This window comes from Helianthus annuus, chromosome 5, assembly GCF_002127325.2.
Source record: "Helianthus annuus cultivar XRQ/B chromosome 5, HanXRQr2.0-SUNRISE, whole genome shotgun sequence".
Lineage (NCBI taxonomy): Eukaryota > Viridiplantae > Streptophyta > Magnoliopsida > Asterales > Asteraceae > Helianthus > Helianthus annuus.
This window is the reverse complement of record NC_035437.2, coordinates 149,447,581-149,519,669: the sequence shown is the minus strand read 5'-3', so window position 1 is coordinate 149,519,669 and position 72,089 is coordinate 149,447,581. Positions and strand designations below refer to the sequence as shown.

The window sequence follows — 72,089 nt, the reverse complement described above, 5'->3', positions numbered from 1 at the left end:
TCATTTTCTTACTCATAAACAATTGTTTTATTATATTTCTTATTTTTCATCACTCGCAATAATTTGAATGAATATAAATAATAGCTTTTATACATAAGGGTGGAGTAAAGAAATGATGGATGAGATATAGTGTGAATGCTCTAAGTCACATAAAAGTTGCAAGTCGGTTTGAATCTTCTCTTTTCTCAAAACTTTTTTTCTTTGTTATATAACTAAGTTATAAATATACGTATTATATGGATAGAATAAAAAGAAATTTGTCATGTAATTAAACCACTCATAATTTGAAATATATAATTTTCTTTCTTTTGAGATTTAAAGAAAACAGAATTGTTTTAAAATAAATTTACACAATTTAAGATAACAATATATAATAGATAATTGTTCCTAATTTATATATTTATATACTATTAATTTGAAACATTTGTATGTATATTTGGTTGTAAGTTGAGCTTAAATAAGTGTACCTTAATCAAATATTTTGTTGTAAGTTGTGCTTAAGTGTTTGGTTATAAGTTGTGCTTAAGTGGTTGTACCTTAATCAAATATTTGTTGTAAGTTGTGCTTAAGTGTTGGGTTGTAACTTGTGCTTAAGTGGTTGTATCTTAATCAAATATTGGTTGTAAGTTGTGCTTAAGTGGTTGTACCTTAATCAAATAATGGTTTCATTACCTTACCAAATTCAATCTGTTTTGTATGCATGTATGGTTGTAAATTGCGCTTAAGTGGTTGCACCTTAATCAAATAATGGTTTCATTATTTAACCATATTCAATCTGTTTGATCCATTCAAAGTTGTGTTGTTTTATTTGTAAATTATTATTATTTATAATAATCTAATTAATTTAGCCAAAATCTTGTATAAATATAATTTGCAACATATTGATGTATGGCTGTTGTAATGTATACATTATGGTTTGTATAGTTGTAATGATATATATTATATATAGATTACGATCAAACGAGAAAAGATAGACGCAGGTTCATCGTAACGCGCAAGTCCTAGATGAACTTAGTTATTTTATTCTATGTTTTACATTTCGGTTTAATTTCTTCGCATTAACACCGCAACTTCAGTACCGGTGATCGCTGGCAGTAGTGTGCCATTAGTGCTCGCCCCCGCCGCAACGCGAGGGTGCTTAATACTAGTTATCATTAAATGCAGACGTGAGAACTTACAAATTACATAACTAGATTTATAAATAATTTGCAACGGAAAGTTGCAGATGAGAAGTTTGTTAGTCTTGTTAAATCTTAAAGATTAGCTTAAACACGAATTTCAAAAGGACGAAGTACATTTTATTTAAATTATCATTTACTAATTAAAAAAAGTAAATACCCTATTTAAAATGAAATGTTTTAAAAATTAACTTAATAAAATTTATAAACATCACGTCAAAGTTTATTATTTTAAAGACATATCTTGATGATTGTATGTGTTAATAGAATACATTATATTTAATTCAACTCATCCGATACCCAGGTTATTTAAATATATAACATTTTTATTATTAAATATATAACATTACATTTATTTAACATGTATATAACACATGTAATATACATATTTTCAAGGGTTTTGAGCAAAAAAAAAAATCAAAAAAGCGGCAACCAAATTTAAAACAAAATTAAGCAAGTTTTTGTGTAACATATGTAACAATCATGCGTAACAAATATTACAATCGCCTTGGGTCAAACTTGTTTATTTTGTATCCTCTTTGTGCTTTTTTTTTTTGCTCAAAACTCTTAAAAAATATATATTACATGTATTATTTTTTTTCCAAAGCAAAAAATGTTGTGAGATTAGAGTTTTCTAGGTTTTTCGGTAACTATGTGTATGTATATATATATATATATATATATATATATATATATATATGTGGAGGTATTATTTAAAAAGAATTTTTAATATGAGAAGAAAGAGAAGTAATATCTCCCCTTCATGTTCATTAATAACAAGATCAAGAGTTATAAATTATGATGGAAATTGTGTATACAATGTGGCCATTTTAACTTTATTTTAATATCACAAGGGTAATTTGGAGACTTTTGTGGAAGGGTTTTAAATCTAACGTTAGATATTATATCTCTAATTAATTAGTCAAAACATTTTATACTACAAATATATCCTAACATTTTATACTACACATAAATCCTATATATATTGAAATTTATCCTATACTTTTTATTTTGTTCTTTGTTTTCTGGATTAAATACACAAAATAAAGCCCCAAATCCCTAAAATCTGATGATAATAACATGTTATAATATGCAAAAACACTTGGGAAGATCATAACTTGATGAAACCTAAACCAAATTAATCTATTTTTCTGTATGTTTTATCAGGTTTATGAAGCCTACGTTCTCACCAACTATTTTGTTAGACTTACAAAAGAACAGATTGTATTCAAAAGCAAAAACATTCTCCCCCCAAAGATAGTGAATCTTGAACACTAATTAAAATATTTGTTGAAGACGTGTTAACATCTATTCAAGCCTTAGAACCACTATTTAAGAAGAACCACGCACTGATCAAATGACCAAAACCCTGTTGAAGAAAAGCTTTGTTCAAGAAGACGAAACATCTATTTTGGCCAAACAAATGTTCGGAACAAAGCAACAGTAGCTTGACGATCAGAGGTTTCATCAATGCTACAGTACTTGCTTTGTAATAGACCTTTTATGCAATAGATCAGATGTTAGATCACCACAAATGTTTGCTAACATTTGTCGAATCTTTTCTACGAGGATTGTTAGATGTCATTATCAAGGTGATGTCAGCTGATTGCAAACAGACCTTTTGTAATTAATATAAATAAATCTCACTTGTTAGAGACCACTTTATCACTTTATCGCATTCCCATTTGTATGAACAGTTTTTGTGAGTGATCAGGCTAAGGTGGAGATTGTAGAATCAATATATTGTAATTGTAATCTTGGGATTTCGATACAAATTTTTTTTTTTTTGATATATCTTCCTGCTTGTGTGTTTATATTACTTGCACTTCAGTTTATAAATTGTTTATTCTTATATTGCTTAAATACACAAGTTCTCTAGACAGATCCTACAATTCGTATCAGAGCTCAGTAACATTAAACCTGATTTCACAATCAGTTTAATATTTAAGGAATAACTCACAAAGATCCAATCTGCTCGTAACTCAGAGTTCTGGAGCATTGAATTCAAAAGTATTTCACATGTCTTTTTTCTGCAAAAGAACAAAAGAGATGCACAAAATGATCCCCATAACATCGACTTCAACAACAAGCCTCCTATGCTTGTTAGATCTTAGTATAATATCTGGCAACGTAGGACAGCTCACATGCTTGTTCAATGGAACATAAGGTGTTGGAAGTCAGTTATATTCGGACCTCACATTCCCATGGTACCTAGTGCCGAAAACCCGAATGTTCAAGAGCCAAAGAAGCCGGAAAACTAATCAGAGCGAGATTTTCAAAAGTTTGAGCTAGATGCAAAGGCCTTTAATATTATGGCCATGGCTTTGCCAAATGAAATCTATGCCGGCCTGTTACATTGCAACAGTGCTAACGAGTTTTGGGATGCATTGAATGAGTAATTTGGTGGGACGGAGGATGTGATCGAGAACACTCGAGAAATCCTTAACCAACAATATAAGACTTTCACACACGTCAAGGGAAAAATCCTTACACAACAATTTGAGAGATTTTCTTACTTAATCAGTAAATTAAAGTTGGTAAACAAATAGTTTTCAAAATCAACTCTAAGTAACAGATTTTTAAGATCACTTACTGAGAAGTGGGATACAATAGCCATTGTGATGAGAACAACCCTAGATTTCAAGGATATTGTTGGTGTATATTTGTGACAACAGCTTTTAGATTTGGTCTTTGGATATCTTGTAATTAGTGAAACGATAAATGGTTAGCGGGTTTAGCTTTGTATTAGTTAATTGATAGTGACTGGGCCAAACCAAACCCATATTGGGGTGTATGGGGCAAATTGGGCCTTGCCCAATTAGAAGCCCATGTGGTGGAAACCCTAGCCCGTGTTGCAAACTTTTGTTATATAAACAACGCTTTGCATTAGGGTTAGGATTAAGCACTTGAAATCAGAAATCAGAGTTTAGAGAGAGAGCAATTTCGTAAGCCTGTGTGGTGGACGAATTTTGTAGGAGTGCTAGGATCTTAGGTTGATTGTTTTATACAATCAATAAAGATCAGTTTGTTTGTTTGAGGTTTTCTGTTTCTACACATTTCTGTCATAATCTGATCTAGAGGATTCCGCACTCTAGATTAGTTGAACAATTTTGTCAAGATCATTGGACTAAAGGGACCTACAATTAGTATCAGAGCATTAGGCTCTTGATTGGCTCGGTTCAGAATTGAGTGCTGCAGAAATTGGTGCAGAAAATTCGAAATTTTGCTGGCTAAATACTCTAGGATTTCGAAATTTTGGTGGCTGGATACTCTAGGGTTTTGAAATTTGGTGGGTGGATACTCTAAGGTTTCGAAATTTTTGGAAGTTTGATAAAGTTCTGTGAATTTGTGGTTGTTTTGATCTTACTACGTATTTAATTTTGCTGTTTTTAGTGTTTTGGTTGTAGAAACTTTAAAATTTTGAAGAAAAACTTGAAGATTTGTTCTTTGTGTTCTTCGTTCTGTTCTTCATTTTTTCTTGAAAATTACTTATAATTTGTTGTTTTGATTTTGTAGGAAATTGTTAAAAAGATTTGGAGAATATCTTTTCAAATTTTGAAAAGATTGGATTTTCAGAACTGACCGGCGTACTGAGTTTCTGTCATTTACGTAGTCTGGACCTGCGTATTTGACTGAGTGGCGAATTTATTGTGACCGGCGTATTTAAATCCAAAGGCAACTTTGGTAATAGTCCTCAGCGACATTATGACGGTGATCGGTGACATTACTAGTCGTCGTAATACTGAACTGATCACCCAGCGTAATTAACCAGGGAATTTGACTAATCAGCGAAATTAATCAGCGAATTTGACTAGGCAGCATATTAGACCAGCGTATTTGATCAGCATATTTGAACACCGTACTTGACCTGCGTATTTAACTAGAACAAATTGGCTAAGTAGCGTATTTGTTAGAGTAATTAAAAAAGGTGGAGTATTTAGCTGCGTATAGAGTATTTAATGTTTTCGTAAAAAAAACGATCCGTAAATAATCTAAGCAAACCGTTTGCACGGTTAGACTCGGTTGATTTTTAGGACAAAAAAGGCACGAAAATCCCGAAAAAGGTATTGGGCATTATATATCATTGGATTCATCTTCTCGAGCCAAGTCTAACGGTACATTTTGGTAAAAACAGTTTTCGGCCAGTTTTTTTTAACGTTTTTAGCGAGCCGGTTCGGTAAAAATGTCAGGCATGTCATGTGAAGCTGAAGTCAAAACTTTAACTGAAAAAATTAATAAAGAGCTTCAAGTGATAGATTTAGCACATGAGACAATGTGGGATAAAACAAAAGAACTTTTTGACAAGTGCAAAGAATTATCTGACGCACAAGTTAAGATTGTTGAGCTTCTAAGAAAAATAGACCAATTTAGAAACACATCTTTTGTAATGAATCGGATGATGGGAAACTTGAAAAAGAGTACTGATCGAACAACGGTGGGATTTAATGAAGTTCCACCTCCTGTTAATCAGGACTACACATTTTTACCACATGAAGATGAATTAACAGATTTTGTGTATGGTGAAGCTGTGGTAGAGCTGATGACTATCGAAGTACCTGATAGTTCCGCATCTGAGAATGATGGTGTATCTGAGTATGAAGTGGCTGATGTTAAGAAGGAAACCAAACAAAACACTATTTTGAAAAATTCCTAATCTAAGAAACAACATTTTGTTAAAAAGGTGAATTTTGTGAAAGGGGATGACATGAAAAATAAAGACAATGTCATTGAAATAGAGTCAAATGAAAAGTTTGTTAGAGATAAAATGAATAATGGCAAAACAAAAGTAACAAACGTTGGTCCTTCTAACACATCGCCCACATCATCAGAACCATCAAGTCCCAAGGCTTCACAAAAGAAATCTTTTGCAAAAAGATCGTGCTTTAATTGTTATACAAAAGGACATGTAGTGAGTTGTTGTCCTTACAAGAAGGGTGAAACACCTTTGAAAGAAATGAAGAAAGACAAATCACCAGAAAAGAAGGGTGATTATGAGACGAGTAAAGCAAACTCACCAAAGAAAACTGTTTTTTGAAGACAAGGCTGAAGCAGGAAATCAACAATTGCCTCGTTTTCAAAGAAATCAACCAAGGTTTCAGCCTGCGTCTACATCAGGCAGATTCGACAGACCTAGGAGTAGTTCACCAAAATGAATAACTTTAATGGTCAGTCAAATAATTTCAGAGGTCAAAGTTCACAACAAAATCGATATCACACAGGTGGTAGTCGAAATGTTTATACTAATGACTCGAGAAATTATTACAATCAAAATTGTGGATATCAATCGAGAGTTCATCTGAACTTAGGATTTTCGAATCAGAATAGAGGTTTTCAAAATCAGAATTTCTAAAGGTCACATAGTCCAAACATATATAGGAACCCTCAGGACCAGAGACCCAGTGGAAATCAAAAACCATTTCCATCAATAGGTCTGAGATCTAATACTCCTGTTAGGAGTGATGGATATTGGATGGATATTCCGGTAGTTGGTGAATCTAGAAGACCCAAGACCATTAAGGCTTGGGTCCCCCTATCTAACTAAATTTGTTTTGGTTTGTGCAGGAGTTGCTAAGGAGGCTATTCAACTTGTGGTATGTTGACAGTGGCTGCTCCAGGCACATGACTAGGGATAAGAGGTTGCTTACAGATTTTGAAGAAATTAATTGAGCGTACTTGAACTTCGCAGGAGCAAAAGGTGGAAAAATAACAGGTCAAGGGAAAGTGACTAATGGGAAGATAACTTTGGACAAAGTTAACTATGTCGAGCAGCTCAAACGCAATTTGATGAGCGTGTCGCAAGTCTGTGACAAGGGTTACTCTGTCCACTTAACTAACTCTGAGGCATTGGTGTTAAAACCTGGTTTGATCATTCCTGATGATTGGGTAGAGACTAACTTGGAAGTTGATGCCATTGCTACTACACGAGCAAACAAAGATCATCCAGTTGATAACATTATAGGTGATCTGAATGCAAGTGTTCAGACAAGGAGAAGTATAGCAGAAGGTTCATGCATGTTTACTACGATTGAGAAGACTAGTATTATCAACGAGTGCTTGTAGAGCTGTTTTATTTCTCAAGAGGAGCCGAAAAACATTCATATGGCTCTGAAGGATAATTCGTGGGTAGAAGCTATGCAGGAGGAACTAGCTCAGTTTGAAAAGTTGAAAGTTTGGGAGTTAGTTGATTTGCCAGAAGGAGAGAAAGAAATTGGCACCAAGTGGGTGTTCAAGTGTAAGAAAGATGACCGAGGGATCGTGACAAGGAGCAAAGCTCGGTTAGTGGTAAAAGGGTTAAATCAGCAAGAGGGAATTAACTATAATGAAGTGTTTGCACCAATTGCAAGGTTGGAAGCAATTCGACTGTTTCTAGCGTTTGCATCTTTTAAGGGCTTCAAAGTTTATCAGCTTGACGTGAAGGGTGCATTTCTTTACAGGAAAGTCAAAGAACTGGTGTATGTCTCACAACCAGGTGGGTTTACTAATCCAGACTATCCAGATCGGGTGTATAGATTGGATAAGGCGTTGTATGGTTTACATCAAGCACCCAGGGCGTGGTACGAGATGCTGTCGACTCATCTTTTGGCAAATGGCTTTGAAAGGGGTCAGATCGATAGTACACTTTTCATTAAGAGGAAGAGGGAAGATTTTCTGTTGGTACATGTGTACGTGGACGATATCATTTTTGGTTCATCAGATGAGAGCATGTGTCATGAATTTGAAGTGGTGATGAAGAGTAAGTTTGAGATGAGTGCAATGGGTGAGTTATCATTCTTCTTGGGGTTGCAAGTTGAACAAAAGAAGGGTGGGATCTTTATTCATCAGACGAAGTATGTGTATAACATTTTGACTCGTTTCAAGATGGAGGATTGCGCAACTTTTAATACACCCATTTGTGAAACTCACAATATTGTTCTAGATGATGAGAGTGTGGAGGATGTTGATCCAACTCAATATACGGCCATGATTGGATCGTTGACGTATCTTACTTCTTCAAGACCAGACATTATGTTCGTCGTATGTCTGTGTGCCAGATATCAAGCAAATCCAAAGGAGTCGCATATGAAGGCGGTGAAGCGAATTCTACGTTACTTGAAGGGAAAACCTAAGTTTGGTTATGGTACACTGCTGATAGTGACTTGGAGTTTATTGCATACACTGATTCAGATTTCGAAGGATATAAATCTACCAGAAAATCTACCACAGGTGGTTGTCAGTTCTTAGGGGGAAGACTTGTGTCATGGCAGTGCAAGAAACAAGCCTGTGTGTCTATGTCTTCGTGTGAAGCTGAATACATTGCTGCGGGTATATGTTGCTCTCAAGTTCTGTGGATACAACAGCAGATGCGTGATTACGGTTTGAATTTCACTCGCACCATTATTATGATAGACAATATTGCCACAATTTCTATAACAAATAATCCCGTAGAACACAGTCGCACAAAACATATTGACATTCGTCATCATTTTATACGGGATTGTGCTGAAAAGAAAATGATTGAACTACATAGAGTCGATACATTAGATAACTTGGCAGATCTTTACACAAAAGCTTTTGACAGGGCTCGATTTGAACATCTAGTCGAACTCAGCGGGATGAGGAATCCTAAATAACCACTTTTTCATAAGAATTTTTTCACATATTTTATTACTTTCTTAAAAGTAAAAAAAAATTAAAAAAAAAATAGAAAACCATAAAAATCCAAAAACACTGAAAAATGAAAAACGTAAAAAATTAGAAAATAAAAAATGAGTTATCACTGTGTGAAAAAGAAGAAATGATAGTACATCAGCAAGTTAGACTGTCATACTGAAACTGAACTTAAATTGCTTAAGTGTGATTGCAGCTTCATCATATGATGTACCAGTAGGCAAAAAACATGAAAGAATCAACTTACCATGGTGATATAAACATAAAGAACTGAGTATGAGTGGGTAACATATCAGTGGCGTATAGTTTAATGACCTTAATTCTTGCGTTCATAGATTGCCAAATTCTGAGGTTTTAGGTCTTTATACTGTTATTTCATCCGGGGATATCAGGGTTGTCCTTCTGCTGCATCCAGATACATGCTGACCTAGGCACAACCAGGATATCTTAAAAGAGTTCAAAATGCTAAAACCTAGAAATTGAAGAAGCTCTCCTAGAGAGTCATTCACATGTGCAAATACATAAATCGTACCAAAATTTGGTATTTGCCTTACCCTCGTTGGATATTGGTCTCTTTGCTGTACGAAAGTACTGACCTGATCACCATTTATCTAATGTTGTAGAACAAAACGGATGAATTCGGTATACTCACCTACTACGATGAAACCTTGTGCATACCTTGATCGCGGGGGTAGTCATGAAGTGGGACACACTAGTACATCATAATAATATTACCTTAACATATCACCAGGTAAAGGTACTTGAAATGTTCATGTGTTTTGTTTAAGTGGATAAACAATACTAGTAATTGTGTTGAACTGCTTTTCACGAAAATTAAAAGAAAAATTAACTACTAGTGTGGAATAATTTGATTTTGCTGATATGATCTTCTTAACCGGTGATTCTCACAAAAACAGATTGCTTATTTTTATTGTTATTCTTTTTGTTATTTGTTTACTTTCAGAAAATATAAAAATTCAAAAAGATTGTCTTTTTCTTTAAAATTCTTAGCGTACGGAAAATGGTTGTTCTTGGAGGAATTGTTACCGAAAGGGGAGCTGGTGTTAGAATTTGAGTTCCAAATTTTTACTCATGGCCAGTTCTAGTGTGTTGGAAAATGTTTGAAAGTTTGGTGTTGAGTTGAAAAATTGCTTAATCTGTAATGCAGTTTTCACATCTCTCGATTAAATAATAATTTGTTAACTTGTTTTGAAAAATTCTTATGGTTTCTCGAGATGTTTGTAGCGTATACAGATAGTTGCAATTCGTTCTTGTGAAGCAAAATGAAGTAAAGTGATGAGTTGATTTGAAGTTTAGTGAAGAGGAGTCTGATTGGATGCATGGTAGAAACCTCCATTCTACATTGCTAACAAAGTTTGAAGATTGCTATGCAAATGCTAAAGAATGCTAACGATTTTGAAGATTTGTTGATTGGATGCATCAGCTTAGGGGGAGTCTTTGCTGACACAAGCTATTGAAGCTGAAGCTATCCAAAGACCAAAGACGATGAAAAGATTACATGAAGAATGCAAGATGACTGAAGACGAAGTTGTTTTATGAAGCTATTAATAAGGGGGAGTCTGTTGGTGCATAAATTTTGACAACAGCTAATAGATTTGGTCTTTGGATATCTTGTAATTAGTGAAACGATAAATGGTTAGCGGGTTTAGCTTTGTATTAGTTAATTAATAGTGATTGGGCCAAACCAAACCCATATTGGGGGTGTAGGAGGCGCATTGGGCCTTGCCTAATTAGAAGCCCATGTGGTGGAAACCCTAGCCTAGGTTGCAAACTTGTGTTATATAAACAAGGCTTTGCATTAGGGTTAGGGTTAAGCACTTGCAATTAGAAATCAGAGTTTAGAGAGAGAGAGGGCAATTTCGTGAGCCTGTGTGGTGGATGAATTTTGTAGGAGTGCTATGATATTAGGTTGATTGTTTTGTATAATCAATAAAGATCAGTTTGTTTGTTTGAGGTTTCCTGTTTCTACACCTTTCGGTCATTATCTGATCTAGAGGATTCCGCGCTCTAGATTAGTTGAACAATTCTGTCAAGATCATTGGACTAAAGGGACCTACAGATATGACCCTGCTCAGCTTCATAGAAGGCTCTTGACATCTGAAAGAGAGCTTGTTTAGAAAAAGAAGCTCCAGGAAACTTGAAAAGTGTTCGGAGATAATGTTTTTAGAAACACGACACTTCTTAGTTAAGAAGGATCATCATCAGGAATATCAAATGACCAGAGTTTTGATCACTACATTGTTATATCAACTGAAATCAACTCTGACCAGTATTCCTCAAACTATGCTTTCACAGCAAAAGATGATAGTCATAATCCTGATAATTTGTCGTTTGTTCTTGATGATGTAAAACATATTGACCCCATAGACTTGGGGAAGAAATGGTTGAAGTGGAACCAACCAACTTAAATTGAATCTCAAATTGTTGAAGTTAAACCAACTAACTTAAGTGGGAAGAAATCAAGATCACAAAACCAAGTGGTTAAAATATCACTATTGAAAAACCACAAAGTTCACTTCAGACTGAAAAAGAAAAATATGAATTTAAACCAACATGGTCTGATGAATGTGATGTGCTTGAAAAGTTCAAACCCATTGACTTTACAAACCCAGATGGGCTCAAAGCACCAAAGATAAAAATCATTCTTATCACCAGCTCTCAAACAGATGGTAAAACCATCTGTATCTAAAAAAAGAGACAAATGTGATAAGAAAGATAAGACCACAAATTTGTTCTGTGACTTTTGTGAAAGGAAAAATCATATGAGAAAAGATTATTTTCAATTAAAAGAATATGATATAAATAGTGGAAACAATATTTGTGAGTCAAAATCAGAGTGCACCATCTGTGGTAAAAACAATCGTGTGACTCAACAATGCTTTTTCCTAAAACCTTATAACATTAACAAAAATAGGTCAAAAGGGAATATGTCTTCCAAAAAGGAAGTTGGTCCTATCATAAGGGAACCACAACTAGTTCCTAAAAGATTTGAGTATGTTCAAACACTAGTTATAAAGGCATTAAACCAAAACTTTGTTTACAAGGATGTTCAAAACAATGTTGCCCCATCATCAAACACATATCCCAGAGGCTATGGGCAACCACCATGTCACATTGTATCTTATAGGTATAAGGAGTCTGTGCACATGCCCAAAGGCCAAGAATAAACAGGCATCGTCATGGATTTGATCAACTCTTTAGGAATGGTCAAACAACTGTAGATCCTAGTGTAAAAGCACTTGTAGAGGGTCAACAACAACTTTTTTAGATAGTTCAAAAACTACTCATCACAAAAGACCATTGCCAAAAGGATGACACAACAGAAGAAACTACCAAATCCAAAACAAACAATGCCTTGGATTTTCTTCAAAATTGACCCATTTCCACTGTCTGCGGAGAACATCCGTTTGCAATTTAAAAATGCAAACAAATGTTTCCATGGCACATTTCACCACATGAATAAAAAAAAAACCTGAAAATATTATCTAAAAGTTCATCAAAAAGAACTTTTCTCATTAAAAACATCGATATGTTACTTTGAAAATCAAAATTTTGTTTTAAAATCATTAAAAGATTTCCTAAACTTCATCCAAAACAAAACTCTGTTCAAAAGAGTGAAACATCTGTCTCAATGGTTCCAAACTTTGTTTGACCATTGTTAACCACTGTTTGCAACACAGAACCACTGATTTATCAACTACTGTTTGACTAAAAGGTCAAATTTAACCACTTTTATTTCAAAACCACTATTTTCTCTCCCAAAATCTGTTTTTAACCCTATAGTGGTTTAAATATCTATTTTCATCCATCTGTTGACCACGATCAACAGATGCACCAACCATTATTTTATGTCTTAACAATTATTGATAACAAACAGGGTTTTCAAAATAGACATTCGCCAAACAGACTTTACATTCCTCCATCAGTGGGTTTTCTAAATGGGACCTTGCTTCTATGAGAAACAGAGCTTTACCTTGTTTTGATCAAATAGAAGCCTGCAACGTTACTCAAAAAGTCAGCATCCCTACTTACTAAACCAAACAAAGTTTACATCTACCCTTGAAAATTTCTCAAAATCAAAGCATTTCACAAAAACAGAGCTTTAGCTTGTTTTGATCAAATAGAAGCCTACCACGTTACTCAAAAGTCAGCATCCCTATTCATTAAACCCTATATAAACCCTTTGCAAACAAAGTTTACATCTACCCTTGAAAATTTCTCAAAATCAAAGCATTTCACAAAGAGATAAACTCCGAAATTGGAATCAACAATCATCGCTTTCAATCAAAAGATCATCTATTCAAAAGATTTTCTAAAAGATCCACTCATTACCTTCATGCATAGCCCTCAATCTCAAATCACCCCATAGCTACCTACCGTATCTTGTCAAACATGACAAGAATACAAATTTCCATTCGATCATCGAAATTCTTACATCATTAAAATGCCATACATTCTCACTGTCAATGCACCAGTTTATCTGGCTACACATCGTGAATTACAGGTAAATGCATACTTTTTACTTACAGACAAAAAGCCCTTCACTATCACGTCAAAAATTAAAAGAGATCATATCCAGATAACTTCACAATCCATTTCCACAATGTTCAACTTAGTGACATGGCAAATATGGAAACTTTCCCTAAAATGATCTTCATAATGAGTTCATAGAAAGGGGATATGATGTGACAATTGTGGCGAAATCAGGTAAACCCTAAATTATACGTACGACTTACACGAGTAATGGAACGATACTGATTATGACTCAGATGAATCCGAGGGTGCTTTATGAGTAACATATGAATAATAACAGTGCGATATTGATGCCTCAGTGTGCTTAAAACAGGTTAAACGGAAACTTTCTGTTTAACAGTGCGCAAACCATACAATAACAATTTAGATGCAAATGGAAGTGTTGTAGATTATTTTAAGGGTACAGAATTACTTAGACATAGTACTTAGACAATAACATAAGGTTTGAGGCCTTAACATGTAATTGGCACGTTAAACGAGGCGGTTCCGGTTAACGAAACGTCTTCGATTTTAACGCACACAGAAACAACCAAACATGCATTGTATAGCCAGTCAAGCCTAAAAACACTTATATAACACTAATATAATGTATTTCAAGCAAATACATGAAGAGATAAATAAAAAGGTAGTAATCAATGATAAGAAAACAAGGGTTTTTAGGATCGTCTTACCTCTTGATGCTTTGTTAACTAAGCCTTACCATGGGGTAACAAGGGCTTAACTGTCAGACGAGGAACTACGTGTCTTAATGCATAAAGTTGTGTAGTTCTTTGTTAGGGACCCTAGCACACTCGACCATATCACTTTGAATTAGCGGGGAAACGCCACTCAAGGTCGGATCAAACCATAATGGTACCGCCCAATAAGCAAGGAAAGTATATAGCACTTGATTTAGTATTAGTTAGTTAGATAGTTTAAGGGGTTTAAATTACTTGTGACTACAGTTCCATCGGTGAGTCATCAATTTTCCTAAGGTAGTTACTTTTATAAAGATCAAGTCATTTCCACATTGATCCTATTGTCATGGATCAGCAAGAGCTTACCAACCTGACATACCATTCCATAATCTTTAACCTTCTTTCGGAGCATCCACTTGTTTTGACTCTACATAGACATAGATTATTGGTAGACTCTACAAGTTGACTCTACATCAACTGTTTTGACTCTACATAGACATTAGCAAGAGCTTACCAACCTAATGGCCACACAAGATTATTGGTAGATTTTTGTGGTTAAGCTGAAAGACTAATGTCCCAAGTTAATGGCGACATTAATATTTCACTCACTTTCAATAAACTACTAATTTGCTAAAGTCATTAATACACCCACACACACCTTATCCACCCATGGTTTGCTTTAGTTAACTCACCATCAAGGGGGTAAATTTCCCCTAACACCCCCAATAAATCTAGCCAATAAAGGCCATGTAACTAGTTTTCACCAAACTTGAAAAGATTATATTAATCATCAAAAGATTGATTACACTAATGATTCTTCTGCTTTTCTTAGTGATTACAATTGTTAGAGATAGTGAGTAGAAGATAAATGTGTTGTGGAGAAGAGAGGAAAGAATGAGAAAGTGAAAATGGTGGAAATAGCCTTCTATTTATAGACTATTGGGGCCCAAACACGAGGCATACCTGGAAGGCACAAGGCGTATCTAGCGAGGCATGGGGCGTATCCAGATAGCTTTTCTCTTTTTCTTCAGATTTTCACTCGGTTTTGCTTCGTTTGTTCAACTTGTGTTTGTTTTGTTCTGAATATAAAAAATAAAGCAAAATAAGTTTATTTTAAATATATGTTTAACAAAACTTAATATAAAGTGGGTGTAAATTGATATAAAAACATGTGCACTTTTACTTATATTAAATATCCCCACACTTGAAGCTTTGCTCGTCCTCAAGCAAAACTCTATAAATTTTGGCCTTATTGTACACCCAAGTTTTTATTTTGATCCATGGGCGAATAACTAAGCATCTCGACTCCTTTCGCTAGCTTCTACCTTTTATTTATGTTTTTAAATAATATATTTATAAAGAAACGTAAAAATATAACAAGGCTACCAAAAAAAAATTTATACTAGATCTCACACCTCACAAGATTATTTGCTCAACACTTGGCCGATATTTATATTAAGGTGTACACTCGAATCGGAACGACCAACAAAATATCATAAGATTGACAAGTGATTGAATCTTCAACCACTTAACCGAAATAGGTAAGGTAAGCATAGAAGTATGGAAGGGACTATTGTGTAGAAATTAAAAAAAGGTGTTTAGTTGCTCATTGGAATAAATTACCTATCACAAAACGAATCTCATTCCCCATAAACATCCCAAATTCATTCCATTCACCTCCCCTATTTTTTTTATTCCATTTCCCCTTTCACTCTTCTTCATAACCACCACCTTCCCAACACCACCACCACCAACAACCACCCGTCGATGCCACCTCCACCATCGCCCACCGCCATTACCCACCACCACCTGTTGTTGCTACCACCTCCACGATTACCTGTTGTCTCCAACGATCGTTGCCACCCACCACTACCTCCACCCGTCACCATTCTTAACACCACCATCTATCATCTCCCACCACCTATGTGTGTAGGGTGAGTTAGTGTACAAAGTGTGTGTTATCTAAGAGTGTGAGAAGCAAGGTGTGGAAATTTTAATTTGTGTTTCAATTAGATTGACTAATTTCTTTGATTAACGGTATTAAGGTAAATTCAACGTGTTATAAATTTAGAAACTAACATGTAAGTCACATGCAAGTTATCCCCATATTTTAAATGTCAAAAAGAAAATATACGTAATTTTTCTTTAAAAAATTACACCAAAATTAGGAGTGTTTTTTAACTTTAATATGAGTAACATATTGTTCTATACATATATAATCAAAAACTACGTTTCAACTAGGTGTTTTTAGTCTATGGTGTTTTCGCTGTTGTTTATACAATGATGTTTTATTTGTAGCCCGTAAATGCTGTTATATTTTGCATGTAACACATAGTTCATTATGCGGTGTTTTATTTATCATTAAGGTAAATTCAACGTGTTATAAATTTAGAAACCCACATGTAAGTCAAATGCAAGTTATCCCCATCTTTTAAACATCAAAAAAAAATTATACGTAATTTTTCTTTAAAAAATTACACAAAAATTAGGAGCGTTTTTTATCTTTAATTTGAGGAACATATTGTTCTATACATATATAACAAAAAACTGTGTTTCAACTAGGTGTTTTTAGTCTATGGTGTTTTTGGTGTTGTTTATGTAATAATGTTTTATTAGTAGCCGGTACATATTGTTTTATTTTGCAGGTAACTGACGGGTGCTCAATATGACAACCCTTAATCATGTTAAAAGACGAATTAATCCTTCACTTAATCGCGTAATTATCTTGAATTAGATGACTATGGTTGCTTATGTTTCAGGTGCAGTTCAGGAGCTTAAAGTGGATAAAACGCAGCTTTGGACGGTTTGGAGTTGAACGGGTTGAGGTTGAAGCAAAAGATGAAACAAAGAAGAACATTCAGCCTTCCACCGTAACTTACGGTCCTACCGTAAGTTACGGTGGACCTGAATTTGACCTGGTTCCCACCGTAAAGCAGTTTAAATGCACCGTAACATGTTTGTGTCCACCGTAACTTACGGTGGAGCCGTAAATTACGGTGGAGTCTGCGATCAATTTTGTAACTGCCATTATTAAGTCGGTTTATGGGTGCCTTTTCACCTATTGTCATCATTGGACGTTTTGGGGAGACATTGGGGGCGATTTTGGCTATCTTGGCTTGGTTCTAGACAATTTCTAACATTCGGTTGGTGTTTTCGATTTGTATGAACATTGAATTGCTTGTTATGATGATTCACCAAGCTATGTGTGGCTAAAACTTTCGGTGATCATCTTAGGTGCAAGTTTCTCTTGAACTTTCGTGTGTTAATTCCTGAATTTCTAGAATGATAACTTGTGTTTACTTGTTTATCATGGTGTATGCATAATTGTTTGTAGCGTGTTAATTGATAGTGCAATTTCTAGTCTCAATCGTACGTTCTTGGTGCCGTTGGCAATCGAGATATCACGGGAAGGGTTAGGGTTGGTTATTGATTAATTGGTCATCGGGAAACAACCTCGCGTTTATACAATCCGAGTACTTTGTTCTCTTTTATCACTTCAATTATCTATACACGAGTTATGTCTATGTAACTCTTTCTAGTTGGAATTACACACAATTGTTTAAAGAAACTGAATCCTAAGATGGTCATTGTTTTCCTAATCTGTTAAACAACCAATTTTGATTTGCACTTAGTTATTAATTTAGTTTTCTAAAACAACAATCTAAATCATTGATCTTTATTTTCTGCAAATTAGGTTAATTGTAGTTTAATTGCAAAGCTATATAATCGACATATTTTCCACATACTCCCTGAGTTCGATACCCTCTTACCACTATCTATAGTTGTTATTGGGATTAAATTTGATTGTGACCACGACATCACGTCAAATTTTGGCGCCGTTGCCGGGGAGTAGTGCGCAACGTGTGTTAGTTTGTTAGTTTTGCTTTGTTATTTTCGGGTTTACACTGGTGTGTTTAGTGTGCAGGTTCTACAGGTGCATGCATACTAGAGGCTCTCACAAAGCGTCACCATTGTCATTTGATCCGGAAATCGAAAGAACGCTAAGGCAAAACAGGGTTTTAATACGAGAAAACCGAATCATTGGTTCACCCACTTCACCAATTACACCAAGAAACATCATGGCCGATTCACAAATTCCACCTACAACGGGTCAAACGACCTCATCATTCATACCTACTTCCACACAACCATCACCAAACACAACCATACCAAATTCCACTACAATTTCTACTCCACCTCATGACACTACACCAACCAACACAACACAACCCATTACTACCCAATAAGAACCAACCATTACCTTTAATCCATCCACTACTATACCACCATTGTCCCATTTCTTCCCGGGTACGGGTCCGTCATATTCAAGCCATACCATAGCACCAATTTCGACCGTTGTCCATGCTACTTCAACATTTAGACCATCGAACCAAGCGGGTTTTCAATATTCAAACCTTCCATTTGGGCAATCGTCAGGAATTCAAGGAGATGGATATGATGAAGGATTTGAGGGTTATGATGACGATGGGTATGCTTACGGGGGTTATGGTGATCAAGGAGAATTCGGATATGTGCAAAGTCAATCTCAAGGGATGGCAAGTGTCGGTGGAATGCCACAACAACAACAACTCGTACCATAACACATTCGGCCAAGACCACAAGGGCTACTGTAAAACCCGTGAGGATCACAATGATATCAATCTAACTTTGTGAGAGTGCGGAAATCAAACACAAAGGTGATTCAAGAAACAATATAAATAGATCGAATAAAACACAATGAATAACAAAACAAACCAAACTTGCATTCAACTTGAAGATGACTGATACAAGATCGGTAGGAACTCGGTTCCTTGCTATGTGTCGCCCCTGCTTCTATTCGGTATCAACAACCCTTAATCTATTGATTAAGGGTGTTTAAATACACTACATAAGGGCCGAATACCCGTGAGGATCACAATGATATCAATCTAACTTTGTGAGAGTGCGGAAATCAAACACAAAGGTGATTCAAGAAACAATATAAATAGATCGAATAAAACACAATGAATAACAAAACAAACCAAACTTGCATTCAACTTGAAGATGACTGATACAAGATCGGTAGGAACTCGGTTCCTTGCTATGTGTCGCCCCTGCTTCTATTCGGTATCAACAACCCTTAATCTATTGATTAAGGGTGTTTAAATACACTACATAAGGGCCGAATTCTAGTCTAGCCCATGCGACAACCATACAAGCCCAACCCACATATGCTTAACCCAAAACATAATTAAACTAATTACAAGATCAATCCCTATATATTGTTAACTTGCATGAATAAACCTTCAGGTTCCAACAATCTCCCCCTAGGTTTATGCATGCAAGTTCTTCTTGCTTCAGCTTCCTTGATGACCACCACTCATGTTATCCTTGTATCCACCAAATCCCTTCCTGTGAATATGCATCACAGAGGCTACAGCAGACGTCCACCCTTTAGCAATTTCTTCATATTTTTCGGTGGCTCGGATTTGGTTGCTTGCCAGTACTGCAAGATCTTCAGGTGCAAGATTCAATAAATCAATCTGATCCACCAGACAGTAACTTTCATCTCCATCACAAACGATCACAGCTTGACCAAGTCTTTCATTATATGCCCAGAAATGCATCGTCTTCAACGCCCCTTTCGGAATCTTTCTTACCAACGGAATAGTCTTTTCTTTATCAGTAGCGGGCCAGTGCACTATCTTCATCCGCTTGTTGGTGTATGGATCTCTGATCCCCTTTGCTGGTTTAACTGTGGTATCTGCTGTACGCATCGAAGGAAAGCCTTTTGCCACTTCCCTTTTCAATCTCTCGAAGAACGCATAACCAGGACCATTAGGCTTATCATCCACATAAGGTTTATTTACTAGATCTGTCAAATCAACCTTAGTGAATGACTGAAATTGCCCTGAGCGCTTGTACCATTCGACTGGTCCAACCTTCCTCTTAATCCACCATCGTTTACGGTCGTGATCATACCCCCAGCTAACTACACCAGATCTATTCCCTTTCTTGTCATAGAGAGTTTCACCCACATCCATCAAATGATGTGTAGCATGCGCATCTTCATCGTCAGGATTAGCATTCTTGTTTTTCAGAATTACAAACTCTCTCTTCTTCTTCAACCTTTCAGCTTTCGCCTTTTCTGCTTCTGGATCAGTAACCCGTTCAAAGTACCTTTCCATAGCAGCAGCCTTTTCAGCGTTATCCTTCTCGAAAGCTTTCTTTCTGTTCTCTACATCGGTGGGATCAGAAAACTCTTGACCAAACTTCTTCTCAAGTTTGCCTCGCAGATCATAAACAATATTAAACAATAGACCAACATCTCCCTGCAGTTGTTCAATCTGTTGATCTTTCTTCACTATGGTGTCTTCAAGTTGTATAATCTTCGCATCTTTATGGATAGAATCTTGTTCGAGCACAACCAAGCGTTTCTTCATATCTCTCATACTTATAAATTCATCATCATCACTGGAATCACTGTCGAAAGGCATTCTGAGTGGTTCAATAGGCCGTTTACCACTTGAACTGCCCGGTTCCTCATGAATAGTACCAGAAGGTCCAGCACTAACAGTATCAGAAGGCCCAGCTTCAGTGTGAGCTTCAACATTAGGTACAGCTTCAGTTTGAACTTCAACATTAGGCACAGCTTCATGTTGAGCTTCAACATTTGCCATAACTGTATCATCACCTTGAATTCCAGCATCAGACTCAAAGAAACTATCTGTAGTAGTGGTGGTGTCATCAACATTTGTTTCGAAATCAAACTTATATAAACCTTCAGCATCATCAGCAACAGTTACGGATTGATCTTTGCTTCGTTCGATAAACATTCCGGGTCTAGGATCCCGTCTTTTCCTTTTTAGCGGAATATCATCAGAATCCCTTGGGCTTTCTTCAGGCTCTTCAGTAGACACTGACATATTAGTAGGAGGATTACCCATCGTGTCAGTCACTTTCTTCAACAACAGAGCCAAGTTCTCAGCAGAAATCACCGGAGTAACAGTAGAAACGGTTTCAGCATTAGCTTCAGGAGGAAGCTCTATGTTATCATCATCAGAATCACACGTAATCTCAACACCTTCATTGTCAGAGTTGATGGTGATACGCTCTGGCTCAGGCTCGTTTTCATCTCTTTGCTGGATGTCATGTTCTTCAGCTACTATGGCACGTGCTGGTACGGCTAGTGCCCTGACTGGATTCACAGCAACTTCTTCGGTCTCAGCAAACTGACCGAACTTTTCCAAAGCAATCAAACCTTCAAACTTCTTTTCTGTTCCTTTCTTAGTTGTAAGTGCTCCAAAACAAGAAGGACCCATGGGCTTTAATTCCAGTGTGTTTCCCGATCGCTTTAATTCAGGATACCGAGCATTCAGAATCATTTGTACAAACCTAGGATACATCAGAAACTTATCCTTTCTTAGCCCGATAGCATTCCTCTTCATTGCTTCTAAGACATATCGCGAATAATTGAACGGCTCATTTGTAATTACGCAGATCAATGCAGCCGTTTGTGTTGTGTTTAGTTGATCAGTTCCTCCTCGGTTCTCAGTCATGCACAATAGGAACGTGTGCAATAATAAGCGCCAATATGGATGAACAAACTTCTTGACCAGGGGCGGAAATCTCCCTTCATAGCTTAGACGTGGCAAGATAGCTTCAATTACCCCAGCAGCAAGCTCGATTGGATCCGCTTCTTGATCATTAAACTGCAACACCTCCCTGATAACCTGCTCTGTCACAATAATCGTTGTTCCGTCAATTTCAGCAGCTATCGCTCCTTTGCCTTCAACTATTTCCACCTTCGCAGTCTTCCAGAAGTCTCGGATAAGACTTTCATACACTACCGGATTGTCTCGAAGAGCGTGAACAATGCGGCATGTATTCAAGCCTTTAATCAAAGACGTGTACAACTCCTTGTGCTTTACAGGTGGGGGTGCCAAATACGCAACTTGATTGTGAGAAGCAATAAACTTGAGGTCCATTTTTCTGCAAATACACAAACAACACATGAGTTCCCAAATTTAACAGTGATAAAAAAAAAAAATTAAAAATAAACACTGTTACTGTTCACTCGTAACCATGAGTCGCAACCCAAGGTTTCGAGTCGAAACCGTGAGTCGCAACCAGGATTACTGAGTCGCAACCATGAGATTGCGAGTCGCAACCGAACAAGATGAGTCGCAACCATGAGTCGCAATCTCGAGGTTGCGAGTCGTAATCGTTGGTCTCGAGTCCAGTTGTTCTTGATTTCGACTGGAATCTTCAAGAATTCGCCGGAAAACTCATCGGAATCTTCAAGAACTCGTCGGAAAACTCATCGGAAACTTCAAGAACTCGTCGGAAACCTGCAAAACTTGAACAATGACGTCATAATTTCTGTTGAAGATCTACCTTAATTGCGAGTCGCAACCGGAATTCGAGTCGGAATCTTGATTTCGGCCGGAATTGTTGAGAGAAAATTAGAGAAGATTTCGAGTGAATTATGGTGATAATGACTCGTGATCAGCATTTATATGGCCAATGTTCTCATGGGCCCAAATCTGTTGGGCCTAGGCCTCATGAACTTGGGCTTAATATCTTTTAGCATTTTGGGCTAAATAAAATGATTTTCAAAGATAAGTTCAACCAACCCAACAGAAAAATCTGATTTTTCAAAAATAAACCATTAACCCATTGAGCATTATTTTGCAAAACAAAACCTAAAACAAAATAAATAATAAAATATTATTTACAAAATAAAACAGGAAATTTGCATAGATACTCAGGGATCAAATCACAGGGTCTCGGGCATGACTTCACTTATCAACACTGATCTACTTTAGAATAACCTAGACGATTGCCAGTATTTTTGTCCTCTTAAACTCATCTCCCTAGACCTTTTCCATATAACTGCCTGTACTTTAATTTTATCATGTTTTGATATTTTAATAATGAGCACCCAAACAAATACTAATCAAATCCCGGAATTATGCACAGCTCACTCTATCATGCAAGCAGTTTCCCTACCACATATTTCACAAGCCCAATCCAAATTTCTGAAATCTTAACTGGGAATAGGTTGAGAAAAGAACAGAATAGATCTTAGAATGAGATGATATAATATACAGATCAAATGAGTTTTCTCAATTTGATATAGGTTTCTTGGGTTTCTTTTGGGCACTAGAGGGCCTCTTTCGGGTGTTAATTGATCTACAGATCGACAACGTACAGCTAGGTCAGCATGTATCTGGATGCAGCAGAAGCTGACGTTGCCTAGCACCTCCAGGTCAGCATGTATCTGGATGCAGCAGAGGAGGTACACGACTTTTTCAGATAAGATTTCAGAATCAGACCAAAATTGTGTGTATCGGGAAAGCATACAAACATTCAAATAGACTTGAGCTAATTCCAAGTGATTTTCTTTTCTGAGGTCATGTACTGGTTTAGTTCTGAACAGAAACAGCTATTGTTTCCAATCTTAAGGATAGAGCCTACCAACACATCATACTAGAGTCAAACAATTTCGATACTGGTCTTACATGAGTCAGCCCTTGACCATAAAGTGAAAATTCATTTCATTTCCCAGTCCAGCCATACTTCCTTTTGAAACTCTTTTTGTATTTTTCGATTTTTTCAATGTTTTTGTATTTTCGATTTTTCAATTTTTTTTGTATTTTTCGATTTTTCTCCCCCTAAATTTGTGCATAAATAAAAAACTACCTAAGAATAGAAAGCTTTATGAACAAATTTACCTACGAAAAACAAAACAAAACAAAGATATGCTCAATCAGTAAAACGGATCATTTTTAGAAAATCCACAAGCACTCTGAATTTCGAGCTGCTGACAGGTTTAGTGAACAAATCGGCAGCATTTGCATCTGTGTCGATCTGTTCAAGCGTAATCAGACCTCTGTCAAAGCAGTCTCGAATGAAATGAACTTTAATATCAATGTGCTTGGTTTTGGAGTGAAAAACAGGATTTCTAACAATTTGTATTGCAGCATCATTATCGCAGTAAATAGTAGTGTTAAGATATGTCAAACCATAATCCTGCAATTGATGTTGCATCCACACCACTTGAGAGCAAGAAGCAGAAGCAGCAACATACTCAGCTTCAGCTGTGGATATCGCCACCGTTTGTTGTTTCTTGCACTGCCAAGAAATGAGCCGATCACCCAAAAATTGACATCCCGCAGAAGTGGATTTCCGGTCACTGTCAGTACCTCCAAAATTGCTGTCAGAGAAAGCAAACAAGTCAAAATTGGAATCTCTCGGATACCACAGGCCAAACCGAGGTCGGCCTTTAAGATACCGAAAGATCCGTTTAACAGCAATAAGATGAGAAGTTTTAGGATTAGCCTGATAGCGTGCACAGTTGCAAACAGCAAACATGATGTCCGGACGGCTAGCAGTGAGATACATCAATGACCCGATCATTGACCTATATTGACGTCTATTTACAGACTCTCCTTCTTCATCTTCAGTCAACAATGGTCTCTCAGCCATAGGTGTCTCAGCAGGCTTTGCATCCGTGAACTTGAACTTTGCCAGCACATCATCCACATACTTCCCTTGATGAATCAGAATTCCTTGCGAACTCTGCTTGACTTGAAGGCCCAAAAACAGAGTCATCTCTCCCAGAGCACTCATTTCAAACTTTTTCTTCATAACTTTCTCGAATTCCTTGCATAGATCCTCGCTTGTTGATCCGAAAATAATATCATCAACGTAGATTTGAACCAAGATTTGATCACTGCCTATCCTCTTGATGAACAAAGTCTGGTCAATAGTGCCTCGTGTGTATCCATGAGCCAACAGATGTTCTGTTAGGGTGGCATACCAAGCTCGAGGAGCCTGGTGTAACCCATACAGTGCCTTGTCTAACTTGTAGGCATAATCAGGATGATCTGGATGCACAAATCCTGGCGGTTGCTCAACAAAAATTTCCTCCTTCACATCTCCATAGAGAAACGCGGTCTTGACATCCATCTGATAGACAGTGAATCCCATGTATGACGCGTACGCCAAAAAGATCCGGATGGCTTCAAGTCGTGCAACCGGAGCATAAACTTCATCATAATCCAGTCCTTCGATTTGCCTAAATCCCTGAACCACCAGTCTTGCTTTGTTTCGAACAATGACACCTGCAGAATCCTGCTTGTTTCGAAAAACCCATCTAGTTCCAAGCTTACGCTTTCCTGCTGGCAACTTGACAAGCTTCCATACTCCAAGTTTTTCAAACTGGTTCAGCTCTTCGTGCATAGCATCTACCCAGCCAGGTTCCTGCAAAGCTATATCAATGGTTTTAGGTTCGATTTGAGAAAGATAACTAGAATATAAGCAAGTGTTAATGGTCCCTGATTGACTCCTGGTCAAAACTCCTGCATTTACAGGACCAATCACATTTTCGATTGGATGATTGCGTTGAACGCTCGTCGGTATGGCCAAATCTGGTACCGTCTCCTCTTCAGTGGTGGTGTTGCTACACTCCCCCTCATCAGGTGCACTTGTAGTGTGAATTACAGGAGAAGTGACTGTACAATCCTCAGGGATTGGATCAGGAAACATTGCAGAGTCACTGGTTGATGCACCTTCAGGGGATTGATTGACCACCGGTGTCGGTGTAGGATGTTGCGTGAACACCATTCCCGGCGGATCAACAGTATGATGCTTCACAATTTCATCTATCTGTACTTCGTCCTCTGTATCTTCAAACGACAATGGTTGTTTTGGAACTGATTCACCTGCAACTGAAACATCACTTGACAAAATGTTAAATGATTTAAACAGAGCAGAATAATCATATAACCAATCTGGACCGACTCTAGCGTCCGTAGCATTCTCTTCAAGCCATTCGATGTTGCACGACTCAACGACTTTCCTAGTTACTTTGTTGTATACCCTATAAGCAGAGCCTTTAGCATATCCAACAAAGTAACATTCGTCACCTTTGACTTCAAACTTTCCATTTGAGTCCATTAGTAATAACACACATGGACAACCAAAAATACGAAAGTGTGAAACCGAAGGTTTATGTCCTTCCAGAATCTCGTAAGGGGTTTTCATGTGACGTTTATTAACTAAAGCATGATTCTGGATATAACAAGCCGTGCTAACAGCTTCGGCCCAAAAGAAGCTAGGAAGCTTTGAATCAGCCAGCATGGTACGTGCTGCCTCAATTAGAGTACGATTCCTTCTTTCAGCCACTCCATTCTGTTGTGGAGTTCGAGGCGCACTGAACTGTCGATCAATTCCCTTTTCACTGCAGAACGTATCCAAAGTAACATTCTTGAATTCTGTTCCATTGTCTGATCGAATAACCTTCACCTTAGTACTCGCTTGATTTTCAGCCAATGTAATAAACTGTTTCACCAGTGCAGCAGTTTCGTTTTTGTGACTGAGAAAATACACCCATGTGTAGCGAGAGTAATCATCGACGATTACTAGACAGTAGGCTTTCTTCCCGATACTCAGCACATTCACTGGACCAAAAAGATCCATGTGAAGTAGTTCGAGTACAGCCTTTGTCGAGGGTACTGGTTTAGACTTGTGAGGTTTTCGATGAGCCTTCCCTTTCGCACAAGCAACACACTTCTCTACCAACATGAAATCCTTGATCGGAAGATCTCGTACCAATTGACCTTTAGCTAGACGATTCAGATTTTTCATATTCACGTGCCCTAGTCGACGGTGCCACAATAAACCATCATGCTCTGAAATCTTCGAGAATAAGCAGGTGATCTCTTCACACGGCTTCTTGTTCATATCAATGACGTAAGCGTTTCCTTTTCTTTCAGCTGTCATCAAGAACCAGTCTTCTGGAATAACAATCCCAGGCTTGAGAACATGACAACCTTTCTTCGTAAAGTGAACTGAATTTCCTCTATCACAAATTTGCGAAATGCTCAACAAATTGTGCTTCAGTTCTGGAACATAGTTAACATTTTCAAAGCTGAGAACTCCGTTTTGAACAGTTCCTTTCAACGTGATTCTGCCAGATTCACCTCCCGCAAACGAGACATATCCACCATTAAATTCTTTGACATTCACAAGTTGGGATAAGTCTCCTGTCATGTGCCTGGAACAGCCACTATCCATGTACCAGAGGCGCACGGTAGTCCTCCACAGCTGTTCCTGCACGAATAGCGGGATTAGTTAGATTTAGGAACCCAGCCCATAGTGGATCTGGGTTTTCCTTGAGCATCGAAATACGTTACCCTCTGCCAAATTAAATTGTCTTTGTTTAAGAAATTTGATAAATTTGCATTGACAAAATTTTTATGAAGTGTATGAGGCAGATTGGAATGCTTGGCCTTGGGTTTAGGTTTCCAATATTGTTTAGACCAGTTGTTAGCATAATTACCAAACGCTTGAAATCTGTTTTCAGAAAAATGATTTTGCTGATTTTTATGTCTACGTTTGGCTGCATTCCAATCTTGATCAGAAGGCTTGACCTTACGATGGTCGTTCTTCATTGTCTTAGACTGATGAGTCGTCATTGACTTAGAAGGACCAGATCGATTTGGTTTGACTTTCTGATGCTGTGCATGTTTAGTTTTAGACTGCACAGAGGAAGATGGAGAAACACAGTTTCTGGCAATGTGCCCAGCTATCCCACAGTTGAAACAAATTTGTCGTTTCACTGCGGAAGATTTTTGACGATTCACAGAGGCTGCGGGTCTTTTGGGTCTTGTAGATGGAGCTTGCTTGTTCTGTTTTGATTTACTTGCTTGTGCCTTCCCTGAGCTTGTAGATACCTGAGGATCAGAACTAGCACTGGCACAAGCATGAGAATCCGAAAAATTTGATTTTTCATTTTTAACTGCTTCATGAAAATCATTTTGATTAGAGTTTTCAGGTGTTGACCTATGATTTTCTTCACAATCATTTTCTTTTAAATTTTCATTTAAGAAAACTTCTTTCTCTTTTTGCAAATCATTTTGAGTTTCAGTCTCGATCGAAGCTGAGACGTCATCAACAAATTTCGATTCCTTTCGATCATTGTCATCCAATGATGTTCCATCAGATTCATCAGTAGAAATATTTACTGAATTTGATTCACACGAAAAATCAGTATGTGATTGATTTTCCTGTGAAGCATCATCAGTGGTTTCACTGGATGTGTTCTGAGGAACATCGTTGGTCACACTATTTTCTCCTAGAGAATCAGAAATATCAGAATCACAACTTTCAGCAGTTTCAAAACAATCATCATCACACGCAGTTTTAAAAGGTTCATCACAAGCATTCACTGTTTTGCCCAAAACATCAGGCCCAAAAGAAGACGAAACATAACTATGAAAAGAGTTCAAAAACGCTTGTCCAAACACACAACCAGAATTAGTATCATCAAAAGAAGTTTTAGAAGAATCAGATTCTAAAACTTGTTCACTTCCAAACACATCTCCCCATATCACTTCAGGTACTTTATCTGCACATGACGAAGAACTGTTAGGATCAAAAGTACCCTTTGACACAAAACATGTCTCTGATTTTACCTGCTCTTCAGTAAATTTGCCATTGATTGATGACTTACTGTTTTTGGAACTTTCAACATTTACCGAGGGCTTATTATTTTTGGGTCCGTATGTCATTTTACTTTCATTCAGCATCTCCTCCTCGGTCATAGGCAAGTAGGTATAATTGTTATTGTACGGAGGAGGAGCCTGATTATAACCCAAACCCGACCCTTTCTTTTTAGAATAAGCCAATTGTTGATCACAGAGATTCTTGACTAATTTACTGGAGGAATCAAATTTTTTAATATTTAACTCATTAATTTGATATTTATCCCGAACATCCTCCAGTTCCTTAGTTACCTCACACAATTTTTCTTTAACCATGATGAGTTGTGCCGTGGCTACACTAACATCGTCCTTGAGTTGGACGATATCCTTACGCTGAGCTTCGATTTTCTCTTTGAAAAGTTTTTCATTTTTCGTTAAAGTGAAATTTTTGCGTTTAATTTCATTATAATCTTCAATTAGCTCAGCGTTATGGATTCTATAGGCCTCAACTCGTTCCCTACATTCAGAAGTGCAAAAAACAGAAAGTACCTCTTCTTTGGTGAGACCCTTGACCGGAGCTGACAGAATTTGAGTCATGAAGGCGAAGTTTTCAGCTGACGACTCCTCCTCCTGTGCAGCCTTCACATCGTTACTCACAGAAGCATTGCTGGCCATGAAAGCAATATTGCTTGGGGTGGCTTGATTCTCAGGAGCTGAAATGTTTAATCTTTCGATCTCTGAACTCCAGTCAAAAGGCGAATCAGGCTGAACCACCAAAGCTTGGGCCAATCCCACTTGTGGGCTTCCACTGTTGACACTATCAGCAGGCACACCAGTTGTAGTCACAAGGGCTCTTTCTCGATTTGGTGTAACAGGAGCAGCAGGCTGAGCTGGAGTTTGTTCATCATTCACCTTGGGTTTCGTACAGTTTCTAGCCAAATGACCCTGTTCATGACAATTATAACAACGATATTCAAACGGCATCTTTACGGGTCCTGTGAACTTAAGATTTTGCCATTTGTTTTTCCCTGTCTTCCTCACAAAGTTTTTAGCTCTAAAAGCCGCCATAGCCATCTGCCACGTGATATCCATTTCTTCCACATCCTCTGGATGAATTTGATCCAAATCATCCATGGAAAACTTAGGAGGGTCAAGATTTCCCGAAGCAAAGGCGTTCATGCAATTTATGACAGATGCTGCAATTTCAAGATTTTCCTTTGACTGCCTAGAGAAGAAGGCAACCATTTCATTGCTAGCAACAGAAACAGAAGGTGCAGCAGAAGTCTTTCCAGCACTTGCAGGGGAAGCTTGAGTGGAAGACCCTGAGTTGTAGACATTTGCTGAAGTGGGAGCAGGTTTAGTATTGCGAAACATTTGGAATCCTCCTTGAGACAGAAGAGCTGTATTGCTGTCACTGGATGCAGTGGGGGCTATAGAAAAACCGGCAGCCAGCATGCTGTTCTTGTAGTTAGTCTCTCTCTGCTTGTCATCCAATTCACAAGCTTTAATATGCGAGATCATCTCAGACAGGGTGCATCTTGCAAGATCTTTTGTTTTCTTTATCATAGCAACATGATGATCCCAGCTCTTGGGTAATGCATTGAGAAGTTGCCTATTTGTCGAAGCATTTGTGGTGTGAATTTCTTCCATTTGCATTTGAGTCACCAGCTTGACAAACCTTTGGATCTGATTATCCACTGTTTCACCATAAATATGGTTGAAGTTGTTGAAATTCTGTTGCAGCAAGTTCCTTCTGCTTTCTTTCATGTCCTCATTACCTTCATACACTTCCACCAGAGAGTCCCAAAGTTCCTTGGCAGATTTACAAGTGCGAAATCCCATAGCAATGTTTGGACCCAAACCCATGGTCAGATAAGAAAGAGCTCTATCATCTTCTTCAACAATAAGCACATCATCTTCCGTGTATTGATCACGAGGCTTCTTTACTTTGACTTCAGGTTCAGTAGGGCTTTCCATCATGATCTCTCTTGGTCCTCTCAATATGCTGCGCCATAGCTTGTAGTCTTTAACTTTCAGATGCTGTTCAAAGCGCCATTTCCACTCGGGAAAGTCATTAGCATCAGTTAAACGTGGAATACGCGTTGTGGTTCCTAGCTTTGAATCCAATTCTTGTTGCTGAGTTAAAGCAGACAATTCACTGTTGGTGGTTGACATTTTTAATAAATCAGTTAATTAATTGATTGATTTAATTAAGTCCAAGTCAACAGTCCAAAAGTCCGTTTCAATTAGTCGTTGCGAGTCGTAACTGGGTTGCGAGTGGAATGTGCGAGTCGTAATGAGGTGATTTCGAGTCGTAATGAGGTGTTTGCGAGTCGTAATCGTAGACGGTTGCGAGTCAGGTCAAACTTGAATGCGAGTCGTAACCAATATGGTTGCGAGTCGTAACAGGACAGGATGAGCCGAAACCGTGGTTGCGAGTGATGATCAAAAAGCTGGTTGCGAGTCGTAACTGGGCGAGATGAATCGAAACCAAGGCTGATTGCGAGTCGCAACTAAACCGTGATGAGCCGTAACTGGGAGATTGCGAGTCGGAACCTGCAAAACAGAAAGTGATAAGGACTGTTTACTCGCAATCCCGATTTTTCAGCAGTTTCCAAAATTCAAAGATTTGGTAATCTTTGAATCTGTTGAACCAATATCCCGAGATTTCAGCAAACACCGAGACTGAAATCAAACAGAACCAAAATCAGTAATTTTTTTCAAGGAATTTTCAGGAACAGTCGATGAACAGATCTGCATAAACACTTCAACAAATCGAATCAGTAAAATATGAGATTCTTGAATCTGATTGATATCAAACCGAGCCTTTGAATGGCTTCAATGGCTCTGATACCAATTGTAAAACCCGTGAGGATCACAATGATATCAATCTAACTTTGTGAGAGTGCGGAAATCAAACACAAAGGTGATTCAAGAAACAATATAAATAGATCGAATAAAACACAATGAATAACAAAACAAACCAAACTTGCATTCAACTTGAAGATGACTGATACAAGATCGGTAGGAACTCGGTTCCTTGCTATGTGTCGCCCCTGCTTCTATTCGGTATCAACAACCCTTAATCTATTGATTAAGGGTGTTTAAATACACTACATAAGGGCCGAATTCTAGTCTAGCCCATGCGACAACCATACAAGCCCAACCCACATATGCTTAACCCAAAACATAATTAAACTAATTACAAGATCAATCCCTATATATTGTTAACTTGCATGAATAAACCTTCAGGTTCCAACAGCTACCAATGCAACATCCTATTCCATTGCAACAAATTCGGCCACAAAATGTACAACCACAATTTCAAAGACCACCTCAACGCCCACCGATGCGACAACAACAGTTTCAACAACCAATCGCACCACAAGGGCAAGTACCAAGGCCAATGGGTCCTATCCCTCCAAGAGGTAGGTTTGGTGTACCAAGGAGACACCTTAGAGAAAATGTGAGGGGCATCGAAGCACATTTTATGCCGGTAATCACTCAAAACCCTTCACCGGTAGTTATTCCTCACAATGATCAAGGGAGGACATTTGAAGTGAGGACCAACTCTTTGCAAAGTTTACCAAAGTATAAAGGATTAGCAACGGAGGAGCCTTACTTTCATTTGGAGGCTTATGACTCGATTTGTAACACTCTTGGGAGTCAAGGGTTCTCGGCCGATGATATTAAATTGGTATTATTCCAATTTTCTTTGGAAGATAAGGCGAAGAAATGGTTCTACACGTTACCTTCGGCATCCATATATACATGGGGGGAGATGCAACAAACTTTCTTGGATGAGTTTTACACCGCCCAAAAGACCAACGATGCAAGAAAGGGGTTGAGAAGCTTCCAACAACAACATGGTGAGATGTTCCACGAAGCATTTGAACGATTCAATATGATGATAAAGAATTGCCCTCACCATGGAATTGAATTATGGGAGTTGATGAATGCTTTCCATGAGGGGTTGAGTGCCGAAGATGCTCGTGATCTAATGTCCATCACCGGTGGGACTTTTGGTACAAATTACGAGAACGATGATTGGGAGTTCTTGGAGAGCGTGGCAACTACATCAAAGAGAAAAGCTCAAGCATCAAGGAGAGCGCGACCGGCCATTGCCCGACCTCAAGTGCACGCCATAGATGATGGTAATGTTCAAACTACTAACCAGATTTATGATCTTTGTGCTTTGTGTAATGAAATAGGTCATGCGGCTGAAAATTGCCAAGGGATGTTGGAAGGGCAGTATGAAGGAGTCCATGCGGTTCAAGGTCAAGGTCAAGGAGGTGGTGGAAGAAATTACAACAACATGAACTCTAATACCTACCACCCCGGGTTGAGGAACCACCCAAATTTTCGGTATGGGAACCCTTCAAATCAAGCCAACCCGAACTTTCAAGGTAGCCAAGGTAACTTTGGTTCACGCCAACCTTACAATAACCAAGGTGGATACCGAGGCGGGAACAACCTAGGCTATCAAAGACAATATCAAACGGGTCAAGAACAAGGGGGTCTTCGGGTGGAAACGAGATGATGGAGATGCTAAAGAGCATGAAAATGGAGATGCAAAAACGGAACCAACTCGATGAAGTTCGGATGCAAAAGGACGAGGTTCGCGACAAAAGCATCCAATCACTAACAACCCAAATGGGTCAATTAGCAACCGACGTGGCTGAATTGAAGAAAAACAAGGGTCAACTTCCTAGCGACACTAAGGTAAGCCCTTCGCATGGTACGTCACGAGGTAATGTTAATGTTCATCATGTTAGTGTTTTAAGAAGTGGGAAAGAGTTTAAAGCCAATTTGTCACCCGAATTGGTTGAGGGGGTAGTTGAGGACATCACGGGTAATGATAGTGATGATGATGTTTCACCGGTAAAACCAAAAGAATTAATTGTTAACAAACCGGGTATGGGTGAAAATAAAGAACTTGAAAAGAATGAAAAAGTTGAGGGTGAACCGAGTCAAGTCCCTTTTCCTTCGGCTCTACTTGACCCGGGAAAGAAAAATTTTATTGCATCGAGAGGTCCCCAAAAAGAAGAAATGTGGGACATGTTTAAACAAGTTAAAATTAATCTCCCACTTCTCGATGCAATAAAACAAGTACCCGCCTATGCAAAATTTTTAAAAGAGTTATGTACGTAAAAAAGGCAAAATAAGAAAAAAAAGTGCCTAAGCGGGTCGAGTTAACCGGGCAACTAAGTGCAGTTTTAAATGGAGAGCTTCCTCCTAAGCTCCAAGATCCGGGCACGCCATTGATTAACATACAAGTCGGTAATTTTCAAATGGCTAAGGCATTGCTAGATCTTGGAGCCGGGGTGAGCATTTTACTGGGGGACTTATATGACCAATATGATTTTGGTCTGTTAGCAAGGGTGGAGACAACGGTTGTTTTGGCCGACTTGTCTCATAAGCTACCCCGGGGTATGGTTCAAAATGTAATCGTAAAAATTGATGAGTTTTATTACCCGGTCGACTTTCTAGTCTTGGACTACTCGTCCGCGGACCCAAAACAACAACAAAACGTAATTTTGGGTCGGCCATTCTTGAGCACCGCTCATGCCGTGATCGATTGTAGATTTGGTACGGTCGACATGACTTTTGGGAATCGAAAAATGCGTTTGAATGTTTTTACTAACAATTCTAATGCTAATGGTGTTGATGAGTGTTTAATGGCAGATATAGTTGACGGATGCAACCCGCATGAGTATGAGGAGGATGGTTTGGATATTTGCCTGTGTGATTTTTCTGAACAGGTACATGCTTATGCACTCCGGGTTGAAGAAGAAAAGCAAGATGCAATGGCGTTGAAAGAAGGTAGACCACCATGGACTCATCAGTTTGAAGGTCTACCGGCGGAGATCGATTCGGGTACGAAACCATCATTAGAGGAACCGCCAAAGTTGGAACTTAAAGACTTGCCGAGCCACTTGAAGTATGTATTTTTAGAGGATAGTGACACTTTACCGGTAATTATTGCCTCTAATTTGGAGTTGGCACAAGAGCAAGCATTGTTGGAAGTCTTGAAAGAGAACAAGGGAGCTATCGGATGGACGATTGCCGATCTCAAAGGAATTAGTCCATCCATTATCATGCATAAGATCATTACCACCGAAGATGCAAAGCCGACACGAGAAGCTCAAAGGCGATTGAATCCCAACCTACGAGAGGTAGTTAAAAAAGAGGTAATTAAATAGTTGGATGCGGGAATTATTTATCCGATTTCGGATAGTGCTTGGGTGAGTCCCACCCAAGTTGTGCCTAAGAAGGCCGGCATTCAAGTAGTCAAAGATGAAAGTGGTGAACAAATTGCCACCCGACCGGTTACCGGGTGGCGTGTATGTATTGACTACCGGAAATTGAATGCCGCCACTTCTAAGGATCATTTCCCGCTACCATTCATTGATCAAATTATTGAAAAATTATCAGGTCAAAAATACTACTGTTTTTTGGATGGGTATTCGGGTTACAATCAAATTGCAATACACCCGGATGACCAACACAAGACCACCTTCACTTGTCCATATGGCACCTTTGCCTTTAGGCGAATGCCATTTGGCTTGTGCAATACTCCGGCAACTTTCCAACGATGTATGATGAGTATTTTTCTCGGACATGGTTGGAGAGTCGCTCGAAGTTTTCATGGATGACTTCTCCATTTTTGGCACTAGTTTTGATGCTTGTCTCAACGAATTACAAAAAGTGTTGAAAAGATGCGTTGAGAAAAACTTAGTGCTAAGTTGGGAGAAAAGTCATTTCATGGTTCAAGAGGGCATTGTGTTGGGTCATGTAATTTCTGAAAGGGGGATGGAGGTGGATAAGGCAAAAATACGGGTAATATCATCTTTGCCACCTCCGAAAAATGTTAAGGGTGTAAGGTCATTCTTGGGACACGCGGGTTTTTATAGATGTTTCATTAAAGGATTTAGTGTTATCACTAAGCCTTTATGCAACTTGTTATTAAAAGATGTCCCATTTGATTTTACTAACGAGTGTATGCAAGCTTTCACTGTTTTGAAGGAACACTTGATCAAGGCTCCTATCTTGCAACCACCGGATTGGTCAAAGCCGTTCGAGATAATGTGTGATGCAAGCGACACCACTATTGGTGTAGTTTTGGGTCAACGGGTTGATAGAAAGCCGGTGGTGATTTACTATGCAAGCAAAACTCTATCCGAAGCGCAACTTAATTACACCACAACCGAGAAAGAATTACTAGCGGTGGTGTATGCTTTGGATAAGTTTCGCTCGTATATTTGGGGGAGCAAGGTGGTGGTTTATTCGGATCATAGTGCGGTCCGATACTTGATGGAGAAAAAAGATGCGAAGCCTCGTTTGATTCGGTGGGTCTTATTGTTACAAGAGTTCGATCTAGAAATCCGAGACAAAAAGGGAAGTGAGAATGTAGTAGCGGATCACTTGTCTCGGATTCCGGTGGAAGGGATTGATGATGTTAGTGAGATTAATGAAAGTTTTCCCGACGAGCAACTCTTAGCCATTTCCACTTTTGTTGCACCGTGGTATGCTCATTATGTCAACTACTTAGCCACGGGTGCTATCCCAAGTCATTGGACCAAGAAGCATCGACAACAATTCATGGTTCAAGTAAAACAATATATTTGGGATGAACCGGATCTCTTCAAGATTGGACCGGATCAAGTTATACGAAGGTGTGTGCCCGAGACAGAAGTGTTGGAAATTTTGACCCATGCCCATTCGTCCGCATGTGGGGGTCATTTTAGTGGGCACAAAACAGGCTATCGGGTTCTTTCATGTGGGTTTTATTGGCCCACAATTTTCAAGGATGCATGTGAGTTTGCTAGAAATTGCATAAATTGTCAAAAAATGGGAAGTATATCGAAGAGGGATGAGATGCCATTACAACCAATCTTGGTTGTAGAGATCTTTGATGTATGGGGTATAGATTTTATGGGTCCCTTCCCGAACTCGAATGGCTTCCTATACATTTTGGTAGCGGTGGATTATGTCTCGAAGTGGATTGAAGCTATTGCAACACGAACAAATGACCATTCGGTTGTTTGTAAATTTGTTCAATCCAACATTTTCTCCCGTTTTGGCATCCCGCGGGTTATTATAGGTGATGGTGGTTCGCATTTCAAGAACTTCAACTTCGGGAAATTATTGAAGAGGTATAGCGTGAATCACCGAATTGCCACACCTTACCATCCGCAAACGAGTGGACAAGTCGAAGTGTCCAATCGTCAAATCAAAGAGATTCTTATGAAGACGGTAAGAACGGATAGAAAGGATTGGTCGAGTAAGTTAGACGATGCATTGTGGGCATACCGAACGGCCTACAAGACTCCTATTGGCACAACGCCTTACCGGATGGTGTATGGAAAGGGTTGTCACTTGCCAATGGAGTTAGCACATCGGGCACATTGGGCAATTAAGACGGTTAATGCGGATTATGACGAGGCGGGGAAGTTAACAAAGCTACAATTAAGCGAGATAGAAGAAATTCGAGATGAGGCATATGAGTGTGCATCGGCGTATAAAGATAAGCTCAAGAAAGTACATGATGCGAAATTGAGAAAGAAAACGTTCGAAGTGGGTCAAAAAGTTTGGTTGTATAACTCAAGACTCAATATGTTCGCGGGCAAGCTTAAAAGCAAATGGATGGGCCCGTACGTCATTCGGAGAGTTGGAAGGTTTGGTGATGTAGACATCCAAGATGAGCAAACACTTAAACAACAAACGGTGAACGGTCACCGGTTGAAGCCATACTTGGAGGGGAACGACATCAACAACTTGGAGCTTGACAAAGCGGGCTACATCTTGCGCCCGGTCGATGAGGAACAACCATGAGAGGCCCAGGTTTGGTAGTGTAAATAGTAGTGTTTTGTTTTGTTTGTTTTGTATAGTGTGTACAATTAACGTATTTCCTTGAAAATCCGTGTTTGAAACAAGTGTGGGGACGTTCGGGTCACGAATTACTCTAACATTGTGTTGAGGACAACACGGGACTTTTAAGGGGGTAGGGTGAATTTTTACACGTTTTTGAAAAAATTAAAAAACATAAAAAAAGCGAAAAAACTGAAAAAAAATATAAAAAAGTCACTTAAAAATTCAATTTTTGTGAAACCTTAATCGCCCAGAAGCTACCGTAAATTACGGTATTACCGTAATTTACGGTGGAAATGAAAAAAGTTGGGGCTTTACGGTATTTCGCTAATGGTTTACGGTGAAAAAATTGGTGTTCAGGTCCCACCGTAACTTACGGTCTGACCGTAAGTTACGGTACGCAGCAAAAGTGAACAAATCGTTCGGGGTGCCGCATTTAATAAAACAAAAACACAAATAAAGATATCTGGTCACGTGAAGTCTTCCCTAACCACATAATCCCATTCTATCTATCACTATCATCTATCTCTCTCAAGACCCACAAGCCATCTTCTTCCTCAACCTTCAACTCTCCGTAGCTTTCTCAATTCTTGTCCAAACTAAGTGAAATCGGAGTCTATCTTGACTAATTTTTCACGTGGTTTCTGATTTTGCCAAGAGATTTACAAGAAAACGCAGTTTTTGGGTCCGAACTTCAAACCCTAGCTTCGAAAATTTTGGGGTTTTTTGAGATTTTTGCCTCATTTGTGTTTCTTACATCTTCAAACAAGGTATGGAAGTTCAATTGTTGTGTTTTGATGATGCATTGTGAAGATTGAGGTTATTGTTGATGTTTGTTCATACCCACTTGCTTGTTCATAGTTGTGACTTGTTACTTGTTCTTGAACATGAGTATGGTTTGTAGATGTAGGATTGTTAGTAAAGTAGTGAACTTTTGGGGATTCCTACATTGTAGAGACACCATGCCCAAATTTTTGAAAAAAATTTATAAAAGTTTTGGTTCACTAACATCTACAACCATAGTAACAAGCAAGTGTGGGGATATTTTAGATGAAAGAGTCTAATTTTGTTTCGTTTGGTTGTGTTGTTTACTCTAATGTGTGTAGGAATGGCACGAACAAAAGAAAAGACCGAAGCTAGTTCATCTTCGTCTTCGAAGGGAAAGGGTAAACAGCCGGAACAACAACCAAGAAAGAGACAATACATGGGTCGCGTGGATGAAAGCGAAAGTGAAAGTGAGGAAGAGATGGAGTTGGACCCGGCTGAAAAGCCAAAATGGAATTCGGGTCCATTAGATGATCAAGCAGAGGAGTGGCAACCGACACTCTACCATGACAGCATGAATAAGTTGAAGAACAAGGCTGCTGCATTCATTTGTGAAAGAGAAGTTAATGAGGTTCAATTTGGCCAGTTCGGGGTGTTTGATAAATTTCGCGCTCTAGGTTGGGAGGGGGCGCTTAGTTGTTATGATAAAGATAAAAGCAACCTGTTTATGACCGAAATTCAAGAGTGGATGGCAACTCTTAAGGTTAACCAATATGACAGGCCATCGCAAATGAAGCTAACGGGTATTGTGAATGGAATTCCAGTGGAGATGTCTTTTACCACATTGAAGAAATTGGGAAAATATGACAGTCTACCGACTAGTGATTATATGATACCGACTCTTGATGACCTCCTGGTTAAACCAGAGAAACATATTCGATGGAATGATATGTCGGCAGCAATATTTTTACCCGGTAAATACAGTGGTATTCTATACCGGAAGAATTTAAAAATAGAAGCTAAATTGTTGTTAGCCATATGTGTTCTCAATGTTATTCCACGAAGGGGAGACAAGGAGCAGGTGAGGTTTCCCGAAGTACCCGTTCTTTACTCGCTAATGCATGGGTCTCCGAGTTTTCCGATACGCTATCTGATTATGAACCACTTATGGATCTGCCGGAATAAGTATGGAAGAGACATCGTCTCGTATTGTCGAATAATTACGGGGTTAATGAAACAACAAAAGGCGATAACATCTGAAGATCGAGGAGCAACAAAAAGGCATCAGCCTTTTACGTTGGATAAGTTAGGGATTGGGTGGTCATATACACAATCGGAGCGTTATCACAAGTTAAAGTCGGAAGGGCAAAGGTGGAGGGCACTAAAGTTGGGTGCACGAGATTTGTTACCAGGTGAGCCGGACGAGCCAGAAAGTGATGAAGAAGTAGTTCCAAGTGGAGACGAGGATTATGCGGACGAGCCGCATGGTGATGCAAATGTAGGTCAAGGGGGTTATGGTAGAGGTTACGGTGGTATGTTTTACGATTATACGCAACAGTCTTATGAGCCGGGTTGGGCTTATGGCGGTACAATGCAAGAAGTGATTGAGAATCAATGTCCTCCGGCATCTATTTTTGATACATGGTCGGGCTCGGAGAGGACATTATTTGATCAAAACACGAGGAATAGTGCAAGTATAGAGCGGTCGTTAAAACATAGCTTTGATCGTCAAGAGTCATGGAATCGCACACATGCGTATTCCCGTGAAGTGGAGATGAATATTAGATATCATGACGACCAAGAGAGGAGAATGCACGCTGATTATCATGCCGGGCGGCCGGTGGTTGTGGATCCACAACATGTGGATTATGCGTCTCTACCACCGTATGTTGGTAGTGTTTCGTATCCAACCCCGCCGATCCACCACTCACAATGGATTGACCCAAGGAAACAAGAAGGAGCACAACAACAACAAGGTGGAAGTAGTAGCGGCTCATTTGCGTTCGGAGAATGGAACGATATGATGTCTTCCATTTTTGGGCCGCCGGGACCGCGCTATTATTAGTCAGGTTGTGTTCTATCTTTATATATTTTGTGCATATGTGTAGTTTTGTTTTGTTTATGGTTGGGCGGTTGGGTGGTGTATGATTGTTTTGTTGAGTTTGGGATGGTGCTTGTTGGTGGTGTCATGTGTTTAAAAAAAAAAGAAAAAAAAATTATAAAATGAAAAATCCAAAAAGAAATTTGTGGTTTGAGTGAAGAAGCTTTTTGTTGATCTTGAATGATTTTAGTGATCAAAGCCTCCTAAAGCCATACATTGGGGTCAATGTATCCCAAGTGTGGGGATGGGGGGAATTTTTGAAGATTTTGAAAAATTTTTAGCCAAGCGAAACGATGTGAAAATTTGAACACCCTAGATTATCCCCAAATGGTGCACCGGCAACCCTTGATACCCTTTCATTCTTGGTGAGAGTTGAAGCCACATTTGTATATAAATAATGCTTATCTTTGTTGATAGTGGCTACGGGTGGGGGTACATTAGAACTTGTGCTTGAATGCGGTTTGAGTCCTTAGTTAGACATGAATGTGAAAAGGATAAGGGCATCTAGGTAGCCTCGTCTTTAGTGTGTGCGAGTGTGGGATTTGGGGGGTTGGACCTCATAAGTTATATATATGAGCACGGTTGCGAGAGGGGCAGGGGTTTGCACATTTAGTTGCCAATTTTGTGCCTAAAAGCCTATTATTTGTTACCCCTAGCTACTTACTTAAAATTTTACCCAAATTTAACCCGGTTTTTTAGTATTAGTAGTAGTAGTTGTAGTAATGTGATGTAGATATGTTGATGCTTTATTGCATGGTCGTTTTCTATGAAAAAAAAAAAACAGAAAAATCAGAAAAGAAAAAAAGAAAAAAAAAAGAAATGAAAAATGAAAAGAAAGGATGTTTAGTTGTCTTGTACTTAGTAGTTAGGTTGGTACTTGTTAGTTTGCTTATTCGTGTAATAAAAAGACCGGGTTAAATTTTCGCTACTTCATATATATTCCATTTCCTACCCATACACCTAGCCACGTTACAACCTTGAAAGTCCCTTCGATTTGCATTCATGTTTGGCACTTGTTAGGAGAAGGATCGATTTAGGTACAAGCTTATAATTGTGCAACCGCCCGTTAGCTTTTGTGTGTCTAGCTCATATTGCTAGTGCTTACTTGTAGCCGAGAGGAGAGACATAGTGAGGGGTGCATTGGTTGGGTGTTAAAAAGGGGTTAGTAAAAATATTGCATGTGTTGTTTGGTTTACATTGATCACTTGTTTAGGAACTGATTTGATGAGTTGCTTGGGACAAGCAACGGTTAAGTGTGGGGATGTGACGGGTGGTCCATAGGACAAACCTTAATCATGTTAAAAGACGAATTAATCCTTCACTTAATCGCGTAATTATCTTGAATTAGATGACTACGGTTGCTTATGTTTCAGGTGCAGTTCAAGAGCTTAAAGTGGATAAAACGCAGCTTTGGACGGTTTGGAGTTGAACGGGTTGAGGTTGAAGCAAAAGATGAAACAAAGAAGAACATTCAGCCTTCCACCGTAACTTACGGTCCTACCGTAAGTTACGGTGGACCTGAATTTGACCTGGTTCCCACCGTAAAGCAGTTTAAATGCACTGTAACATGTTTGTGTCCACCGTAACTTACGGTGGAGCCGTAAATTACGGTGGAGTCTGTGATCAATTTTGTAACTGCCATCATTAAGTCGGTTTATGGGTGCCTTTTCACCTATTGTCATCATTGGACGTTTTGGGGAGACATTGGGGGCGATTTTGGCTATCTTGGCTTGGTTCTAGACAATTTCTAACATTCGGTTGGTGTTTTCGATTTGTATGAACATTGAATTGCTTGTTATGATGATTCACCAAGCTATGTGTGGCTAAAACTTTCGGTGATCATCTTAGGTGCAAGTTTCTCTTAAACTTTCGTGTATTAATTCCTGAATTTCTAGAATGATAACTTGTGTTTACTTGTTTATCATGGTGTATGCATAATTGTTTGTAGCGTGTTAATTGATAGTGCAATTTCTAGTCTCAATCGTACGTTCTTGGTGTCGTTGGCAATCGAGATATCACGGGAAGGGTTAGGGTTGGTTATTGATTAATTGGTCATCGGGAAACAACCTCGCGTTTATACAATCCGAGTACTTTGTTCCCTTTTATCACTTCAATTATCTATACACGAGTTATGTCTATGTAACTCTTTCTAGTTGAAATTACACACAATTGTTTAAAGAAACTGAATCCTAAGATGGTCATTGTTTTCCTAATCTGTTAAACAACCAATTTTGATTTGCACTTAGTTATTAATTTAGTTTTCTAAAACAATAATCTAAATCATTGATCTTTATTTTCTGCAAATTAGGTTAATTATAGTTTAATTGCAAAGCTATATAATCGACATATTTTCCACATACTCACTGAGTTCGATACCCTCTTACCACTATCTATAGTTGTTATTCGGATTAAATTTGATTGTGACCACGACATCACGTCAGTAACACGTAGTTCATTATGCGGTGTTTTATTTATACCATGTATACGATGTTTGATTTTGTAGTAAACGAAGAGTATATGGCGTTATGTTTTGTAAATAACAAATGATACATTGTTTTTATTTTGTAGTTAACTACATTATATTTACTATAATTGAAGAAATCATCTAATTTACTTTTATATCCTTTACTCTAATTATTAAGAATTACAACATATCTTCTATAACTTCTCACACTTTAGAAGTTTTAGATTTTGACCTTACCGATATATACACTATAAATATAAAATTTTTGTAACAAGTTTTAATTAAAGTCATTATTTAAAGTAGTGAAAGATAAAATATAAATGAAATAAGCAATATATAACTATTTATTACATACGAACATAAGAAACTAACCGATAATAATTATATTGTTTATTGTTTTGAAAATCAATTTCTAAAATGAGCAATAGTATTATCATAATTTTCAATAATAATTATTAAATAAAAATATTGACTATATAACTAAAGATTATTTAGAAGATTTTAAGAGAATGTGGACTTAAATATCAATACCTAGATATTTATATTATTATTAATTTTATATATGAATAGGCAAGAGACATGAACATGAATCCTTTAATACATTAATGACGTCTCTGAGAATTCATGTATCTTGTTCGAGCTTGAAAAAATATTTCTATCCTTAATGTTTTATTATTATTATTTTAAAAAACAAATTAGTACTGGATTCAATAAACCTAATGCCATGTGGGTTAAATTCTAAACCATATGCATATATATCGGAATCTTTTAAAAATTCGCGTGCCCTTATATATGTTAGTTGTCATGGTAGTTGTTGGTTAGGGGGAAATTGTTGGGTGTGGTGGTGAGTGATGACCACCGTCACTAGAAAAGGTTGTGAGTGATGGAAAAATGGTTGCTGACATGGCGGAACATGATTGGATATTGTGAGTGATGGAATTCTATCACTAGTGACCACCCCCACTCCCCTTATGGGCATTATAGGAATATGAAAAGAGAGGGACATTTCTAGAACAATGTCCAATAAGAAGGAAAATATAGAAAGTAATTAATGAAAGAACATTAAAAGCCTTTAACCGTTACATGACGCGTTATAATGTTGATCTGAGAAAAAATGTTTATTAACGAGCATTAAGCACAGATAGCCTTATAGTATTTGTAAGTAGAGAAATTTGTTTGCTTATCATGTTCCATTACTTGAGATACTTTGAACTGACCATATTTGACCAACAAAGATAAATAAACAAATAAAGCTGAAACACGTGTTAAACTCAAAAGTCAAAACAAGATAAACTCTTTTAACGTTACTCGACCTTTAATCTTGAACTTACGTTTATTGACAATTTTAGATATTTTATTTTATTGTGTTACGTTTAGTAATGTATGAACATTGAACATCTATATCTATATCTATATATATAATAAAGCAAATCATTTGGGGACATATGTCACCCAATGGTGCAAGTCAACTCAGTAAGTTATGTCAGCATCTATGTGGCACACCTCATAGTTGAGGATTGAACCAAGTCTTCTCATTTACGCTTAAACCTTCTCTCTCTTCTCAAAACCCTAAATCGGACTCTCTCTCTCTTTTTCCTCTCTGAACGAAGACGTCGAACACAGGAACTATAATCGATCCAATAATTTTGTTCTAGACTCATCGGATTTGAAGTCGGATCGTATACGGTACTATTTAATTATAGTATTTCATGATCGATTATATGTTTTCATATGGCTAATTTTGCCGGAAATCACATCGGCCGCATCAAATCGGTGATTTTGTGAAGAGGTATAACCAATCTATTTAGTTAACTTTCTTCATCGACGTTATTCATGCTTCATTCCGATAACCCCATCAGTTACATAAGATTTCGTTTTTTTTATTCGATAATCTCTAAATCTATGTCACAAATTATAATCAGGGGTATATCGGTTTAATAATGTTGATTATCTTGATCCACATTTGAACTGAATGAAACGTGAATATTGTTTGTAATTCTGGTTTAATTTGGGGTTTACAAAATTCAATCTGATATGGGCAAGTTCAAGTTTTTTTGTGGGATATAATGGGAGACAAATGAAGCGCGTCTAAAAGAGTATTTCAGTAGTTATGGCCAGTTTTTGGATGTTGTGAACATGAAGGATCACATCACCGGTTGGTCTCGTGTTAAACGCGGTTTTAAAAAATAAAATGTGCATTACAAGTTATTAGATCAGGTTTAACTTTTGATCTGGTTCCGAATATGCAGATTTTAAGATTTGTGAGGATATAAAAGGTTATTGAAGGCTTTAAGCGGAAAAATCTGTTTGGCTGTGGTTGGTTTAAATGGACGGTTGTTACACGGAGGCTGTGATGAATTATCAAAATAAAGCCAATCTGTCGCCATGGCGTGGCAGATATGGAGGATGGCAGGTGCAAGCACCTATAACCCCTATTGCAGCCTTGGTGGCTTCTAGCTTGGTCCTTTCTTTTTCTCTTAACCTGATTAATCTGTTGACTGTTGCCTTTGCTATTTTAGTTGGCGATGATGTTGTAGGTCAGATCATTGTTTGACGTTGGATCATAGAGGATGGCAGGTGCATTTTTATATGCTTGCATCCTATGGCGCAGCCATGATAGCTTGAGACCTTTGTCTGAGCCTTACCGTGCTGGTATTCATCGACGGTATTCAATCTTGATTCCGATAAACACATTAGTTATATACTATTTCATTTTTTTTATTTGATTTTCAGTTTCAATGTATTTGCTAGATTGTTCGTTTCTTAGAGATGTGTATGTTGTTGATGTTGAACAAAATAAAGCCAATACGTCGCCATGGCATGGCAGATATGGAGGATGGCAGGTTAGCACCTACAACCCCTATTGCAGCTTTGGTGGCTTCTGGCTTGGTCCTTTCTTTTTCTCTTAAACTGATTAAACCGTTGACTGTTGCCTTCGCTATTTTAGTTGGTGATGATGTTCTAGGTCTGATCATTGTTTGATGTGGCATCATAGAGGATGGCAGGTGCATTTTTATATGCTTGCAACCTATGGTGCAGCTATGATAGCTTGAGACCTTTGTTTGAGCCTTACCGTGCTGGTATTCATAGACGGTATTTATGCTTGATTCCAATAAACCCATCAGTTATATACTATTTCGTTTTTTTATTTGATTTTCAGTTTCAATGGTTTTGTTAGATTGTTCGTTTCTTAGAGTTGTGTATGTGGTCGATGTTGAACAAATTTTTTTTTTTGTGTTTTTTGGTTTTAAATTCTTTGTCCATTTATTGTGAGTTGTTGATGTTACTGATTTTCATAGCCGATTAGGGTTTTAACTCAATTGTACAATTTCTTTTTCATGGTCTCTAATTGTCCATTTTGATGTTTGGTTTTTTTTCTGTTATTTAGGGTATTAAAATCTTTGTTCATGTATTGTTATTTGTTGATGTTACTGTTGTTTGTAGCCTATTAGGTGTTTAATTCCTTTGTACTTTTTCTTTCATATGGTCTGTAATAGTCAATGGTTTTGCTGATGGAGTGTATGTAATGTTGTCGAGCTGTCAGTGATGTTGTCTAAGTTATTGTTCTTTGTTGATCAGAGGTTTTTGTTGATTTTTCTTTCAAACAAAATAAACTTTTTGATTTTTATTGATTTCTGTAGATCCGATCATATTTATCGAAGTTACTAATTTTTGTTGATTTTTTTTTCATGTGAATCCCTAACTCCGTCATAACGAGCTGAATCCCACCATTCGTCAAGCAACAGAGGTTAGTTAAATCTTATACTTTTAATCCCACCATATTATTTTTTTAAAGTTTTTTTATATATAATTTTATATTTATGCTTTCTGTTCAGATTTTTTAATTGATAATATATTCTGATTGTTTTTTGTGTTATGGTTTTTTTTTAATTAATAATTTATTTAATTTATTTTAATTGATATTGATTTTTATTACAGTTTACTTAATTTATGAAATTTAATTTCTTTTTTAAAACCGTTTTTTTCTATAAACAGAGTAATGTTTTTATGCTTAATTTATGAATTTGATAATATAAATATGTTTCTTTAATTAGACATTTTTTCTATAATTAAGTTGTCGTTATATTATTTAAAAAATATAGTTACTTCCTTTGTAGGTATGGTTCCAAATAACTCTTGATCTTCACTCCAATCTTCTTCCAAAAATACCATCGGTTTCCATATAACAATGATGTTCTTTAGTGGATCTACATATATAGATGTTTTTACATTCTTCACCGTCTTCATCTACATTTGAAACTTATTGAATCGATTTCTGAATTTCACATATCCCTCTACAAATCTGTAAGTTGTTTTTCTTAAATTCCTTCTTTAATAATGGTATCCCTCTACACGATTTTTTATTATGATGTATCATAATGGTTATATCATCGGTTGCCTCCATTTAATATACATTTTTTAATAAAAGATACTTTTGAGGAGGTTTGTTATATATAGATTGTTATTATAACATGTCGTTCACATTGTTTTTTATGTTGTTATTTATAATTTTTTAAATCATTCATCTGATGTGGTTTGTTTATGTAACCTGTTTTTTTAGATATTTCATATGGTAGAAAGTTCATCAAGGTATTTTTTGTTCATTTTGTTAGTTTATGTAACATTTCATATGTAGTATCTGTGTTTTTTTTTTCATGTTTTTTTGTTTTTTTATCACACTAACATTAACATGTTACACTTTATTAACATCGAAATTTTTTTAATCAGTTTCAGAGGACCCTGGTTCTGTAGGCTAATGAATGTAGCAGATGAAGTTATTCTGATAAATGATAAATGATTACATAAGTTATTTTTGTTATTTTATTTTTCTTATTATTAAATACAGTTTATTATTATTGAATAGTTTATATATTTTCATTGTAATTATAATTAACTTTGCATGTTTTTGTTTTATTAGTCCATTCCAGATGATGCTGCGGTCAAATTATGGGGTGTAGATAAAGGCCCTACAAATGTTATTATACACATTGAAGATGGCCGATTATTTAATGTATCTTTAAGCGCTGCTAAAGGAAAGTTATTCTTTTTTCATGGTTGGTCCAATGTTGTAGAACATTTGCTACTAACCAAAGGCTGTTTGGTAGTATTTAATCCTCTAGATTGTACTACGTTTAAATTAACATATTTCGTTGATGGGGTTAGCCGTGGCTCTTTCTTGACGTATCTGCTCTCTCCATCATCTAATTTTTATGTAAGATAAATTCTATTTTTTATTTTTCTTAATGTGTTGATGTATTAATTTACTTATATTAAAACTAATTTGTTTTTTTCTTTTTTTTATTATTCTAATAGGTCATTGCTGAATGTATCCTGCCAAAATATTATGATTATTCATCAAATGATGTAATCTCTACTGTACTTTTAGATAACAAAACGTTTAACGTTGTCATTGAAACGTCTGACGGTAAAGTCAGTTTTACTGTTGGTATTGACGTAATTGTCAATCAGTTACAGTTGAAGGCTGGTTGTTTTTTGTTATTTACAAAAGCTTTTGGTAATTTTTTCCATTTAAAAATTTTTAGAAAAAAATGGTGTTGAAATGAATTTTCCTGATGTAGATGTCGATGAGGTAAGTTACATTTTGGTACTTAAATATATTATATATGTTAATTTAATACATGTTATATATTTAATTTGCAGGCTGACGTTGCACCTATCGATGCTGAAAATAAAGTTGATGAACAAATACCTGGTGGTGTTCGTCGTTTTGTTCGTACTGCTTGTGAACGTTATTTTGTAAGTTTTAATATCATTTTACAAACCACTAAAAAACAAGTGTTACTATTTTTTGTTACTTAATAAACATTCTTCTTTTAGTTTCATATTTATTATTAATTTTATTTTTACAACAATACAGAGGATTCCTGATCCTGTATCACGGATGGCTAGACTTGATGAAGGTTTGAAAGATATCACCGTTAGGCTTATGCATCTAGATCCCCCACAACAATTTACTAACGGTACCAGACGTGAAAGAAAAACCGACGGAGGTTTTCGATACGCGTTAACCAGGTGGAAGAAGTTTATGAAAACAGCTCGAATTAACGTCCGTGACAGGGTTCCTTATTATTTTGATGAAAATGAGCAGGGGTTGAGTGTTGAACTGGTTGTACCTTACGTTAGGTGTAGTCATTAGTTATATGACATTTAGGTCATGTTTTTTGCCTTTCATATCGTAGATATCAACATTTTATATGGTTTTGTTGGTTTATGACATTCGTTATGGTTTTCAATTTCAATTTATTATATTTTTTGCATCTCTTAATTGTGCTTTTAACCACTCATTTGTTATTAGTTGAAAGTTTAATCTATATGTTAAGTAGTCATTTATTAAATTATATAAATCCTTAATTGATATATCTCTTTTACTATAGTGTTGTTATTATTATAAGATAGTATCGGATGCGATGGAAGTTGTTTTTAAGGTATCTTATTGATAATTTCTATATTGTCTATTGGCTTTGTTAGATATTTAGGTTAGAGCACTTTATGTTGTGGTAAATTGGATTAGAGGAGGTAGTTTTTTTGTTTTGCATATTTCTAAAATTATCATTTTTTGTTTTGTTTATATAAATGTTTATGATGCTTGAAGGGAATAATATTAGTCCGTAGTTAATCAACTTCAGTGATTGTTGCAGCCGATACTCCCTGCAGAAGGAAGAATGCCACCTAGGATAGGTAATGTTGGCACATGACATGTATAGCAAACAAACTTATTGAACATGGGGCTATTATCACTTATATAGTGTCATATTTGCAGGTATTTCTATTTCTTTGTTTTTTTTTTTTTTTGACATTTTCACTTATCATTGATGTTTTTGAAATAAATCATAGCATTTGGTTAAATCTCAAAATGATTCCTTTTTATCATAGTGACAGTGAATGGGTAGAGTGGCATACATGTCTACTTGCAAGTACAGATTATGCTTCAAGCTGTCTTGATCTCTTTGGAGGCAGATAAGTGGCTTTGGGAGGTGTGAACAACAGAATTGATATATTTAGGGAAAATGTGGTTGAAAGATGATAACCCAACAATTAAGGAACTCATTCTACAACTTCGATAAATTAGGGGGTTTTTCAAATAATGCTTACTAGATGTTTGAAGACCGACAAATGTCCAAAGAAGCAACACTGTGGACATTTGTCCAAAGAACGAAAAATGTTCACAGTGCTACTTATTTGGACATTTGTCGGTCTTCAAACATTTCGGAAGCATTATTTGAAAACACGCCTGCATTTATCGGAGCAGTAAAATGAGATCCTTCACTGTTGGGTTCTCATCTTTCAATCCCATTTTCCCTAAATTTATCGATTTTGTTTTTCATGCAGGGATGTAATGAAATGATTCCTTTCAATTGAATATACGGTCACTTGCGTCCTCTCGAAGGGTTATGGAGTGCTTTATTGAAATCTTTTGTGTTTTATATTAAAATGCTGAAGTTGTTGTTGAAATATTATAAGTAAATAATACAGTTTTGGATGAAGCCGCGCATCGCGCGGGCATTAACCTAGTATTAATATATAAGGGAGTTAATTGCCAAAATTGTTTCTGAGATTTGGGCACGTTTGTCATTTTCGTTTAAAATGACCTTTTTGTACCATTTTGTCCCCCACGTTTGGCATTTTTTGCCATTTTTATCCAAATGACTAATTTAGTTAAAAAACACCTTTTAATGAGGGGTATGTTTGAAATTTTACATTTTTAAGTAGGGGTATTTTGGTCTTTTGACTTTATCATTTTTTAATTAAAAAAACATTCTTCTTCATCCCTGTTCACCCCACCTGCACCTCGACCACCACCACCACCCCACCAGCCATTACACCATTGCCAAATTTGAAACCCTACCACACCAGCCATAACCACCATTGTCGGATCTGAAACCTCACCCAATTCTATCAAAATTCGTTCAACAAAATAACAACAATTCAATTTTTCTTCAGTTTCCCGTAAAAAAGCTGTTGGCATCTCCTTAAGCCCTACTCGACTCAATTAAAACGAATTCTAAGGTTTCTAGGGTTTCATTCATCATGCTTATTTTGTTTTAGAAACCTTAGAATTCGTTTTAATTGAATCGACTAGGGCTCAAGGAAATGTCAACAACTTTTTTATGGGAACATGAAGAAAAATTGAATTGTTGTTATTTTGTTGAACGAATTTTGATAGAATTGGGTGCGGTTTCAGATTCGACAGTAGTGGTTATGGCTGGTGTGGAAGGGTTTCAAATTTGGCAATGGTGGTAATGGCTGGTGGGGTGGTGGTGCAGGTGCAGGTAGGGTGACTAGGGATGAAGAAGAACGTTTTTTTATTAAAATAAAATGATAAACCCAAAAGACCAAAATACCCCTACTTATAAATGTAAAATTTCAAACATACCCATGATTAAACGGTGTTTTTTAACTAAGTTAGTCATTTGGATGAAAATGGCAAAAAATGCCAAACGTAGGGGGCAAAAGGGTACAAAAAGGTCATTTTGGACGAAAATGGCAAATGTGCCCAATTAGTAAGTTTATTTTGGATAGGAAGAATAGGAAACAATAGGATTATGACATGCGGTAAAATTTAAAATAAAGAGAAAGGGTATTTTACTCAATTATATCCAATCTTTTACCTTCTTCTCTCTATAACTTTAAAACCCACCATCTTCACCATTTTCTTCACTTTCTATATCAATAATCACTACATTATAGTGCGATTTCCGTCACCAATCAATCATTCAAACACCCAGTCAACGTGTTCTTCAACTTTTTTGAAGAAACCCAGTTTAATTTCATACAATATCTCATTTTTTCCCTTGATTTTGAAGCGAATCACTCGATTCGTTCGATTCGATCGCTGATAAGTGTTTCTAATATTAAAATTTCGTCAATCGTTGAAGAAATCTGAAGAAATCGGCTTTGATCTATGTAAGAAATTTTTGAATTTCATTTTTACGATCTGGGTTTTTGAATTGAGTCATTTCGTTTTACAAAGTAATGAAAAAACACTATTTTTTTGTATTATTTAGTCAATTAGGTTTTAGAAACAACACATTTTATTATGTTTTTAGTCTATTGCGTTTTAGGTAAACACATTTTATATGTTTTTAATCCATTGCCTTTTAGAAAAAAAAAACATTTTCTTTTGTGTTTTTATCTATTGCGTTTTAGGAAAACACATTTTTATGTGTTTTTTGGTCCAATGTGTTTTAGAGAAACACATTTTGTAGTGTTTTTTGTCCATTGCGTTTTAGGTAAAACACATTTTTATGTGTTTTTAGTCCATTGCATTTTAGAAAGAACACTTTCTTTTGTGTATTTATACCATTGCATTTTAGAAAAAAGAAGATATTTTTATGTATTTTTTTGGTCCACTGTGTTTTAGAAAAACACATTTTGAAGTGTTTTTAGTCTATTGTGTTTTAGGTAAAACACATTTTTTAGTCTATTGCGTTTTATAAAGAACACTTTCTTTTGTGTTTTTAGGCCATTGCGTTTTAGGTAAAACACATTTTTATGTGTTTTCAGTCCATTGCGTTTTAGAAATAACACTTTCTTTTGTGTTTTTATGCCATTGCGTTTTAGAAAAAAAGACATTTCTTTTGGTTTTCTGGCCATTGCGTTTTAGAAATAAGACATTTCTTTGTGTTTTCTGGCAATTGCGTTTTAGAAATAAGACATTTCTTTGTGTATTCTGGCCATTGCGTTTTAGAAAAAAAGTCATTTTTTACGCTTTTTGTCCATTACGTTTTACGTAACTGGGTTTTCGAAAAAAATTCGAAAATATAGCAACAGTATACTCATTTTAAAGAAAAAAACGCTCGTTTTTTGGTGCAATTTTTATAAAAAAAATAATGTCGTATGAAAAAGTTATTATCGTTTAAAAAATGGGGGGGGGGAATTGGAAGAGAGAGAAACTATTGTATTGGATTGACTAGAATGCCCCTACACAAACTACGCGCCTCCTTTTTTTCTTCAATTTCACTCATTTAATCTTAGCCCTTGATTAATAAATAGATGGTTAAGATTAGTTCCTAGCCTTCCTACCCAAATAAACTTCTTATTATATCATGACCCTTAATATATGGGTGGGGTTCGACTACAAAGTCTATTTTCCCTACAAAGTGTACAAAGTCATAAAACACCACAATTTCAGCCATAAAACACACTCAAAACCCTCAAATTATAGAGTGAAAAACACTAAAACACAATATCTAAACCCAAACATTCAATAAAAACTTCAAGCACACCATCGTAGAACTATGAATATAAAACACAACATGATAATCAACATAAAACACACTAATGTTAGTCATTCGATAATCAAAGCCTTATCATCCAAAACAAAACACAAAACCCACAAATATGGCGTTTTAGTAACCTTCACTTTGTTATTTGTGGGTTTTGGGTGTGTTTTATGGTTGACATTATGGTATTTTATGACTTTTTACACTTTGTAGGAAAAATGGATTTCGTAGCCAACTTCCACCCCTTAATATATATTGATATTATTAATTATTGATAAACAACTGTATGTTTTTAAAAATGTATGTTTGTTAACTAAAAAAACAAAAACCTGAATAAACAACTGTGTTAATCTAATCTTGAATACGTATTCCAACTTTATTTGATTTTGAGAAAAATGCCCAGATAGTCCCTATTTTTTACTTATTTTTCATCTTTAGTCTCTAACTTTCTAAAATTACAGCTATAGTCCCCAACTTTTGCAATTTCGTTCCCAGATAGTCCCTTGCGTGGATGGAGGTTAGTTTTTTCTGTTAAGTGTGTGTGAAATGACAAAAATGCGCATACTATTAAAAAGTTAACAAATAAAACATTAAAAGATTAAAAAATACATGTGGGCCCCACATATCCACCTACCCACCCCACCCCCATCCCATGTCTTCTTCTACCTTCTTTCTCTTTAACCTACAACAACACAGAATCACCGCCACCACCGATCGGAGGCAACCAAAATTAACCCCACCATCTTTGTCCAAGAGGACACCAGAAACGGCTAGCCGTGTAAGTTTCGTGCAATTCTTGATATGGCTCTGAAATCCTCGTCCATGGGTTCACTGGTGACTCGATCAGGTCTGCACTGGTCGATTATACAAAGACGAAACACTACAAGATCCGGGCAATTTTTCGACATGGCGATAACCGCTGCGTTCGTCATCTGTTGACAAAAGTAAAGAATGGATTGCAGTTTTCTACACCTAAAAGAAATTGCAAGAAGACCGACTTCAGATACTGGCCCCTCGACGTATTCGTGAGCGTCTACAGAAATATACGAAGCTCGCGAAGATCTTTAAATGTATCTGCTACTGCTTGAGGTCCTTCATCACAAGTTGGATCAAGTGACCAGACAAAGATATATACAATACGTAAACATTTAGAGCTGAAGTATGGATTTGAATCTAATAAAGTATGGATAGAGATGGTGGGGTTAAATTTGGTTTCCTCCGATCGGTGGTGGCTGATTATGGGTTGTTGCTGGTTAAAGAGAAAGACATGGAAAGAAGACATGGGGTGGGGGTAGGGGTGGAGGTGGGGTGTGTCACACCCCAAAAACGCCAGTGGAAATACAAACGTTTTGTGACAGAGGTTGGTACCCATAAATATCTGTAATGGATGATGCATTGTTTATTTTGGACATATACTTAATAAAAGCATGACTTTAGAGTTTAAAGTTCGGCTACAGTCTGTAGTTACAACTTAGTTGTCTTAATCCTTATGGATTCATTTACACAGGGTCCCATTTTAGTTTTAAAAGATGCCCAAAATATTTTAAACACGACAAGCATCACTACCACAAGATATGCCAAAATCCCAAAGCCGAACTCATGTACCTGTAGAACACGTAAAAATCAAGTGTCGACACAAAGGAAGGTGAGTTCACGTATAATTTTCGTAACGATTTATTTAAGGAAAACTTCCTTATTTGACCCTTTAATGGTCTGAAAACATTTACATATGTATAAAAATAAGACATTCATTTTCTTAAAAATAATGTCATAGCAATATAATTGGAATCGGCACTATACCGCATTCTGCATGGTAAGGAAAATCTTTCTTGATAAAAACATTTTTATGTTTAAAAACATTCACGTATGTTTATGAAAGATCATTTTATTTCCTTTGAAAAATGTCATGGAAGAATCCATTCGAATTGGCACTGTACCGCATCCGTTTGGAAACTTATACTCATGACTCCGTTTTAATATTAAATTTTTCGTTATAACTTCGGTTTTGTAAGTTAGCTAGACATTACGAGCTATATACTAAGATTGAGGTTTTAATCAATATTAGACGATTCAAGAATTCAAATCCGCCGCTATGTAGACCGGAGCGACTGGTCACGACAAGGTAGTCAACCCAATAGATCTATTAACGATTCCACGTGTGCATTACTTAATGATTAAATGCTATAATTGGCGCCCAGTTTCCCGCATTTAGGAAGCCATGTGCGTGCCCCAATATAACAATATATATAACCTACTGAATAACAATTTAATATTGGGCGTTGTACAAATCCCCGCAACCCTCCACGCAATGCAAGCCTATACCGTTACTTACACTCTTAAGATTTTGGCGAATTTGTCCCAACTTAGATTTAAAGAAAACGTTTTTAAATCTTTACGATTGTTATACCCATAACATCGTCATTTTACCAAGTTTCTCCCCGAAACCCGTATAACACTTTAAATCGTGTTTTTCTTGAAAACAGTTTAATTTATACATCTTTTTGATTTCATAAAACATATTTTGATACTCTAAAAATCGTATTCTCGGTGAAAATACATTTTTATGTAATTTAAAAGCATATTTTTATATGAAAACATATACTTTTCTTTTAATGACATGTTTTTCTCTGAAAACATTATGTAATATAGTAAAATGGTGTTTAGTGAATTCTCACTAAAATACATTTAATTGAAATCACGTTTTATATGAAATCATATATTCATTCTTTTTAAAAACGTATTCTTCACCCCGAAAGACAGTATTTAAAACAATCAAAAGTGGGGTTTCTGTGACACTCACCTTGAGTGCGTTTTATATTATCGTAATCCCTCAAATTGGTTTATTCGTCCTAAATTAAATAAGAACGATTTAATAACCGATTACTCTACAAACAAATAAGTTTCTCCAATACTTAGCATTTTCACATAACTTTGAGATTTTCTCGAAAAGTCTTTATTTTGATTATGTTGGCATTTATATACATATATGTACCTCCATGTACATATACATATTAAGATTTTCACAATTTGAACGATTTTATTGGTGACTCTTTATCATGTCTACTTATTCGCAATATATATCTACGAGTTGCGCTTCGTAATATATATATGCATAAATATAGACATATTCAGTACATATATATATATATATATATATATATATATATATATATATATAAATATATATATATATATATATATATATATATATATATATATATATATATATATAGGGTAGGGATAGTGTGCATCAATTTAGAAGTGTGTGAAGTGTAGTATAACACTATATAACACCATACAAACATCGTATAACACTATGTAACACCATATAACACTATGTAACACTATATAACACTATATAACAATATATAACACTATACATCTATCATAGACATGCTATCAGACAAAATATACTGTTATATTTGTTATATAATGTTATATAGTGTTACATAGTGTTATATGGTGTTATATGGTGTTACATAGTGTTATACGGTGTTTATATGGTGTTATATAGTGTTATAATACACTTCTCACACTTTTGGATTAATGTACAGGATCCTCTACCTATATATATATATATATATATATATATAGGGGACCGCTAGAATGAGAACCACCCTGAGTTGTAAGAACCACGAGAACCGCGACCCGCGGGTGGCCGTTGACCACGAAATTTTTTTTACACCTAGATCCGTATATTTTAAGACCGGGTGTAAATTTTGGTTCAAACGGCGCGCCCGAGGGGGTAGTTTTTTACGCCCAAAGTTTGGGTTTTTTTAATTTTTTTAATTTTTCTTTTTTTTTTAACCAAACTTTGGGCGTAAAAAACTACCCCCTCGGGTGCGCCGTTTGAACCCAAAATTTACACCCGGTCTTAAAATATACGGATCTAGGTGTAAAAAAAATTTCGTGGTCAACGGCCACCCGCGGGTCGCGGTTCTCGTGGTTCTTACAACTCGTGGTGGTTCTCATTCTAGCGGTCCCCTATATATATATATATATATATGTATGTATGGGATCAAGAGAAAATGCCCTAAAGTGTGAGAACGCATCCTTGCCCAACACGTGGCGCGGGATATGATCAGGGCGTGTGGGGTTTTTTGTCTTTTCAATCTTCTTTTTTGTTTCCCAATTTTGCGTAACATGCTGCTTCATTTTTGGCGTCTAAGATTATTTTGGCGTTAATTATATTTATTAACTAATTGGCGTTTTATTAATGGTTTTTGTGTCACATAGATAATTTTTTTGGCTTTATAGCGTTTCCCTGGTCAATTTTTTTAGCGTTTTGTGGCATTGTATAATAATTCACTACGAGTCATTAATATTTTCATAAGATTACAATAAGACCAAATGTTTTTTATGGCGTTTAGTCAATTTTTTTGGCGTTTAATACATTAACAAGGTGCTTTGCCAGCACCCGTTCTCACAGTTTTCATACTATTAGCGTTTTGGTGTTTGTAGTTTTTGGCGTTTTATATAATAATGTATTTTATTAGTAGAGAATTAGATAACAAACAACAGATAATTTGATAATAAAACAATATAAAATGAAAAAGAAAAAAAAAATAAAAAAAGGTAATCTAATTTCTCATCCAAATCTTCACTATCATCAGCCTCTTCTTCTTGAATTTGTTTTCGCGTTTTGAACCTTTTAATACCTTAGCTAGATGCCAACTTTCCTACATAAACCCCGTCTTTTTTAGACGAAGCTTGTTAGTGGCATCCTGTTTTTTTGTGATATTCTTGTTTGGTGGCATGTCATTAAAGATCAACTCTTGCTTGATGCTATTTATAATAAGGGAAATTCGCCTGTAATAATCCCACCTAGACCTTATTGGCCATTAATAATCCCACCTCAGAATATTCCCCTCACTAGTCCCACCTTTTACCTATTTTTCCTACAATGGTCCCCCATTAAAAACCTTAACGGAGTTAAGCTTTTTTCCAAATTACAAACAGATTTTTTAGGGCTTTTGATTAGAACGACAATACGAGTCCATTGATGTAAAACTTGCCTCGAAATGGTGTTCCAAACGATGAAAACGACGCTTCAATTCGGGTGTTTAAATTTCCAAATAACCAAAATCATGTCACTTGGAGCACCATTTCGAAGTAAGTTTTACATCAACGGATTCGTATCATTGTTCTGATCAAAAGCCCTAAAAATTCTGTTTGTAATTTGGAAAAAAGTTTAACTCCGTTAAGTTTACTTAACGGGGGACCATTTTAGGAAAAATAGGTGAAAGGTAGGACTGGTGGGGGGAATATTCTGAGGTGGGATTATTAATGGCCAATAATGTCTAGGTGGGATTATTACATGCCAATTCCCCTTATAATAATGGAGTCCAAAATAGCATTTTACACTTGTATTGATCCCTTCATGCCATGCATATATTCATCAAGAACAAAGCTTACATGATGACATATCACTGCCATCGGTCTCTTTTTCTTGAATATTTGTCCATCTCATTCAACAAAAGATTATAGAGATAACCACCTCAGAGCAGAATCCATTCAGTGAAAGCTTTGCCATCTGTGGTTTTTTAACTATTTTTTGGCGTTTTAAAGTGAGTGATTTATAGGGAACATGGCGTTTGTTTTTCTGGGTGTGATCAATTCATTGTGTAGAGACCTCTCTCTTATATAATGACATTTTTGGCGCGTAACTTAGGAGAGAATTCTAATAAATGTTAATAACTGAATTTCAGTTACTATGTTGTTTCCTCTTCCTGTAATCTCCAACGCGTTTTATCACTAATTTTTGGCATTTTATATTTATTGGCGTTTTGTTTTTTTGAATGACGTGTTATCATTTTTTGTTGGCGTTTTGAATCTGAGCGGTAAAAGACCATTTTACCCTTAATGAAGCGCGTCCACATAATAGAATTGGTGTTATTTACGAAAATGACATCGCGCCAATCTAGTCCATAGATTGTTTTGATCTGACGATCCACAACAGCTCTCACCGTTCTCACACTTTCCCCCGTTTTCTCTAAATGCTAACCCTATTTGTATATATATATATATATAGTAGGAGTTGGGTGGAAAGTCTATTTTTCCTAGAAAGTCTAGGAAGGAATAAGAATTGGACATGTGTCATTGAGGGATTTTAAGTAGAAGGGCTATCATGTAATTTCACATTTTAATTTTATTTTTGGAATGTATCTTCATTAACTAAAATTCCATGATTTTCGGAATTTTTATTATTTTCGAATTCAAATCTGGAAGTCAATGTGTTCATTAACTAAAATTCCATGTCACATTACATCGCATATTCCATTGTTCAGAAGATTACTGGAATTTATCAGCATTTTCTTGGTGCTGTGTTTTAACAGTTTACAGGGCTAAAGTCAATTTTTTTATAGATCCCACAATATAAAGATGGTAAAACACAGGATATGAATCTGATTGCTGTTAAAACACAACTATATGAATCTGAATGCTAAAACACAACTGTATGAATCTGATTGTTGTTAAAACACAACTGTATGAATCTGAATGCTAAAACACAAGTGTATGAATCTGCTTGCTGTTAAAACACAACTATATGAATCTGTTTGCTGTTAAAACACAACTGTATGAATCTGAATGCTAAAACACAACTGTATGAATCTGCTTGCTGTTAAAACACATCTGTATGAATCTGGATGCTAAAACACAACTGTGTGAATTTAAATGCTAAAACACAACTGCATGAATCTGCTTGCTGTTAAAACACATATGTATGAATCTGTTTGCTGTTAAAACACATCTGTATGAATCTGTTTGCTGTTAAAACACATCTGTATGAATTTTAATGCTAAAACACAACTGTATGAATCTGCTTGCTGTTAAAACACATCTGCATGAATCTGGATGCTAAACCGCAACTGTATGAATCGGCTTGCTGCTAAAACACAACTGTATTAATTTGCTTGCTGTTAAAACACATCGTCAAGAAAACGGAGATGATAAGAACAATATTTGAATAGTGATGATGAACTTGGAGATGGTGGAGATGGAGAAGTGTTTTAATTTGATCCGCTCTCCATCGTTTCTAAAGTTATCTTCTTCCATGATTGTAGTTATTTTTGGTAGGGATTGGGGTTTCCAAGATGGGTTTGGAGAGAGAGAGAGAGAGAGAGGGAAAATCACTTGAATTTAGGAACTGGGCGGTTATCTAATTGATTTAAAACACGGCCATTGACAAAATTGCCCCTACTCATTTAAAACAATCAATTAGTTAAACTCAAATATTACAAAATTGCCACTGATTTAATCTCAACCCTTAAACACACCAATCGAATGGACCAGATCGCTTCCTAGACTTTCTAGGAAAAACACACATTCCGTGCGAACCCTACTCTATATATATATATATATATTATATATATATATATAGGGGAAGGTTCATTTGAGAAGAAATTTAAAATGAGAAGAAAAAGAAGAAAGGGCATAATGGTAAAACATTAAATAGTTTATAACTTCTCCCATTAATTATGTTATCTCTCATTAATAAAGCAAAAAAACATTTTATCCTACACATTTCAAAATTTATCCTACATATATCTTACACTTACTGAAATTTACCCTACGCGTATCTAAATTTATCATACACATTTAAGAATTTATCCTACTAATACTAAAATTTATCCTACACATGTTGAAAATTGTACTTCACCCTAAATTATTTTATCTTGAAAGAGTATATTTAACAAGGAGTTACAAGTTTAATTAGTTAGCTAATTAATTACAATTAGAAATTTACCTATATGCTCTTATTAATAATATTAAATACACATATTAAATGAAGTAAAATGAAGCATTTCTATTAGTTTAAAACTTATTCTTTTTATTCTTACAAATGTTTTCTTCTCCTTTGAACTCTCCACTATATATGTATATATATATATATATATATATATATATATATATATATATATATATATATATATATATATATATATATATATATATATATATATATATACATAGGGCAAGGTTCATGTGAGAACTGATAGGTTTTTCACATGTTTATCAAAGTAATTTTATCCGAATAAAATTAAAACGTAGCGGAATAAGGATTTAAAACATGTTACTTTGCAAGATTTAAAACCATTTTAAATGTAAAAACCCAAGATCGGATCCATATATGACATGCATGCTATCAAAATACAACCATAGGGTGTTTAAGAATTCAACCTTTCTTTGGAGCAAGGAGATGAAGATGATGATATTCTTGAATGGAAATCTTCAAAGGAGAAGATCTCAAGCTCGCATACCCCAAGCTTCCAACGAACACCTTATGTTGCTAGGATTTCTACACTTGAAACACAAAAAAAATCCCTCTTGATCAACACACTTTGGCCGAAAATTTGAGAGAGTTCTTGTGTGTTCTTGCACTTGAATTCTTGAAAAATGATAGATGGTTACAAGTCTTGGAACACCCTTTTCTTAAAAGGATGAGAGAGAGAGTTGCCACCCAAAATGGCCAATCAACAATCATCTATTTATGCAAAATGCATGCACTATGATTGGACCAAAAAAAAACTTGTGAGTTCCCATGAGGGGGGCGGCCCCTAGCTTTTATTTAAAAAAAATTCACAATTTCTTTTATAAATTTAAGTCTTGTTTATTTTATAACCTTTTATAAAATATAACATCTCATGTTACAAGACTTATGCAACCTTTTAAAATTGTTATTTAACCCATTAAATAACAAATAAAATATTCTCTCAAAATAAATTATCCATATAATTTACTAGCTTGTCAAGTGCAATTTATTTAGAAAACCGATTTCTAAATATTGTAAGTGTTAATATTTATTTGTTTGATCATATAATGAATAAATATTGTAGGTGTTTGTCTGGCTTGTTATTGGGTATGACCCGACTTGGATCATAACGTACTAGCCACATCAATTTAATATGTGTCTTGGGCATACAGAGTCCAACAAGAACCGCGAGAACCAATGTGAACACAACCTAAAATAGCTAAAAAAAAACCTTAAAAAACCTAAAAAAACCTAAAAAAACCTAGCCCCCACCCCCCCCCCCCCCAAAAAAAAAATATACCTAACCCCCCAAGCTAAATGCTAAAAACTAAAACCCCCAAAAAACCTAAAAAAATAAAAAAAAAATCAAAAAAGACACACAATTTTTTTTTTAATAATTTTTACGTTAAAATCGCTACTTTTAGTAGCCAAAAAAATTTTTTTGGCTACTAAAAGTAGCAGATTTTTTTATAAAAATTATTAAAAAAAAATAGCGATTTTTTTATATATATAGGGGAAGGTTCAAATGAAAACCACTAGTTATTGTGAAAACTCGAAAACTAATTAAAAAAAGCCAAAAAAACATACAAAAAAATTATTTTTTTTATTTTTTTTTTTGCAATCAAAATTTCGCAGGTTTTTTAATATAAAAAAAATTTCAAAAAAAAAAAAAAAATTTTGTGTAGTGCACATGTGTAATACTGCACATATGTATGTGTACTACACATGTGTATTATTACACATGTGCACTACACAATTTTTTTTTTTTTTTTGAAAAAAAGTTTTTTTATATATAAAAACTAGCGATTTTTATAAAAAAAAATTGAAAAAAAATAAAAAAAAATTTTGTGTGTTTTTTAGGCTTTTTTTAGTTAGTTTTCGAGTTTTCACAATAAAAGTGGTTTTCATTTGAACCATCCCAACGATCCTTCCCCAATGTGTTTTTTTGATTTTTTTAGGTTTTTGGGGGGTTTAGTTTTTAGCATTTTAGCTTGGGGGGGGGGGGGTTAGATTTCTAGGGGATGGGGGAGGGGAGTTTAGGTTTTGGGGGGTGGGGTGGGGGGTTAGGTTTTTTTCGGGGGTTTATGATGCGTGGTCGAAAACCGGTGATCGTAATTGCTTAATTTGATGTTTTTACACAAGTTTTAATTTTGAATAGCCTACTTTTGATTAGATATGTATTTTGCAGGTCTAGCGGAGTTAAAGGAGCTTTTCGGGAGCTTTACGAATCACCAGGATGAAGAATATGCCACCAGGAAGCGAAACGGGTCAACCGGGAACAAGGAACGCGAAAAACAGGAATTGAAGAATCGGAGCACCGTAGGCAATCCTCCGTCGGCCACCTTTTGATTTTCCACACACCGTCAGCGACGGACCTTTAGGGGATTACTGGATTAAGGTCTTATCATGTCCTCCGATCCCCCCGATATCATTGTCATTGTGGTGCGATATAACACATTATGTGACAAATGGTAATTGGTTTGTGATGACTAAATTAGGGAAGTTGTTTACAATTGAAATGGATATGAAGCCCTTCGAATGTTTTTATCCCGTTACTTGGTTTCGAGGTTTTAAGGGTGCGGTGTTCGTGGAGACCATTGTTTCACCAAGTATTTAGTTTGGCTTTCACTGAATGTTATCATTATGTATGTGAATACTTTAAGGATTTGTTTTTTTTTCTCTAAGTCATGATATTCGGCTTAAGTCATGTATTTTAATGTTATCGTTGTGTATTTCAATGATATCATTCAGTTTGTTTTTCTCTAAGTCATGTGTTTGAACGTTGTAATGATTTGAGAATTTCATCATCTATGATAACTCTCTTTTATTTAATTTGCAAGGTATTTGTCACTTTGTCAATTTACAATGACTAATGGACAACCAAACCATCGTAATCATGCTTCTAGCTCGAGCGGATCTACTAAAGCTGAAAAACGAAAAGAGTATCACAAAAGATACTATGCTGCACGCAAAGAAAATAACAAAGTATCTAAATTTGAGAGTGGTGATGCCTCCCAAAATGCTTCATCAATATCTTTAATGAGTAATAGGTCAACAGAAAGGACGCCGTTAAGAAGTTTACAAACTAATATTACTCAATTTACAAAAACAACAAATGAGAACGCCTCAAGTGTTTCTACTATAAAACGCAAGGAGTACAATAAAGGATCTTCTAATACACAAACGATAATGGAATGCGTATTTCAAATGGCAGTCAAGTCAACCAAACCCCGATAGACGATGTTACGCCGACAACCACATTCCCATCTGTAATTGACGTAGTCAGGCATAGAACATCACGAGGTTTCTATTTATTTAACAATGATTTCTTTTTTTTTCGAACTCGGCATCTTTTACAACCTTCATTACTTAATACACCAATTTTTTAGGTATTCGAATTCATCCGCGTACTTTATTACCCCAATTTGCTGAAGTAATTGATCAACCTTCCTTCCAAGATGGGAGCGTGCAAGATGATCCTTATAATTTTGTTTACAATGGTGTACTTGGAGAGCATCGTGTTTTAAAGGAACGAGGTGCATGTCCTAATTGTGGAGCAAAACGATTTCAGTATGAATTTGATACCTTTTGTTGTATGAGTGGGAAAACTGTGTTAGCAAACTTAGAAATTCCAGAGGAATTGTACCGACTTTTCACGTCTCAAGATGAAATTGGAGATATGTTTAGGCAAAACATACGTGCTTATAACACCAATTTTTCTTTTGCCTCAATGGGTGTGACATTGGATGATACATTGAACAATATGAGAGACGGCGTATATACTTTTCGTGCACATAAAGGAATATATCACAGAATCGACCAATTAGTTCCGAGGGATGGGACCCCTAGGTACTTGCAGTTGTATTTTTACGATCCTGATACTGAGTTAGATCACAGACTCCGATGGCCAAATCTTGATCGGCGTATTACTCAGATTTTAACACGTGTTCTTTCTACAAACCCATATGTCGATACATTTAGAAGACTTGCGGAACTAGGACCTCTGGACAACTATAGAGTCACTTTGAATACTTCAGTTGAACTTGACCAAAAGGTGTACAACCGACCAACGACATCGGAGGTATATATAATATTATATTAATTGCAATTATTTAATTGTATTGCTTATTTTACTTACTTATAGTTCACAATTATATAGGTTGCTGGTATTTGGGTTGAAGGTAATGACAATATCACTTCGTATAAACGAAGTATTGTTGTGTACGGTAGGTCTGAATATAGTCAAACTATTCAGCCTTACTTCAGTTGTTACGATCCATTGTCGTATCCTCTATTTTTTCCTAATGGTGAGTCGGGTTGGCATGGTAACATACCACGTCACGGAGTATCAATCAATGAGGTTCGCAACAATGACAACATCGAAGGAGAAATGGAAGGTACCAACAATTTGTTATCCTTTTTTAAGTGAAGATCATAAAAATAGCGTAATGCGTTTTATTTTTATTAATTGTTTGTTTTTAATACATCTTCATCGTTCAGAGGCAAACACACGAAGTGGTAGAACAACCGTGGCTATGCGAGAGTACTACTGTTACAAGTTCCAGATTCGATCTACCGATAATGTGCTTTTGTTCGGTGGTAGGCTGCTACAGCAGTTTGTGGTTGATGTTTACATCAAAATTGAGACGTCACGCTTAGAATTTTGTGAGAGAAACCAGGCTAAGATTCGGGCCGAATTGTACCAAGGTATTGTGGATTGCGTCAATACTGGTGAGGTTCATGCAAACAGAGTCGGGAAAAGAATTGTGTTGCCTGCATCTTTCATCGGGGGGCCTCGCGACATGCGACGTCGGTTTCTAGATGCGATGACGTTAGTTCAAGATGACGGCAAGCCTGATGTATTCCTTACAATGACATGTAATCCTAAGTGGCCTGAGATATGTGATAACTTACATGTTGGTCAAACTGCTACAGATCGTCCAGACCTTGTTTCAAGAGTGTTCCGGGCTAAATTAGAAGATCTTAAGGATCAACTCTTCAAGAAACATGTCCTTGGGGAAGTTAAGGCATACGTCTATGTCATTGAATTTCAAAAGCGGGGTTTGCCGCACGCACATTTTCTCCTAATCATGTACCCGCAACGCAAGATCAATAACGCGGACCATTATGATAAGGTTGTGTGTGCTGAAATTCCTAGCAAACTAACACATCCCAGATTGCATGAGATGGTTGTCAAGCACATGATTCACGGTCCTTGCGGCAATTTACAATCAAGCAGTCCTTGTATGCAGGGTGATCCTAAAATTTGTCGTTTTCACTATCCTAGACAATTTAACGAACAGACGACACAAGGAGAAGATACGTATCCGTTATATCGAAGGAGAGACACCGGGATAGAAGTGGACCTACGAGGACAAACACTTGATAATAGATGGGTGGTCCCATATAACCCAAGGCTTTTGATGATGTTTAACTGCCACATGAATGTTGAAGTTTGCTCAAGTATAAAATATGTGAAATATCTTTTCAAATATGTTTATAAAGGACATGACAAACAGGTTATTCAAGTCGATCAAAGTGAGCCAGGGGTTGTTATTAATGAGATAAAAAGATTTCAAGATGCACGCTACATATCGCCCCCAGAGGCTATGTGGTGCATTTTTTCCTTCTCTCTTTCTCAAATCTTTCCTGCTGTTCTAGCCTTACAACTTCATCTCCCAAATAATCAGATGGTTAGATTTAGAGATGATGACTTGATGCCCAATATTGTTGATAGGGAAAGGGATAAGAGAACCATGCTAACAGCATTTTTTGAGATAAATAGAAACGATGAAACAGCAAGGGTACATTTGTATAAAGATTTTCCAAAGCACTTTACGTGGAATGGAAGCACACGCCGTTGGAGTCGTCGTTTCGGTAAAAAACAAAGAGGTCGTATCGTTTCCGCTAATCCAGCCGAAGGAGAAAGGTACTACTTACGCCTACTTTTGTCAAATGTCAGAGGGCCTACTTCTTTTGAACATCTTTGCACAGTTAATGGTCAACGGTGTGCGACATTTCGGAAAGCAGCTCTTGAGTTAGGCTTAATAGAAGACGATGAATATCTATCACAATGTCTCGAAGAAGCCTCTACGTTTCAGTTTCCCAATGCTCTTAGAAGGTTATTTGCGACCATAATGATTTTTTTGCCAACCTGGAGATATTCGAAAGTGATGGAATGACCACTTTGATTCACTGTCTGAAGATCATCGGTTACACTGTCAAAGTATAGAACGAGTTCAAAATATGGTTCTTACCGAAATTAGTGTCTTGGTACGATCCATGGGTAAAAATTTCAATGAGTTCGACCTTCCTAAGATAACAGACGATGTTAACTTACAAGATGCAGGTTATCGTGAGTTACAAGAAGAGTATGGGATTGTTTTGGAACCTGAACACTTGAGTGCCAAAGATTCACTTAATCCGGACCAAAAAAACGTGTTCGATGAGATCATGATGCATGTTGATAATGATCTTCCAGGCGTGTTCTTTATTGATGGTCCAGGTGGAACTGGAAAAACATTTTTGTACATTGCCTTGCTTACTGAAATTCGGTCACGTGGTCTTATTGCTCTCGCAACAGCTTCATCAGGTGCAGCGGCTAATAATATGCCAGGAGGTAGAACGGCTCACTCGAGATTCAAGATTCCTCTTAATCTTGAAAATAATTCAATGTGCAATATCAAAAAAACAGAGTGGGGCCGCTAAACTGATTCGGTCTGCCAAAATAATCATATGGGATGAAGCGTCGATGGCTAAACGACAGGCGATAGAGGCAGTCGATCGTACATTCCAAGACATTATAGGTGTTAGTCTCCCATTTGGTGGAAAGATAATGGTTATGGGAGGTGACTTCAGACAAGTGTTGCCGGTTATTAAACGTGGCACTCGAGCACAGATTGTAGACTCCAGCGTACGAATGTCACCTCTTTGGTCTTTGACTAAGAAGATGCGGTTGACCATAAATATGAGAGCGCTAAAAGATCCATGGTTTTCTAAATTTCTTTTAAGAGTCGGCGATGGAACTGAAGAACCAATCGAAGGAAACTATATTCGCATACCCGATGACATGACAATTCAGTGCAACAACAGAGAAAACGCTATAAAAGAATTGATCCATGCCATCTTTCCATCAATTGAAGATAATGTATATTCTTCAGATTATATAATCTCTAGAGCAATATTGTCCACTAAAAATGATAGTGTTGACGAGATTAATAATCAAATGATTGAAATTTTTGAAGGGGAGGAAAAAGTTTATTACAGTTTTGATGAAGCTGAAGACGATCAGCGTAACTTCTATCCGGTCGAGTTCTTAAACTCACTAAATGTTAGTGGTTTCCCGCCTCATAAGCTTCGTTTAAAAATTGGATGCCCAATAATATTGTTACGTAATATCGATCCATCACATGGCCTGTGTAATGGCACGCGATTGATATGTAAGGGTTTCATGTGAAATGTTATTGATGCGGAAATTGCAGTCGGTCAACATGCCGGCAAAAGAGTTTTTTTGCCAAGAATCCCTCTAACCCTTTCTGAAGATGACATGTTCCCATTCAAGCTGAAAAGAAAACAATTTCCAATTCGACTTAGCTTTTCCATGACGATTAATAAAGCTCAAGGTCAAACAATTCCGAACGTTGGTATTTATCTTCCGGATTCTGTATTTTCACATGGACAACTTTATGTCGCGTTATCAAGAGGGATTTCAAGACAAAGTACGAAGGTGTTGGTACATCTCGCCAAAGAATTCAAACAAAGCGGAGTTTACACATCAAAGTTGTCTACCAGGAAGTGTTGCGTGATTAATTAATCGCATCCGAATAAAAAAGAAGGTAAGTTAGTAGATTTTGTGCCTTATTTGCTTCCAGAAATTACCTTTTAATTACTATTTTAAACCACCTGTAGGTGTCTAACATTTTTTTATGTGTCGAAATCTGGTACAGTAGAGGAGAAGGTACAAGAAAGTCATAAGCGAACGGATGTATTGGTAAAACAGGAAGAGATACAAGAGACTCCCCTCAAGGTGTTTTTATTGTTTTGTCCAGCTACTTGACTGTTTTGAACTCTTCTTGTTTTTAATTACATCTACTTCCTTGTTTTGTACTATTCTTGTAGAAGATCACCAAATAATCGATAAACTAACAGAAAAACCAGTGCCATTGTATCACGAATAAGAAAACTAACTTAAGTACTATACAATATTTCATGAGACGACGGATAAACTAACGGTAAACAATTATACTATTGTAAATTGCCACTCCCGCCGCATCGCGCGGGTAAGTGACTAGTATATATATATATATATATATATATATATATATATATATATATATATATATAGGGGAGGGTTTAAATGAGAACGCTAAGTATTTGTGAGAACCGTGAGAACAAATGAAAAAACCATGAGAACTTGGTCAAAAACAATTCAAATTCAAAATTTTTTTCTACACTTATCATTATTATTCGAATACAATGTTAGAAATTCAATTTACACGTTTAAATTTACGTGAATTCATAAATAAAGAAAAAACATGTGTAAATTTGCCATTTACACATGTGTAAATCTGCTATATTTACACATGTGTAAAAAATCTAAAAAGAAGGATTTTGAAATGAGAAATGAATTATTTGATGTTATAAATTCTTGTTTTGATGTTGTATCTTAATTACAATGAGGTTTGTATAAAAAAAATTGGTTTTGATTAATTTTTTCATTCGTTCTCACGGTTATCACAATATTTAGCGTTCTCAAGATAACCCTCCCTATATATATATATATATATATATATATATATATATATATATATATATATATATATATATATATATATATATATATATATATATATATATATATATATAGGATAATGCTAGATAAAAAACCCTAAAATTCTTAGAAAACTCTGGAAACCCAAATGGGAAGCCATTTTTACCCAACCTCCCGACATTTTTTTTTTTGAAAAAAGTTACACATGTAATATACATGTTTTAGAGTGTTTTGGGCCAAAAAAAACAAAAAAGCGCCGAAGGGATTTTTTTAAAAAAAATAAACAAATTTCAGCTCCTAACACGTGTTAAGCAAAAAAGACATAATTTCGCTGAAAATTGTTTTTTTTTTTTAAAAAATATCCGTTCGGCGCTTTTTTGATTTTTTTGGCCCAAAAGTCTTAAAAACATGTATATTACATGTGTTATTTTTTTCAAAAAAAAAAAATGTCGGGAGCTTGGGTTTTCTCGGGTTTTTTATATATATAGGGTTTTCTATCTAGCCCTACCCTATATATATATATATATATATATATATATATATATATATATATATATATATATATATATATATATATATATATATATATATATATATATATATATATATATATATATATATACACACACACCTGCGCCACTGGATTTGATTATCATGGTACATTACTTGAGATGCTATGAACTCATGATAGTTGACCAACCAAGAAAAATCAAACAAATAAAGTTAGAACACTTGCTAAACTCGAAAGTTAAAACTAGATTAACTCTTTTTACGTTACTTGACCTTTAATCTTGAACCTTACACTTAATGATGATTTTAGATATTTTAGAGTAAAATGCTAAAATAATCTATGGGGTTTGGGCATATTTGTATGTTTTCCATACAAAATGATTTTTATGTGTATTTGAGTCATTCACCTTTGGTTTTTTCTTTTTTTTTTCTTTGTCATTTTTATCCTTGAGGTTTGACAATTTATTGCGACTTCCATCTCACGGTATTTGGCCGTCAGAGATGGAAATGAGAAGATCCAAAACTTTTTGGATAAAAACAAACATTAAGACGGAAGCCAGTAGCCAAAACTCAAGGGTGAAAAAGCACATTACAAGTTATTAGAAAAAATATAGTTTTTTAATCATTAATAACAATAATAAATACAATCAATATACATATATTCAATGTTCATACAACCTTTTCAAGACCAAAAGCAACCTTGATTTACAGTGTTGGTTAGGAATGACAATGGACTAGTTTTGGGCCGGGTATCGGTAATTCCAGGCCCGTATTCGGTCGTAATTCTTTGTTCCATACCCGGCCTGTTACCCATCTGGTATTTGTCGGGTAATTACCCGTCGGGAATCGGGCATACCCCTGAATATCGGGTATACCCGTTAATTTCTTAAAAAAATAGCAGTTGGGACAAATGTGCATTTTTTACTTTGATGTTTCTATAGTTTACAATTTTAATAACTATAACAAATGAAAACATGATTAAATACTTCCATATCATATTCTTCATACCACATATACCAAACTAAATCAAAACGATTAAATACTTTCATATCCAATATACATGCTCAAAAATAAGTTATTTGTTCACTAAGTAGTTGCCAAATACATATCCACATATGAAATACTAGTTGTCTTCATATCCAAATATGTATTCAAGACTAGACCCCTAGTCCTATAGTAATAAGTGCATGTATGAAAATTTATAATATGAAAAGAAAAAATATAATTTTCTGGATACTAATATAGTTACATGTATGGAAATTTATAACATGATTATTTTGGATATTATTCGAGTGAATGGGCCGGGTATCGGGCGGGTATCACTAAATCCCATACCCGTACCCGTACCCGAATGTTTTCCATTTTTAAGCCCATACCCGGCCCATACCCATCAGGCTTCGGGTATACCCGGCCTGTATGTTTCGGGTTTCGGGTATACCCGTCGGGCTTAGGCTTTTTTGCCATCCCTAGTGTTGGTTTTACTATTCAAATACAACATTTTTACAATACAATTTTTTAAGACTGAAACTTTTAGTATAGTTTAGTTATAAATATACAATCTTTTCTACCCTAAAATACAATTTATATACTTTAAGGCAGCTTTTATAATAATTTAGTTAAAAAATACAACGTTTTTTATAATTAATGCAACCACTATTATCTTTTTAGTATAAAAATGCAACCTTTATTTAGAGTAAATGCAATATTTTTACTTTTTTTTTTTTACAACAAATATAACCTTTTTACACCCCAATGTCTAAACTCAAATAATATTATAGTCAACACAAAATGCAAATTACAATAATAAAGAGAAATGAAAACACTCTACTCATCTCAATCTCGAACTGGAAGTTGTTTCCAAGTTCTGTCGATGCCTATCAATATCTTTTTGTATATCTTTGAGCTCGTTTTTTTAATAATGATCATCTTCAATACCTTTGCGCATTTTCAGCATTTGTTTTTTCTCAACTTCAACATTTGCTTTAAATGATCCCATTAGTCCCTTTAAAATTATGTATGATGATGTGAGAACATAAACTATTTTTTTATCAATGTATTTGTAATGCCTCTATTATAAAGTTGGT

The 72,089-nt window shown here is 36.1% G+C and overlaps 2 protein-coding genes and 1 non-coding gene across 3 annotated transcripts; 2 read left to right on the top strand and 1 right to left on the bottom strand.

Annotated features, from left to right (window-relative positions):
• Nucleotides 1-32,357: 32,357 nt before the first annotated feature.
• LOC118492816 lies at nucleotides 32,358-32,463 on the bottom strand. The gene has a single exon (XR_004894817.1). It is a non-coding gene; the product is annotated as a small nucleolar RNA R71 (small nucleolar RNA).
• A 31,127-nt stretch (nucleotides 32,464-63,590) lies between these two features.
• On the top strand, nucleotides 63,591-67,433 carry LOC110943905. The gene is made up of 6 exons (XM_022185635.1): nucleotides 63,591-63,880; nucleotides 63,940-64,028; nucleotides 64,115-64,806; nucleotides 64,885-65,122; nucleotides 65,226-66,846; nucleotides 66,953-67,433. The coding sequence occupies exons 1-6, from the start codon at nucleotides 63,591-63,593 to the stop codon at nucleotides 67,431-67,433; spliced, it is 3,411 nt and encodes a 1,136-aa protein (XP_022041327.1).
• A 43-nt stretch (nucleotides 67,434-67,476) lies between these two features.
• LOC110943904 lies at nucleotides 67,477-68,181 on the top strand. The gene has a single exon (XM_022185634.1). The coding sequence runs from the start codon at nucleotides 67,477-67,479 to the stop codon at nucleotides 68,179-68,181; it is 705 nt and encodes a 234-aa protein (XP_022041326.1).
• The last annotated feature ends 3,908 nt before the right edge of the window (nucleotides 68,182-72,089 follow it).

Coding starts and splice junctions, on each gene's coding strand:
- LOC110943905 (XM_022185635.1), top strand. CDS start 63,591: ATGACTAATGGACAACCAAACCATCGTAATCATGCTTCTAGCTCGAGC. Junction 63,881..63,939: donor TCTACTATAAAACGCAAGGA/GTACAATAAAGG, acceptor TTCAAATGGCAG/TCAAGTCAACCAAACCCCGA. Junction 64,029..64,114: donor CAGGCATAGAACATCACGAG/GTTTCTATTTAT, acceptor CCAATTTTTTAG/GTATTCGAATTCATCCGCGT.
- LOC110943904 (XM_022185634.1), top strand. CDS start 67,477: ATGGCTAAACGACAGGCGATAGAGGCAGTCGATCGTACATTCCAAGAC.